The sequence below is a fragment of the Arvicanthis niloticus genome, chromosome 13 (genome assembly GCF_011762505.2).
Source record: "Arvicanthis niloticus isolate mArvNil1 chromosome 13, mArvNil1.pat.X, whole genome shotgun sequence".
NCBI classification, from domain to species: Eukaryota; Metazoa; Chordata; class Mammalia; order Rodentia; family Muridae; genus Arvicanthis; species Arvicanthis niloticus.
This window is the reverse complement of record NC_047670.1, coordinates 45030736-45102824: the sequence shown is the minus strand read 5'-3', so window position 1 is coordinate 45102824 and position 72089 is coordinate 45030736. Positions and strand designations below refer to the sequence as shown.

Sequence of the window (72089 nt, the reverse complement as noted above, 5' to 3'; positions counted from 1 at the left end):
ATTTATTTTGGTGTGTGTGTTTGTGTGTGTGTGTGTGTGTGTGTGTGTGTGTGTGTGTGTGTGTGTAAGAGTGCGGGTCTCCTCAGAGGCCAGAAGTTTCCATGGAACTGGATTTATAGAGGTTCTGAGTCACCAACAAGGGAGATGAGATGTGAACTTGGGTCCCCTTCAAGAGTAGTATGTGTACTTAAGTGCTAAGTCATCTCTCAGCCCCTCTTCTAATTTTATACCAGTCTGAAATAAGAATTGCTGATCCAATCTAGAATTTTAGATGTTTCACTATTTGTTCTAATACTTCTGAATAGTCTGCATTTTCACAACTCATTTAAGAATAACATCTTTGAACAAAATTCCATCTATTTCAGAACTCCATTTCATATAATCCTAATTTATTATAACTTAGTCCTCAGAACAATCTGAATAAGTACTCTCATTCTGATTCTACAGATGGAAAATTTGATTGACTCACGTACCAGGAAGCAACAAAATCATGAGCAATTTACATCCAGAATTCCAATCCACTGTCCAAACTCTGGTGCTCACCTGAAGCTACCATAACATGATTAAAAAAGGGCCTTTGTATGTTGCCCTCCTCAGAAAGTCTGTGGAATGCTTCCTATTGCAGTTTAATATAAGTGCAGAAACATGGAGGTAACTTGTTACATGCCACAGAGCCTCAGAAAGCATCATCGTTTCTTCCATAATAGAACAAGATAGCTTATGTCTGATCCTTAGGGGCCAGAACAACCCATCTGGAAACATGTTGGAAAGCTAAGCTTTTCAGGGATGAAACTCTATAAATTTGAATATTCACAGTCAAATCATTTATAATGCTGCATTAAGACAAGAATTTAAAGTAACATTCTTTAGGCTTTAAGGGCTTTAGCTAAAAAAAAATTTAAAAAAAAAAAAAGAGTGCTCATGTAATTACTGTTCATGTAATGAACACATTTCTGGGATAAATCGCTCACATCGATAACACTAATTACATTTGTTGAGAAACAGCAATGTAGCTCATGGGATTTACATGAAGTACACTATTATATCCTATTTAAAAATAGCAAAGATAGTGATTTCCCTGGAACATAATAGAATCAAGACTCAAATAGCATGGGGAAGTTGGTGTAATGACTAATTTGTTATGCTCATTCAACTGGGACAAGGGATATTTCAGATTGTTGAAGATTTCTTAGTCTACAGAAGAGATGCACATTGTGATGAGTAGATTTGGGAAATATTAACACCCCTAATGCAGATAAAAACACCTGTCAACCCACTAAGTGCCCAAATACAACAAAACTGCTTAAGGGTAGATGTGCTTTCACCTCTTGAGCTGGAACATAAATCTTTCCCATTTCCAGAACTTTGGCCATCCCATGCTCAGCTCTTCAGATTCTTGTTGGTGCTTACATTGTAGACTCTCTATGACTTCAGACCTTTGCATTTAGATTGTAGATATGCAAGATATCATTATGAGCTTCCAACTTTCAAAGAACCAATGGTTGAAATTGCCCTTTATAGACACATGAGTTTCTTCTTCCTTGAAAAAGTCTTGTTATTCTCACATATGACCTGTAGGTCCTGTTATTCTAGAGAATATTAGCTGACACATACGCCCTAGGTCCAGTAGCCTCAGAAATTCATAAAATTCTCAGTTCACATCTAAGAGGGGTCAATACCCTGTGTCTTTGTCTATGCATCTACATAACTGTCTTGGCTCTGGCATCAAAACACTGAAGTCCTAATGCATTTGGTACCTCATGACATGTGATGTTCTTTATTATCCTATTTACTTTACATTGATAATCCATGGGTGTAGCACTGTCTTTGCTGTAGGTCATTTAAGACATTCTAGCCCACGTAGCTACATCTGAGCTTGCTATAAATGCATGTGGTAAATAATTGTTTCCATTATTACTAGTGAATTTTTCTATTAAAGATTGCTCAATTACACAAAAACACCTTTCTGATGAGGACTGATAGCTGCAGAAATATGTGGATAAAAATATACATCTTTAGAGGAAAGTTTGATACTGTACCCATTTAACATAAGCGAATAACTTCGTCTTTGATATCTATGAACTTCCCAACCTTGGGTCCTTGGTCATATTTATAGTACCAGGCAGGTAATTACTTCTGTGAAGGAGACCTTAAATCTAATCAGAAAAGAAGTTGCTTGACCTCATAAAAGTCATGCCACTATTGTCCCCAAGGGACTATAGCTTAAGAAAAAAAAAAAAGAATTGGGGGTGAGATGTTTAGGTGGGGAAGTAACTGGGAGTATATATCACTTGAGGGTCTGAGAATAAGAATAACTGACACTAAAGGTATTTGAAAAAGCCACATGGAAACTTATAACTTCATGGTCTACACATATGTACACACACATGCTCACACAAACACACACACAAACACACACACACACACACATGATAAATTTAAGTTACCATAAACAGGGGACATTATCCCTCCCAGAAATCACGTTACCTATTAAATTTCCAGTGAAGGTGTGAGATACCTCCCACCAAGTTGTTAACTGAGAGTACCCCAGAGATTCCCAAAGCAATATATGTATGCATTTGCTATAGTTCTTGGTTGCTCACTAGAAACTGATGATAAAAAAAATCACTTTGCTTTTCACAGGACATGGAGAAATCAAGCTACTATTGACCAAGAAGTTTCTATCTGACTGGCCAGATGCTACAGTACTGAAAAGGGCTTTGGGGGGAGAAAAGTCATCAATTATTCAGCTGTGAATGCTGTGAGCTAGACTGATGTTTTAAACTTGGTCCTCTTCTACTGTTTTGGCTTTGTCTAGTCTCAAAAGTTTTTACAAGATACAGACTTCCAGACTTTCCTCTATGCCTTACCTACTAGAAGACAAGAGCTAGAGGTAGGCCTGGGTCAGGTACCTCCTCCTCCTCCTTCTTCTTCTTCTTCTTCTTCTTCTTCTTCTTCTTCTTCTTCTTCTTCTTCTTCTTCTTCTTCTTCTTCTTCTTCTTTTTTTTTCTAATTCTAATCCCATTCTCTATTCTTTTTTAACACATAAAAACCATTTTTACTTAAAATATTCTAATGCCTTCTATTTTAGAGTAGAGGCATTTTCTTCACATCCTATAGTTCTGTGCTGTTTTTGATTCTTCAGTCCCAGACACTTTTTTTTTCTCATTCTGTTCAGTTCTAGGGGCTTTCTTCCAGTGCCACAGTATGGAAATTTTCTTCTTTACTGTCTCCTCCATGATTCTTCCTCCTTTTTCTTGCTGGTGTTTACTAAGAGTAAAGAATTGAAGATGGTAAACCTTAATCATGCCCATGCCTCTGGCTAGTTTAATGTTTTACAACATTTTAATATCTGATGATGGACTAATTCAGGTATGTAATTATTTTAATTATTATTCTCATCTTCACAATTAACTATTCATTTCATGAGGGCCTGAACTTTGTCTGCTTGCCATCAGTACCTCAAATGATACCTGGCATGTGTTGAATGATTGTTGAATAACTGAGTGACAAACATGGAGGACAAAACAAAAAATTAAAACACACAGCATATCCTCTCAGATTCCATAGTTTGTACTGATACTGAACCAGTTAAATGAGGCATCAAATTTTAAGTTGTAATCTTGACATATTTGTATACATTGTTCTATAATGACTTTATATAAAAGTCTTCTAACTCACTTTGTTGATCAAAATAAAAGACAGACAATTTCCCCCATGTGTATTGTTTTTCTGATGGTAAGATAACATATCATGTCTAACAGAATAGAGTCCTTGGAATGGCAAGAAAAGTTTGGCATGGCAACAGAAGCAGAAAGCTGACTGTTTACATTTTATTTGCACACAGGAAGGAGAGAACAAGCAGGAAATGGTGCAAGGTTCAACCTCCTAAAGTCTTTGAAAACCCCCTCACACAGTGCCACCAACTGAGGAACAAATATCTAGATAAATATGCCTATGGGGACCATTTCACATTCAAAAAACTGTACCCTGTGTTGAGAAAATGTGCTAGCCTAGGGGAACAGCCCTCCAAAAATCAAGTCTCAGAAATGTGAATTAAGAAGTATGGTAGAGCGAGGAGCTTTGAAATCACAGAGTCAAGATTTCAGATCTTAGCAGCTCTGCCTATTAGTGTGAGTATGAGAAATTTATTCATACTCTTTGATTCTTAACAGTTCCATCAATAAAAATGCTGCAGCAGCAGTTCATGAGGCATCAGTGGAATAACGTGGGTCAATCTAAAGTGTTCACCAATGAACAGGTAGCATCCATCACAGCAATAATGCTAATACAGTCCCAATGCTTCTGGCTTCATATGAGAAACACAAAAGCTTCTGGAAATACTAGTTAATAGGACAATTTAAACTGACCTATACCCCATTAAGCAGCAACACATAATCCCACTTGGCAGGAGGCTCTTTATAATCGTTATTAATCATACTCATAAATATTCATGAGCTTTGTCAAGAGTATCTCTGGGTTTGATGGAGAAGTGCTGTTCCTGGTATCTGGGATACATGGCACAACTGTTTCTAACCATAAAAGAATGGTAAAGCAGAACCAGTGCCAAGGATTTAAGGTAAATTATTTTGAGCCTGTATTTTTATGATCCAGTGCAGTTTTAGTTCTGAATGAAAAAAGCAGATGTGAAGTTAAACTTTGTCATGACTGACATAGTATGCTTTAATGACAAATGCTTCCTCCTTCTAAAATAAGTGGAAGTGGCTGTTGCTCTTCTGGGTCACTAAGTAAGGTGGGTGGCTCCCAGGGACCCAACATAAAAAGTGTCTAAATGTGATCAGATTGAATTGAGGCAAAAGTTCAAGTCCAAGGGATTTTTAACATAAACAGGTTGCCTGGTGAACAAGACACACATTTAGGGGATATACTACCAGACTTATACAACGCAGTCTGCATTTCCTGATGGAAACTAGGGATACTATTGAACGCTTTTTATGTACTCAGTGCATGCAATGTGGCAAACCATTTTGTTCATTAGTGGTCATCCCATGCTTTCCGGGGCAGCACTATATTTGATCTTCAAAAGTCAAAAATTAGGACATTAGAGAGGGAGATGAAAACAGACTAATGTCAAATCTTATCTCTGTCCAACAACTCAAGAGCAGCCAAGTTGTATTATTCAGTAGAGAGTCTGATAATGTAATTAGCAATATAAAAGAAAATGACAGCCAGGTTGGGTCACACTGGGAAGACAGCTAACCAAAACACAATTCTGTGCCTCAGTCAGCTCAGAGAGTCTTTATTTAAATGAATATCATTGAAAGTTACATGACATAGAAATGTTGGTGTACGGTTTGAAAAGGATGATGTGTAATATTCACACAGGTATCAGAGGATCCCAGGATATCCCTTAACCTTAAAACTTAATAGTGTAACCATCCTTTTGCCCATAACTCACAACAATGGAAAAAAAATCAGCCATCTGAGGCAAACATTTTGAAAAATGGGTTTCAAGGAGAATCCTCCATAATATAAATACCAGGGTTGAAGACGATATCACTGCAGAAGTTATAAGGAAGGAACATTGCTATGAACAGTAGTTCAGGTATCAAGGATGGTAGAAAATAAGGCTACAAAAAAGCAAATGAAGGTTTTGTGGGGAGATGGAAGAGATTCTTTAGCAAAAGCAGCTGACCATTAATCTGATCAAAGGTTCCCAATGGAGAAGTTAGAGAGTAAACTGAAGGAGCCTTAAGGGTTAGTGGCCCCATGAGGAGAGCAACAATACCAACCAGCCAGAGCTCCCCAGGGTCTAAACCACCAGCCTAGGAGCACATATGGAGAGACACATGACTCCAGTTGTATATGTAGGGGAGGATAGCCTTGTTGGGCATAGGTGGGTGACGAGGTCATTGGTACCTTGAAGGCTGAGCACTGAGTGGGGGGGGGGGAATCTGAGGGTGGGGAGGGGGGCTGGGGGGTAGGTAGGTAAACACCCTCATAGAAGCAGGAGGAGAGGGGATGGGATAAGGGGTTCCTGGGTGGTGGGGGGAAAGCGGTAAGGGGATAAAATTTGAAATGTAAATATTATATTCAATAAAAGAGGGGAAAAAAAGCAGTTAGAACCAACATCCTTAATAAAATGTCAGCCCTCTTAAAAAAAAAAAACTATCTTGATACTAACATTTGTTTTGAGAATTATATATTGCAGAATGATCAGCCTTGGTGTATCTACCCAACAAGCAAGCTGAGCAGACCTGCTCAAACCTCTGAGGTCCTGGAATTCCATCTGGAAGCAGTGAAGACACAGCATCAGAGGCTTAACAATTTGCTCTTCCCCCCACTCCTCTTCTAATATCTCAACCCCCATAATCAGCTTGAAGAAGCTAATGAAGAGTCAGCGCCCCTATTCCCTGGGCTTGAGGACTAAGGTGGTAAATGTTGGGTTGTCTTTCTAGGGAAAAGTAGTGAATACTATGCAATAAGAATAAAACATTTATTTCCCTGCCGTTGGGATGAAGGTAAGGCAAGAGACACAGCATAACAAGGAGAAATGCTTTGGGTCACTTCTTCTTGGTTTATTTATACTTACAGGAAGTAAGTTCACATCTCTTCCTGCTGAAAATGGACTCATTTTTACATTCTACCACCATCCCCTTTGCTGAAACACTTTGGATTTCTGAGACACACAGTTTCCCTCATTCAATTGGCCCTTATTACATCACAGTATGCTCTCCTGTGATGGAAACTTTTATGCACATGCTCCTAGATTACAGTGTATAGGTTTTTGAGATAAGGACACAAACCATAACATCATAGATCAGTTGACTTTTTACTAGAAAAAGTGGGCTACCCCAAAGCCAGGATTTCCTGAAGAGTATAATTGAGTACATACAGTACATTACAGTAGTTGTTACATATGTAGTTGAATAAGTCTATAAATGATGTTACTTAAGATGTATTTAACTTTCTCAATTTCATCTGCTAACAAATAAATACTTCAACATTAATGCACATGTTTTATTATTGAAATTTTTATGACCTTGTGGCATTCTGCTTATGTGTTCATTGTATAATTGAGATTAAGTTAAGAGTATCAATATAGGTGAATAATTTAATTTAGATGTTTTTTTCTCCATTTTTTTCCCTCAAGAATCTGTTAACATACTGAAAGTTAATTCTGCCTCTAACATTATCCAAGGTATGCGACAGATTTGTTTTGAGGAAATACAGATCACCCTATTCAGCAGTGTTCTGTGTAACCAGGCTGACTGATCAAACATCATGGTATTCAACTGCTATTTTTTAAATGGAATTCTTTTGGGTGCAGACAATCTTTTGTTTCCAAGAAGAAAAAAAAGTTAAATTGCTCAAGTCTATAGCAAACAAGAACTTCTCTGCCTTACAGCAAGTGTTGAAGCAGACTTCTCAGCAGAGCAAGTAGTCTCTGTTATATATGCCAGGTGTGGATGGAGGACTCCATCTACACTAATAAAAGAAAAGCAGGAGGGTGGAGGGAAAACATAGGACAGAGACTAGAGCATATTCTTGTGTCTCCTGTATCTTTTTTAAAGATATTTTTTTTTATTTTAAAATTATATATTATTGAATGTCTATTGCTACATGTATATCAATGCAGGTGCCCATGAAAGTCAGAAAAAAGATGTCAGATCTCATGGAGCTGGAGTTACTGATGGTTATGAACCACCCACCATGGATGGAGGGATAAAAATATGTATCCTCTACAAAAGTACTTGTACCTTCTTTTAACAATTGAGACATCTCTCCAGCCCCATGCCCAGTCTCTTACATTTTATTAAAACTTTCCTAATTCTTACTATATACATCAAGGTTAGACAAAAAAGGCCAAAAAATACCTGAGACATAAACAGGTTTTAATCTTTCCAGTAGACTAGTGAGTATTCCAGCAAATGGTCAAAAGTATATGGTCATGTTAAAGAATAGTTAATGTATTCATGGTTGAATTTAAGCTATGTAAACATGAATCAGTTAAAATGCTGCTTTGGAGCTTAGAGTATTTATAGATCCAATGGGATTCATATTATGTATCCTATAGGTGGTATGAGAAATATCTTAATTAGTGTTTGTAATATACTAAGCATAGAGAACAGCACAAAAGAAGTGTTCAATGTAAGCACGATTTTTCTTTCATGGTATTGAATCTGTTTATGATGTTATTTTTAGGATAGTTGTTCTTATTGCAGCTGGCCAACTTAATCCTTTTAGGACAGAAGCCAGGCATGAACCAAAAATGAATGATGCTCTGACATAAAACCTGGCAGGAGGAAGAATGACTAAGAAATGCTTATGGCACCTGTTCTTGTGGATAGAAGACAGAGCTAAGCAGACTTCTGACAGCAATAAATCACTGCTTAAATGTATCCAACAGGGTGGGAACCATAATTGCTTCCTTTGTTGCTCACAATTATTCATTACAGCTTGGAAAGGCCCCCAGATCATAAGAGGAACATCTGATGTAAAATATTATTAGCTTCGGTTCAGTTTTCCTTTAAGAAAAAGACTATTGGAGGCCTAAGAAGTAACAAATTTCTCTTTCACGTTATTCCCTCTCTGACGTTTAATCATTGTGCAATATTGAGAAAATGCTTGGAAAGAAGGTGACTAGGGTCATAGCAGTTCTTCATGGTACCCTAAACAAGTAACACTACAGCATGAATACAAGACCTCTCTTTTGAGCCTATACAGGGATGAGATATCTATATCATGCTCCATCTTCTAGTTCTGTCTTCATATCCACTACCCTACCAGGAGACATGGTGACTATTTTGTTCATATGCACCTCTCACCAAATACCTCTACATCATCCTATGTTGCTGACTGATAAGTGTGCAGTTATGACATTGCAAACTTGGTAATCCAAACTCCTTCACTATGGGGTAAATGAGGATGTTAAGGTCCTTGCTTATTTTAATCTTTAGACACCTCCAAAAGCCAATTTTAGATTTAAGCTCACCAGCATGGAAGCTCATGGACCTCACCTCCCTACAGCATTGTTTCCACTACATTATAACATGATATAATGTCTGTTCAAATGTTCCAGCAGCAGTAATAGCAAAAATGAGGAAAACAATAAGAATGGTAAACACTACATATGTCCCAGTCTACATAAGTATAACAACAAAATAATACATGCAGAAAAATAACTGAGTTACCTAGAAGTTAGGACACTTTGATTCAGCAATAGCTCCACCCAGTAGGATTACACTCCAATTTGAGTTGGCCATATGCACAGGGGTGTAGACACTTGGTCAAGGACAACATAGCGTAGAGACTGCCTCTCAAAAAACTCCAAACTAACCCTCCTTCAGAAGCCATTCACTGCCTGTATCTCTTCAACTAGGAATGAGGCCTTGTGATCCCTTCTCCCATCTGTCCTGGAATCTTGATTGGTATGATACAGACAGACATAGTTATTGAGAACTCATGGGCAAAGCACCAGCCATGTCCAGAAGACTGTATTTCATTCACCTTACTTCTTTGGATTTAGACCTCTTGACTACTTCTCTTCCTATCTTGTTTGTGTGTTACTGTTACCATTCTCTTCTGTTCTGGCTCTTTTATTCTAGCCCCTTTGCTTTCTGTGCAATGTTCTAATATTACTCTCTAAAGGTTCAATGGAAATTTTCATTACAATTGAAAATTATAATCTCTAAGTGTTCATTTTTATCCTCAATGTTTCTGATTTTTATATTTATCTGGGCTGGATTGTTTGTTTGTTTGTTTGTTTACAAAATTTTCTTAGATTTCTGTTTTTGGTAGCACTATTTTCTAACTTTTAGGCTTCTTTTTCTTGATATCTCTTGTAGTTTTTCTTTTCAGTTAATTTGGAATGTGTTTTATTTGGTACTGACTTTTCTGTCTGATCCTGTGTTTACTCACAGGACAAAATGGATCTATCTAAAGATCATTAGACTACTGAAGTGATGGGGGCTTGTTGGCTCAGAGACTCTCTATAAGGTGAGACAATAGTTATGTTTCCATGGTGTTATTACTCAACAGGCTTTTGTTTTGAAAGTTTATTCACTAGATATTGGAGTTGTTTTGAGAATGTGGTCCTAAAAAGAAAAAAAAATAGATCACTAGGGGTAGACTTTTGAATACTTTGTCCAGCCTGGTCTCTTCCTCATTTTCTGCTTCTTGTTCCATTAATATGTGCAGTGTCCACTCTACATTGCAAATGCCATGAACTGATCAGATCCACCATGACTTCCCCACCAAGATGACTGCAAGTGCTAAAATAAGTCTTTCTGTCTGAACACATCAGATCCCAAAAGTACATTTTGCCATCAACTATCTGGAGAGTAATTCCCAGCTGCCAAAACTTTGAGAACTAAACACTTCATGATTACTCATAGCAACAGAGAGTAAAAATAGTGGTTGTCAGAAGCTAGGGGGGAGAAAGAGAGAAAGAGAGAGAGAGAGAGAGAGAGAGAGAGAGAGAGAGAGAGAGAGTATTTCTGTTCAATGAGCATAAAATTTAAGCTTCCTATAGTGAATATGTGCTATAGGTCATCTAAAGAACACAGTACCTATAAGCAGCAGGAAGGCATTGTAATGTTATATGCTAAAATTATATAAAAAGTACAACTCCTGTTTTAGTGGTTTTTACCATACACACCCACCCACACATATATATGCACATAAAATATACATTATGTACATATAGATATACATATGCATATATGTTAATATATGTACATATAAATCAACCCTGACATACACATTCATATGTTTTTTTATTTTGGTGTTATATATACAGATACACACACACACACACACACACATATATATATATATATATATATATATACATATATATGTATATAGCTATATCATATATAGATATACACATACATACATATGTATATATGTATATATATATCTTTTTTATTTTGATGTAAATATGTTTACATGTGTACAAACTCATCAAAATATACATATATGGAGATTTTGCATGAATTACATCTCAATGAAAATATAAACATATGCTTGCAAATAAAAATGTGATTAGTTATGTACAGGGATTTATAAAGATGTCCTAGAGAAAGGAATACAGGTTGTGTGAAACAACAAATGTTCTTCTGTGGATTTGAAGTATTTTAACTTATTCACACACAAAAAGGTGCCTAACCAGTGAGAAAATAAGACATTTTACACAGCTTGACCTTTATATGAGTCCTGAACATACGGAGCAGGAGCTATCCTAAAAGTTATTGCCTTTACGTGGAACATGTTCTATTACCTGGGCTGCCTGATCTGGCCTCAGTGGGAGAGGAAGCACCTTGCTTTGAAGGGACTTGAAGTGCCAGAGTGGGGGTGGGGAATACCCAGCCCCCCCCCACCAACTCATAGGAGGGGAGGAGGGGTAATAGGGGAAAGATTGTGGGAGGGGGTGACCAGGAGGAGCCAGTGAGTGGGATGTAAAGTGAATAAGTAAATATAAATTAATTAAATTAATAAAAAAGAGTGATTTTACTCAGACCAAAGTCGGTCATTTTATTTCTACTCCAGTGGGCATAAATAAATAGATGCCACCCCAATGTAAGGAACAATACTAGGTCTCTCCAAGACTTTTATCCAGCCAATGATATACTTTGTTTTTTATTATCACTTACTTAATCTAAAAAGCCCATTTCTGCTGTCTTTGAGTTTGTCAAACTGTGATGCAACTAAACTAATACATCTTCTGATCCTTTGAACTGTCTTCCTCCAATGGCCCCACTGATGCTCACTCTCTTTAATTGGAAACCTGAAGACTCATGCTGTACAAATGCTCAAGGACCTTTATTGCAATCCTGGTGCAGTTTTACTTTAGTAGCCGAGAAACCTTGCTTAATTCCTTAGAAAGTAAAATTCACCACATAATACATTTGATTGTCGTTGCTAAGTGTGTGTCAATTAAGGAAAAACTAAGTTATGCTACTTTTGCTTTTTAAGGAAACGCACAGTGTGGTATAAGGCTCTCGTAGAATTCATCCATTCAGAAGCATATACCTAGTTACTATTATTTTCAGGTCTCTGTGGAGACTGAGACTACAAAATGTAAGGGAAGTCAAAGAAATTATGGGTACTTGTCAAAGACAAAGCAATAAAGCATGGCCTTCCAGGGATTATACTGGTGGAAATCCTCTATATAGAGCATGACTAGCTTTTCAGGGTGACATAAATTTAAGGAAGTATGATCTGAGATTGAGTGGTTGTTTAAAATGTAATTGACACCTCACTTTTCTTAGTCAGCCCTTATGTCATCCTGAATATATATATGCAATAGGAGAGGGATAGACCCTCTGATCATTGTCCCAACATCTATGTTAGAAATAATGCAAGAGTTAAAATGCTACTAGCATTGCAATTTAGCCACCACTGGGATCTAAACTTGTCTTTAGTTGATCATCGATACCAGTACTACCTTAAAAAAGTGAAAATATCTCATTATTATAATTATAAAAAAAAACCCTCCTCATTCTCTGACTGACTTGAGACAAGAATGTGTAAGTGATTGCCATAGTGAGGGTTTCTATTGCCATGATATAACACCATAATCAAAAAGCACATTGAGGAGAAAAGGGTTTATTTGACATATACTTCCATATCGCTATTCATTATTGAAGGAAGTCAGGACAGGAACTCAGAGCAGGATCCTGCAGGCAGGAGCTGATGCAGAAGCAATGGAGGAATGCTGCTTATTGGCTTGCTCTGCTTGCTTTATTATAGAGCCCAAAACCAGTGATGGCACCCCCTACCACAGGCTGGGAACACTTCCTGTGATCACTTATTGAAAAAAAAAAAAAAATGCCTTACAGCTGGGTCTCATGGAGTAATTCTTTCAGCTGAGACTCCTTCCTAGCTTATGACTCTAATTTATGTCAAGTTGTCACCCAAAACCAGCCAGTGCAGTGGTATTCTGCAACTTCTCTAAATTTTCCAATAGAATGTAAAGGATCCAGCCCATTGCTTTTAATCATTGAAATGTTAACTTTGTATCCCAAGTCCTAGGTTTAGTGTGTATATGTCATTCCAGACAACTCTAAGCAATAATTTAACCTGTTTAGAATCCAAAGACACTTACTGTGAACTAGTTGGATATTCACTGTCTTCAAATCCAATCAGTGAAAAGAACCAACTTGCTCTTTCACTTGGGGTTCTTTACTGGTAAGTGTAAGAAAGTAATTATTAAGTTAATGATAACTGATTTTAAAACTAACTTAGATAAGTCTTTCTTCACGTTTTCATATCTCTAATGAAATTAGTATACCACAGAGGACTTGGAAACTGACTTAGAGAAACTATCAAGGCTTAGAGAATTTAACAACTCACCATGAAAGATGGATAGCCAGGGGAAAGACCAGAGCTAACCCAAGAGGGATCACCCAGGAAGGGAGTTAGTTCTTCTATAACATCAGCATAATAAAAATAACAAGATAAAAAACCCAAATTAACACAATTGGAAATGAAAAGAGCAGTACTCTATCAGCTACCAATAAAATTCAGGAAAGTATAAGGCTATCACTTCTGTAAATCACAAAACTAGAAAAGAAATGGATGAATTTCCAAATGTTTGTGAGAAACCAATATTGAAAGAAGATGAAATCATTCATTGGAACAGATGTTAAACCACCAAGGAGATTGAAGCAATAATTAAAAATTTTCAAAACTTAAAAACAAATAAATAAAACAAAATAGCTTCACTCTAGAGTTTTATGAGTGCTTCAAAGAAAGATTAACACTGATACAACTCAAATAATTCCATAAAATAGAAGAGGAAGGAAAGCTTCTAACTTAACTTTATTTAGCCTGTATTACCCTGACATCAAAAGCAGATGATGACAACGCATATCATACACACAGACACACAAGCAAAAAAGAATGCAGACTATTCTTCCCAATAAACATAAGGGTAAAACTCAACAAAATACTTGCAAACTGAATTCAATATGATACCAAAAACATCATTCATTATGACCACATTGGTCTATTCCAGAGATGAAGGAATGGATCAATATATGTAAATCTGTAAAAGTAATCCATCATAATGAATTTAAAGACATAAATCATGTAATTATCTCAATAGATGTAGAGAAAGCCTTTGATAAAATTTAACAGCCCTTTATGATTAAGTCAGGGAAGACTAAAGATGGAGGAAGCACATCTCAGTAAATTCTACATGTGATAACCTGTAGCCAAGATCATGCTGAATGGATAGTCTCAAAGCATTGCCACTAATATCAGAACAAGGCAAAGACATCCACACCTTCCAGTCCTATTCAATACAATTCTTGAAGTCTTCCCTAGATAAGACTTCATAGCTTGTCTTAGCTCTGGAAAGCCAAGTTTTAACCATGAAGGAAGTTCAACCACTCCTGTCTCATTACATTTTCATGAACTGTATCAACAGATTTTAAAATTCTATTCCATAACACACATTGTTCTCCTTAGCAAGAAATCACACACACACACACACACACACACACACACACACACACATCAATCATGAGCTTTGTCATCAGATAGCTTTAAGCTTTAAGCTCTAGTCTTAGATAGGACATTCTTTTTCCAACCAACAATGAAACAAATTCTGTGTCTAGTTCAGTGACTCCCGGGTGCAGTTAAACTTTAGAGTTCTGAACTAGAGAGGTTTCTAGAAACCAGATACTCAGATTATGAAGCTATGGCATTTCTGGAGATAAAAAATAGGACATTTTAAAAGATGTCCATTTTCAATATGCAAATAGAAATGAGAGCCTTTGATACACTCTATGAATGGAAGAATTAGGTGTCTTCATCTCCAACTCAAATACCTGCATTCTAGTGCTTCTAATACTTTGAATATCTGAGTGTACGTCATAGCTATAGATCATTTCTTGCTGTATGAAATAGGAACAAGAATATACATTACCTACCTTATCAGACCGTGGTGAAAATCAACCATGCATGATCTTCATAAGAGATGTAATACTGTGTGGAAACAAGACATTATGTAATGCATTCATAATGATATTCCATGGTCATGAGAAGGCACCAGAAGAAAGAAGTTGGGTTGTTTGAAGCACTGTTGCCAGGAATAAACCAATAAATAAGCTAGTCAATCCTCTGATAAACAGATATCCTATCTCATCTGCATCAGACTACAGACAGGTATTGCTTTTAAGAATGAATCTAAGGAGTCAGGCTTAGAAACTTCATAATGCATTAAATGAGACATGGCTTCTGTTTTTCCACCTATAAAGAGACTCATTACCCACAAACCAAAAAGTTTCTATGACCTGAGAAATAATGAGAGCAGAAGAACCCATACCCAAAACAGTCAGGTTCTTCAGCTATGAAAAGCTGCCAGGAAGTGTTCAGTCTCTGAGATCCCTCCTGTTTGCTATTTGATTTCATGAAAGACCTTGATGAATGTATGTTAGTTCCATGAGGGTTTGTGCAGCTTATTTACAGCATACAACAGTGGATATTTGGTCTTCCTGGTTTCTCTTAATTGCTACTGAAGAGATGGCATGTGCCTGCAGAAATATAGGTGGTTGTTCATCAGCTCATGTTCAGGAGAGATGGCTTTTTAATGAAGTTCACAGTTCATGTCAAAGAGGAGAAACCTGTATGCTTTTAATTTATACATACCTTTTAATGTCTTCTAGACACATAATCTACATAATCTATATAATGTACACATAACAGACATCATATATCTGCTAGACATATAATCAGACCACTAAAAAGAGAAACCCACTTCCCCACCCAAATCTCCTTGTCCAGACAGGCAGTTTCCTTCTGTTCCTAGAATCATACTCAAGGTTGTTCTATCTCATCTGCATTGGCATTTGAAAAAGAATTATCTTCTGTTGTGGAAACTGTTCTGAGCATTGTAGGAGTTGTAAAGGTATTTTTGTTCATTTAGCAAAATAACCTTAAGTTTACCCCTTGGAGCTATGAGCTAGCCTACCATGTGTTCTTGACCATATTTACAGCCTCATATATGTATTTTCTCCTGTGATGTAAACCTTAGATTCAATAAGCAAGCAATTGGTTATCCCATACCATTCAGGCCTCTATTGTAATCATGAGCATGTCTTGTCCTGCCAGTTATTATTTTAGTTCACATGATTCCCAGCTGGGTAAGACTGTTGAGGACTAGCGTCTTCCAAAAGTTTAGGTGACACCTTCTGGTACCATGAAGGCTAACAAATAGGGAAAAAGACTCCTGATAAGTACAAATCTGGTTCCATGTTCTATGACCAAAATGTATGATATCTTCAGCAGTAGGGTCTTACCATAAAGTTTTTGTGGGCAACAAATAGCAATGGCAATACTGTGTATTATTTTCGTAGTCTCCAAAATATCTTAAAAACTCAAAGGGAGGCAACCCATACTTGACATTCGGCCCTTTATTTAGCAGTCATTGGCTTCTAGGAAAAACATAATCTCCTATTTAGAATAACTTCAATTGAACTATATGTGACATAGCAATAAATAGATCGATAGATAGATGATTAATGATAGATAGATAGACAGATGATAGATATAGATGAAACATAGATGAGTCTATTCAACCTGTACATATGTGTGTGTCAACATACTATCAAATTATTCTCTAAATTTGTATAACTATACACATACATTAATGTAGCTATCAGATAATATTACAGAATTTTTTATGCTTTGAATAGTGGATAAGGGGTTGGGGATTTAGCTCAGTAGTAGTGCACTTGCCTAGCAAGCTCAAGGCCCTGGGTTCAGTCCTCAGCTCTGAAAAAAGAAAAAGAATAGTGGATAATGTAGAAATTTAGGACAAGTGTAAGTACAGAGAATAAGTGTCTGTCAAATGGTTGGCCAGAAATGGAAAATATGTATCACAGATACACACACACACACACACACACACACACATACACACACACACACACAGCTAAGGTATCATCTTTGAAGCATTGTCAAAAAGATTGTGAGACCCAGAGGTGAGGGAAGAACAGAACTGAGCAATGCAATATCTTCTGCACATGACAAAACCTATGCACTCATGAACTCACAGCAGGTGTGAGGCCACGCTAGTGATCAAGCTGGTTAAAATTCAGAGTGAAGTGAATGGGTAGAGTTTCCGTATTGAATGAGTATGATCAAAATACATGGTATAAATGTATAAAATTCTAAAACGATTAACAAACTTTTCTATTAAACAAATAAAAAGGCATCACTGGCCTTGACCAACTAAATGTCATTGTTAACTACCATCCTCCCTATGAGTTTTAATAACCAAAAGTGACCTCCGACATTTCCGGTGATGCTTGGGAGAAAATGTCCCCCACCCAGTATGAAGCTGAGAATTGCTGGTATTTTGGGGGAGGAGGAAGCATGTGGTTATCTTCCTGACATGGTCACTCACTCTAAAATAAAGTCACCTCTCCCAGAACTTTAGTGCCTGCATCTTGAAACCATGTTAAAGATATTGAAGGTAGCAATTCATTTGTGTGTTTAGTGAATCTCCTCCCCCCCCACACACACACAGTGGGAGGAATAATGCTCATGTTACACAATGATTACTTTAGTGTAGACTATAGTTATTGGAACTGATACCAGTATAGGTCCATCTGCTGGAAAGACACTTTGGTCAGACATATACAAATGCCTCAAATATATTGTGTCAATCAAGTACATGTTTGAATCTCGTCCATCCACAGTCCCAACAATTTCATAGCATTAAAGGGCTTCTTTTTATCTAATCAACCTGCTTGTAGTATTAGTATGGGAGAACAAGTATGCCTCTGTGTGTGTGTGTGTGTGTGTGTGTGTGTGTGTGTGTGTGTGTAATGCGGTTTTGACAGAAATGAGATATGAGGCATGTATCTGTATATTTGTATAACAACTGAAGAAGTGAGCCAGGCTATATGAGGTGTTTGCAACGGAGGTGCAACACAAATGTGCAAGAGCCATGTGGTAGAGAAGGAAGTTTGAGGACCCATCTGTTGTGTCTGTTGTAGCATGTAAATGTTTATGCATTGTGGTTTTGAATGCAAGCAAGGCCTGAGAGTAGATAATATAAGGAGCATAGGCATGTTTCACATATAGAATAAGAGAATGCACTTGCAAGATGTGCTATATAAAGCTCATTGCTATTTTGATTGCGTGTGTTTACACAAAAACCCCATCTTGTGTATGCATTGGGGATGTACACTATAAGCCTGGCAGCCAGGTAAAAATGTATATATAGTGAGAGGCATGTTCCTGGTTGATTGGTTGGTTGGTTTATGCAGATCACATGTGTTCTCCATTGACTGTGTGTAGTTAGGTGTGATCACGCATACGTGTGTAGCATGTATGAATACTTACCAACTCAAATACTTATCAAAATGTTTTATTTTGAACATTTAAAAAAGTACATCTTGGCTTTAACTTTCTTCTGTTGAGTAAAAATTAAATCTTTCTCTGATCCTACTTTATGCCAACTCCCGAATTGTCTTCCAGATCATCTCCAAAGCAATTCTATGTTGGCCTGAAGCCATCATTAGAGTCGTACAGTTCTCTGTGAAAAGCCTCAGCTACTGAACAAACATACTGAGCTACAAGGCTAATGGGAACTTTTCCTTATATTTTTTCTCTGTAAGAACCTTCCAAATGGCCTGGTCAGTTAATAAGAAGAAATAGAAGCAATATGTTTTGGGTTTTTTTTTTGTTTGGTTAGTTAGGTTTTTTTTGGGGGGGGGTGGTTTTAGGGAGGCTTTTTTTTTTTTTGCTTTTGTTTGTTTTTCATTTTTTACATAGAAAACAGTTCTTTGTTGCTACTTTCCTTGTTGTTGATTATATGAACTAAGCCTTTAACAACAAAGCAACTACCAAGATCATCTTGTAGGCAGCAGTAAAGTACAGAATTTACCTCCTAGCTATGTTCTCCACAGTCCTTACTGAAGGGTTTGCTGTACTTAGTGAGCCCAGTGTTGGAGCCATGCTCTGCAATATGCCTTCTTGAACATCACTGGCTGCACAGACTGTTTGCCAAGTGTTCACACTCAGTAAAAACAAAGACATGAGAATAGTTCCACTTAGAAACAAGCTGCCCTCCTAGACTTAGGTCAAAATATGAGTCTGACTACAGGGTGATACAGTCAGATTACTGACCTCTAACTCAAAGGTAAGGTGTTCTTTTGGAAGGAATGGGAAAAAATCTGAAAGGGAACAACAGGAGAGAATATCCTACAATCAACAAACAGATCAGAAAGGCAGTATTGGGATGCTGCAAACCTGAAAGAATACCAGTACAACTCCTTAGAATCCCGAATGCCAACCTAGTGACTATGTAGTAGTTGTTATTTTGTTTTTGTTTTTTGTTTTTCTTCTTATTATTTTTAATGTGCTCTTTGTTGAGTTAGTTGTGTTATTTCAGCACACACATACAATATTCACCTTCCCACCTCAGTAAGAACTAAGCATATTCTCAAGTAAACCATGAAGCAGCTGATATGAAGGGCTGACATGAACAGGCATGTGATCCTGTTTGTTCTTGTTCCTGCTGTGGACTGCCATCTCTGGAAGCATAGGCTGAGCTCCTGTTCAGCAAAAGCAACTCCATGGTATCATCCTGTTGAGTCATAAATCTCAAGGTGAGTTATGTAAACCTCTTGTTGTCACTGTCTGTGTTGATGTTTTTCTGTTTCCATGCATGTGCACATGTGTATCCATGTGAGTTTATGTGTGTACATATGAGCAAGGGTTTATGCATGTGCATGTGTGTATATATGTTTATATTTGTCCATGTATGTGCATTGCATGTATGCATGTATGTGTGGGTATACATAAACCACCTCTAGTCTGTCTCCAAATACCTTATTTAAATTTATGACTTACACATTAACAAATAGTATCTCAAAATACCTGAATCAAAGTCAACTGGGAAATACAGGGGGAAAGTTGTCATTGTTGTTTGAGACTTGAATTTAACATTAACTAACTCCAAATTTCCTGGAAAGGTATATAGGAAATAAACCTTTCTGTGTATGTATTGTTGCTATTGTTGTTGTTGTTGTTTAATCTTTCATACAGTCTAATACATACTTGTCACAGCCATCTGTCCACACTCCCTTAAATTCTCCATGCTGGGAAACTCCTTTGCCACCTTCTTTGACCAAGATCACAACTCACTCTTAAGTCTTTTTGTTTTTCCTTCTGTTTTGCAATCCACTGGTTTAAACACGACATCCTGTGGGACTCTGTATAATGGTCTCCACTGTAGCATGAACTAACCAGTCACTACACTACTAACAATCATGGCTTCTTCCCAACAGGCTTGAACAGCCATTAGCTTCCCTAGATGGGATCTTATGAACCCTATCCCCCATCAGTGACAATGTTACTGGCTCAGTCTTGTTCAGGCCCAAGCTGGCAACCACAGTGACTATGCGTTCATGAGTATCATCATCATGTTGGGCTTCTAAAGCAACTTTATATGACTCCCATCCTCATCTCTGGCCAAATGTTTATAGTCTCTATCTTGTGTTCCCCCTGTTGTGTTTTATTATAATTACATGCTTCTGGTTGAATACAACTATAGTAGTGATTATAACTGCCATAACTTTCATTATGAATATATTTTTGTTTCAAACTTCTTCTCCTCATGTCACTACTGTTGAATATAGAAGAAAACCTATGAGGATAATTCTTCAAATGAGGAATGATGTCATTACAATATGCAAAAAGACCAAAAACTGGCTCTTAAATTAAACTAACATTGACATCCTATATGCTCTGAGTCCTTTAAGAAGCAACGTGGCTGGTGTGAAGGGACCAGTTCTACCCCTGCCCTTTGGACAGATCCTCAGACACTGATTGTTTTGCTTAGTATGGCAGAATCCTCTGCTGTCAAATCACATACCATACAGTCTTCCCTCATGCTATGATTTCTTGTGTCAGGGGCAAAGACAGGACATTCCATCCCTAAAACACCCCAGGCAATGCTGGGGCTGGGGCTGACACATGTGGATAGCTACTACTTTGTAGATTTTTATCTAAGCCCCTGAATATATGAATACCATGTCAAAGCCATAAATAAGCTTTAAAACATCTTACAATATAAGTATAACCCACTGAGGTAACCTGGGATTATACAGCATGAGTTTGAAGAAGCTATAAAATCTCCCTGGTGGCCGGGTGGTGGTGGCAAATACCTTTAATCCAGCACTTGGGAGGCAGAGGCAGGAGGATTTCTGAGTTCGAGGCCAGCCTGGTCTACAGAGTGAGTTCTAGGACAGCCAGGGCTATACAGAGAAACCCTGTCTCTTCATCTCTCACCAGATGAAGGAGACAGGCTATAATATTCCTTAAAATTTGTTTGTCACATTATATTTTGTTCCTCTCCAGCTATACTATATTAATATTACTTTCCAATATAAGTGTAACTGTAGGTTTATGGGATCAATCGAGATGGATATTATAGGTATAGGTATGGAGAAGATACAGTTATAGACATGTACGGGGTTGAGGTGGAGGCAGTTGCATGTGAACATACAGAGGGGACTAGCAGTAAAGCAACTTTGTATCTGGGAGAATATTTAGAGAGGATCATATCTTAAGAGAGAAGAACAACGTCATTAACACATTTTAAAAACTAGTCAAATTATATTTACCTAGGTGGTTATTTCTGTCAAATTTTGCTGCATGTAATTATCACTTCCACTCTTTAGTGTTTGCATTTTTTAAACAGAGTTGTACTTGAGATTAAACTAACTCCATTTTTCAATTATAAAGCTCTAGAATATGATGTAGACTAAGCTAATATATTACAGAACTGAGAATAATAAGGTAATTTTCTTTCTTTTAAACAAAAACAATAATATATGCCTCAGTGGCAATACTGCTCAGATGACTCTTGGTAATTAAGCTTTGACATACTGTAGAAATATGCAAATGAAACTTGTTGCGAAGAAGGCAACCTTTGTTTATTTGCAATAAGTACTGTCAAGTTTCTGGGATAGAATGTTGTGTTTATACTTTAATTTAGGAATTTACCTGGTACTCAGGTCTCCATATTTTGGAAATATCTGTAAAATTTTCCATACTTATAACCTTCAACCCAACAAGTATCCATTATCAAATATGTTGATCAGAGCACATTCTGAACTTGAAAATATAAAAAGTGTCTATAACCTTGTTTGTGAGAATATAAATTAGATCTCAATGAAATGCTTGTCAATAACACATTAAGAGAATTAACTAGAGATATCTGTATAGTGGAACGCATGAAATTTATCCCTATAGAATGCTGTGGAGCCCTGAGATAAACGGAGAGGGCAGACTCTCAGAAAGGAATACAGTGCTCTAACGACTTCTAATAGGAGAAAACACATAACAGTTACCACCTTATCAGGTCTAGATACTGGAACTGAAGACTGGAAAGACTTATTTTGTTCATAGTCTGGAGGGTACACACATCTATCATGATGAGATCTATAATGATGAGATAGACATGGCAGCCAGGAAACTCCATGGCAACAAAAACTTAAAAAGAAGCTTCTTATATTTTAATAAGTCAAGAAACACAGAAGGGTCTGGTAAGAGTTCCAAGTCACCAGCTCAAGGCTTAAGCATAGAGGTCTATGTATTCCACTTACTTCCAGGTTCCCAAAGGTTCTATATCCTCCTCCAAATGACACTAGCAGCTGAGTGCCAAGTGTTCATATACAGAAGCCTGTGGGGAATACTGGAATTCAAAACACAAAGGAAAGGATGCTGAAATACACATATCTATAGTATATCTACTTCTAGACTAGATCTATCCCTTTTTTCTATACCACACCTCCACCTGAACCCACCACTACCCACCTAAACCTTTTTCTTTTTTCTCTCTTTTATTGGATATTTTCTTTATTTACATTCCAAATGTTATCCTTTTTTCCAGGTCTCCCCTCTGGAAACCACCTTCATTCACCCACCAACTCCTGCCTTCCCGTCTTGGCATTTCCCTACACTGGAGCATTGAACCCCAACAGGAACATGGGCCAGTGCTCCCACTGATGTTCAACACGGCCATCCTCGGCCACATATATGGCCAGAGCCATGGGTCCCTCCATGTGTACTCTTTGGTTGGTGGTCCAGTCAGCGGGAGCTCCAGAGGTCTGGCCAGTTGACACTGTTGCTGCCCCCACGAGGCTGCAAACCCCTCATCTCCTTCAGTCCCTTCTCCAACTCCTCCATCGGGGACCCTGCGCTCAGTCCAATGGTTGTCTGCGAGCATCTGCCCTAAACCTTTCTTAAAATCAATACCTACAATTACAAACAATCCTAAACTCACCTCTTTAATTCCACACTATATCTCAACAGCTCCCTCTATATCATCACATGTAACTACATCTACCTCAACACCTGCACATATCTTTCACTAGAATTTACTACACAATATGTGTTCAACTTTTACCCAGGCCTACAAATGTTCTGCTCAATATCTATATCTATATCTATATCTATATATCAATCTGTATTGATCTCCGATATCCCCAGTTATACTTGTATTAGAAAGTGTGTCTACCTGTCCACCTAATTATATATATATATATATGTGTGTGTGTGTGTGTGTGTGTGTGTGTGAGTGTGTGTGTGTGCTTACATCTACACTACAAATCAATGTCTCTTTTTCATCTGCAATTAAACCTTTTTACTTGCCTTCTTCAATGGGCAAGCAATTACTAACCGTTTTGATACAAATAAAACAAGAATGTAGGGGTAACAGAGCATCAAAGTGATGTTATGTTGCTACATTGAAGCATTGGCTGTCTTAATTTTTCACTACCATACATATGCATACACATATTTTCAAATCACTCTCATAAAATCCCATGTAAGATCCAGACTTACTTTAAAATACAATCTTCTCAGACACTTTTCTTTGATTTCTGTATCTGATTTCCAGGTCACATCTGGGGTAATTTTGCTCTCAGCTTTTTTTATATATATATACTTGAATTCCTATACATTTTGCCAGATTATTAGCATCCATTGTCAAGTTTCAGTCTAAGACCTGTTTTACTCATTTTTCTTTGATATTCCATCAGTTCACAAGACCACTAGGGCCAATAGAGTCGACATAGAGACACTGTAACATGGAGTGGTAGAGAATAGTTATTAATAACTTTATAAAGTCATACCACATATTAGAACTCGGGTCAATCTGAGTCCTAAACCTGTGTTATTTTAAATCTGTGTTTGCGACTGCAGTGACTTTAGATATATATTGAAACAGATGTCTCACCAAGATCCTAGAAATTGATGATTAGAGAACCTCAAGAGAAACCTTTAATTTTACTCTGTGTGGTTCTAATAACATGTCGATCCGCAATTCTATTATTTCATAGGCTTTCTATTGGTTCTTCCAGCACACACTTTCCCCACATCCACTCTTTCTTCCTCCTCTCAATTCTGGGAAAGACTATGTGTCTACCTTTGTGTTTTTCATCAGTATGGAGAGATTCTTTAAACCTTGGCATGGTTAAATTACCAGCACAATCTTTATTATGAGTAGTGCCACCCTAGGTATAGTTCTGACCATTGAAAGTCAGTATGTTTATAATTTTTACCAAGATGATTTGGAGTTTTCTCACATGCTTTCCTTTCTTCTTCAATCTCAGAAGTTTCTCATGCATGTGCATCTTTGTCCATCATTTCTAGGCACTCCAGCCGCTCCTTCCAAGCTGCCTCTTCTCAGCTATCTTGTAGTCGGATGCAACTTATCAACTCAGCTCTTTTATTCAAGTAAAAGAGAAAGTAAACAGTGGCCACAAATAGAAACCTATAGAGAACAGGACTCCATAGCTGGAAAATAAGTCACATTTCACTGTCTGTTTATTGTTATGTCCTAAAATTCATGCTCAAATAGTTAGCAACCTTAAAGTTCCAAGGATTAGAGCTTGGAAGATGACTCAGTAAAGTACATAGAGCATCAGCAACAAGATCTGAGTTCAGATCTCTGGTACCCACATAAAAAAGTGGGTGTCACAGACTATGTGTTTAACCCCAGTGCTGGGGAAGCAGAGACAAGAGAGTCGCAGGACATATGTAGTCAAAACAGTGTGATCTAGGTCCAGCAAGAGACAGTGTCTTGAAAATTAAGGTAGAGAGGAACTGAGGAATAAAAATGATATAAGATTCTGGGTTTTACATACATAAGTGCCCACATATATGACACACATGATTAGGTACACACACACAAACACACACACACACACACACACTACTATGTGTCCAGTCATCTACCAATAAAAAGAGTAAGAGTTGTATTGGTGGCTCCCAGTGCACTATACACTGAGCTGTTTCTTTTTTTACTTTCAGTGGTTTTAGACTACTTTATACTTAAGAGTTATTTCATGAAATAATCATATTCCTTATTTCTCTGAGAGAAATCATGGCTCAAATGCTGAATTTGAGTGTCATACAGTATTCAACGATACAGTTGATATTCAAATCCAAATCAGTTTAACGCCATAAATCTGTTTGCTGTGTTTGTCTTATAGTAGCACAGATTGGAAACTGAAGCTCAGTGAAATAAAGGACAATGAATACAGATTTTAACAGGTAGGGGAATGTAATAATAAAACATTCATGTCTACAAGTTTGCCTGTATCTTGACAGGTAATTATTTTCTAAGTTAATATCTTTTCCCTCTTTAGGTTTTCAGAAGAATGTATGAACAGCTCTGGAGAGTCTCTTGGAATTGAATATATTAATATGTTTAATTAGCATTAAGCACCACTGTGTCAGTAGGTAATATATGACACGGGGACATCTCACTATCTGGGCCACCAAAGTCCAGAACCTTCAACAGTTTGGGCCAGGTTGGGCTGTTTGAATATGCAAAAACATTCCATACCAGGTGTTTCTGGATGCCACATTTGACTCCCAGAAAGCTCCTGTCTCATCTAAGCCTGCCTTTCTACATCTGTGAGCCCATTAGTGTGCAAGCTGAACTCAGTCCTGTACAAGATTTTCTTGCCTATTCTTAACAACCTAAAGTTGAGATGCTACTGATTGTCTGAAAAAAAAAAAAAAAAACTTGCTTTATTTTGGTCCTGCCTGTTTCTCCCTCTGTCCTCTTGTTCTTCTGACCAAAGACAGCATGGACCTAATAATTAGGGAATGCACAGCAACTGTTTTCTCTCTCTAATCAGCCCAGGGATCCTTTCCATGACAACCCTCCAGAATGAGACAGGAGCTTTGCTATCGGATAATATCTGGCAAAAAGGACCCACTGTTGTCTAGATCAGAGTTCGGGCTCTGACATCATCTAAATGAGCCAGCATGGATAAAGCTGAGAGATAAGATCCAGTAACACAAGACTGGTAGAAAGCAAAGGCTGAAACAGGGCACTAAAAATTGTCCGAGAATAGGTGAGGCCAAGAGCAATCTCCCACTGACCCAAACAAAAATCTAGCCATTCTCAGTGGTGGTATGGCAAAAACCACGAAGTGCCATAGACATTGAGAAGTAAACAGTCTGTGGATCATCAGAGTAATAATCTACTGGTATAAATGAGAAAACATTTAGAAGTCTAATGAGACTATCAAGCCATTGAGTCATAAGGGCAGTTTATAAGATGCTGGATATCCTTGTGACATCAATTAGGTACTAAAAGCTTCTCCAACAACAACAACAAAAAATAGTAACTGTACAACCATGACCTGTTCCAAGTCCTCTTCATAAAAATGTTCAGGAGATTTCCTAATTCATTCAAATTCCTGAAGAACATGAAATGACATCAAGAAAGCTAGAGAGACCTGATAGTTAGGGAATGAGCAGCTCCCTTCCTCCTGTTCTTTCTCTCTAGTCAGCCCAGGGACTTTTTCCATGACAACCCATACAGAATGAGACAGGAGCTTTGCTATCAGGTTACATCTAACAAAAGGACCCACTGTTATCTAGATCAGAGTCAGGGCCAACATCACAAAATACAGAAACACCAAGGGTAACCTGTGTTAAAGGACAGAGGGGAGACACAGTTGAAATAAGTAAAGAACTGAAGTCACATATCCTTATTTATCAAAATGGATTAATGAGCAATGAATGTACTTTATGCTTCAGTGTCCTGCATTGATGATCCTGTAGAACTCTAATTCTTTCTACAAAATTTCTTTCCTTAGAATAACTCAGGATTAATTTAAAACGTTACTGATAACATCCTGTTTCCTGAAAGTAATTTTCGGGTTGGGTAATGTGTCAATGTCATTATTCTTTCTGTAACCAAATAGTTACCAACAACAGCTTAAAGAAGGCAGGGTTTATGCTGGCTTCCAGTTCAGCAAAACAGTTTATCATCATGGGAAGGATGGTGACTTGAAAAGCTCAGTCTGTGGCAGTGGGACCTGGTAGGACAACTTTCTCAAATCATAGCTGACTAGAAAATAAAATTTGGGATGGAAGTGGAGCTGGTTTATAATCCTTGTCTCAGCAAGCTCAGCTCTATTTCACAAAGATTCTAAAAGTAACCACAAACAGCACCACTGGCTGCACACCAAACATTCAAGCATGTGAGATTGTGCAGAACACTTTCATTCCAAACATAGCAGGAAACAAAATATATTACATTGCATAGCAAATGTATTCATCCCATTATATCCCTTCATCCCAGATATGGTGTTTGTCTAAGAATAATTATTTACAGAGTAGAGAAGTATTCACTTGGCAACTTTTAAATAACAAAAAATTTTAAGTTAAAAACCAACAACTGGAAGATGACCTCCAGCCTGGAGCCACATGGTCCAGGCAGACAGAGCAAGCCCAAAATAAGCCTGAGTCCTGTGCCATAATGTTGAGCCTGCAGAGCAAACCTGAAATGACCCCTACCTAGTACCACATAGCATGGATGTAGCATAGCCCTCCCGAGAGGATCCCAGACACCAGAAGCCCTGGGAACAACTAAGATGAGCAAGAAAGTGGTGGAGAGATAGAAGAGAAAAAGAAGCAGAAGGATGTATAAACTGAAGAGTAGTGGACTGAAGAGTAGTGAAGAGCAACCTGTTGTGAGCAGCCAGCAATGCCACCTAAAGCCATGGCAAGGTTACAGTCCATGCTGCCATGGAGGGCCATGTCTGAATTCATGGCCATGTGGTAGCTGGGGTCTATTACCACCACCAGGCAGATGTCCCCAGTCTAGGCTGCCAACTGGTCCCATGCAGAGCTGGCCCTCCCCTCTCCTGGGCATAATAGGAACCTGCCCCCATGTTCATGAAAGCCAGAAAGCAATACCCAGAAAGCCAGTTGCAATACTCAGAAGAGTGGGCCCTGCTCCTCTCCTGGGCAGCACAATAGAGCTGACCCCTCTTGCATAGGTGAGAGTGAATGGGTCTGTTGGGCATGAACATGGGAGAGCTGATTCTGCCCCTTGCAAGCTATGGCATTGGGCAAGCTAACTGGGGCAATGCTGGAGAGCTTACCATGGCATGGGTAGTGGAGAGCTGGTGATCTAACTAGTTCAGCTACCACCAAGGCCCAGATCTAGGGCTTTGAATTGGCCCACCCCAAGACCTACCCAATCTATGAACTTCAGGAATATATAAAGGGGCTGGTCCTACAGATCTAATTCTTCAGGAGCTCTATGGCACAAGGCAATAACAGGATATCTGAAAGGAGTCCAGGAGAGAATCCAGTACTGATTATATAGAAGAAGCCAAAGCCTTGAATCAGACTAATGACTCAATGTAATGAATATTTGCAAGCAGTGTGAACACAGGAGTATTATGTGTGTGACACATTACAGCTTCTACCGAGTTGTTTTCTTCTTTTGTAGGGGGAGGTTGCAAGGGTGGAGAGTACATACAAAGAAAGAAAGTGGGATACATGATGTGAAATTCACAAAACTGAATATTATTCTTCATTGACTGAATATTTAACAATCTAATTCATGGAATGGTAAAAGTTCATACATTAATTAAAATGTGCATGTCTCATAGACATGTCAATAATTTTTTATAGTTTATTTACTTTTATAGATTGGATTATACTCAAAGACAAATTGATTATGTGTCCTAATATGCAAACCTCAAATCTACAGGGAACCAAAAAGACATGTAGAACATGGAACTTTCAGAAGTCCATTGGGATGGATTGACTAGTGGTCTCATGATCACTGAGAGATAGGATAATGATATTAGCTCAGAAATTTCTTTAAAATTGACTAGTTCGCCGTATTTTCTTTAATTTAATTTGTTAAGTGAAGCCTGTTTCGTGGTTTCAAAACATTCTCACAGAGGATGGGTTTACATAATCTTTGGGTCTCCCATTGCCAACATATCACTTACAATGCTCGCTCTGTTAAGTGCTGTTTGGTTTGTTTACTTCTTAGCTTCTGTTTTACCACCACCAGCAGCCACCACTCCCATAGTCCTGAAGTTTTTGTTTTTTTTTTTTTAATTGAATGGATATTTGTTTGCTTTGAATCCAAGACACTAGATTCAGCACATGGTGGCTCATAAATATTAATAGAAAGGAAGTTGAAGAACGAACTTGAAATGGCATGTGTGCCTGTGCACATGCATGTGCATGTGCGTGTGTATGTGTGTGTGTGTGTGTGTGTGTGTTCTCCATAAACCAAGGATAAAGTTGTCTATAGAAATAACTATAAGAGCAATTGGTAAAGACACATAATCCAGTCACAGGCCTGAGATGTTCCTTTTTCTAAACAGATTGTTATTTAAAATAACTAATGGAATGACAGCCTAGCCCTCCTGAGAAGTGATTCAACAGAGAAGCATCTGTAGCACCTGCTGAGCCCACCTGCTGGGCTACCCATGCACTTCTCAATTATGAGCCACTGAACAATAGAGCAGGGATATTAAAGGAAGGCAGGGTGGGAGGCTGTGATAAGTGATCTAATAAATTCAGGAACACTCTGAGAAGTCCTGCGGTATCAAAAGGTAACATTATTTAAATTAGAATTCCATTTCATCTCTAAGTACACACAGTCTGCAGTGTATAGGAATCTATTACCACCTTCGCTAAATGACTGCATACTTAGAAAAGCGTTGCTTTGGATGCTGGCTATCTGTCATTATGCTTTAGAACTGTTCTATTCTTTCTTCTCTGTGGAAAGCTTTGCTTTTATCTCATCTGTGTGTTCAAAAATTGAAAACTACACCTAAGTCTTGTCTTTCTCTAGAGGCCTGTATTGCTGGCCTTGAAAGACTCTTCACATCTTTCTTAGTCAGAAGTGGGTGTTAATGGTGTCTCTACAAACTATGTGTAGGATCATGTCTACTTGCAAAAGCTGCCACACTTTTCTTCCTTTCTTTCTTTCTTTCTTTCTTTCTTTCTTTCTTTCTTTCTTCCTTCCTTCCTTCCTTCCTTCCTTCCTTCCTTCCTTTCTTTCGTTTTTCCTTCCTTCCTTATTTCTTTTATTTTGTGTAGTACACATTTCAAACACAATTCAAACTAAAAACAGCTACTTTGTTCATAGGGACTATTTGGGAGACAATGACAATTTGGGGCTATAAACACACCATTGTTGCATCCAAACAAAGTTGCATATCCCATTTCCTATGGGATATGGTTGTTAACTGGGATAGGAGTACACAGGATGGGGTGAAGATAACGCTCCACTATTGTTAATATACTTTGTATATAGTCTAAATATTTTTCCTTAAGGCTCAAACTAGAGCTTTGGCCCTTTAAATATAGATCTTTAAATATGACTTCTTCTCTATAAAAACACAGAACAAGATTAAACACACTAAGTTAGTTTATCAAACAGAATTAAATACATCTGGTATTAGCTCTGGACTCTGTCATCTAATATTTATCTCATGCTGGACTCATCTCACCTCTCAAATACAAACTTTGATTAATAAAAGATAGCCTCATGATCTCGTTGAAAAGATATGGTGGTAGTGAGCATGTTCAGTTCCAGGGACTGCATAGATCCCAGCATGTTAGGTCTATTCCCTTTATTCCCTGAACTAATCCCAAAGAAGTACAAGTGGATTGCAAGTAATCTTTGATTGAGATATGAGTAATTATCAACACATATAATAGTCATCCAGGATTATACATGTCCATATGACCAGGCCCACATGAAAGGCACCAATGAAAAAGTAGAAAGACATCTGCTGGAGATACAAAGGCACTGGCATTGGCACCGAGTTATTAGCATGTGGAAATCAACCTCAATTTCAATTAGCTCATACTTAACCCTTTAAAATCCCATAGCCACCTTGATTATTCTCTTCTCATTGATCACCATTACTTTTAACACACACACACACACACACACACACAAACCCCCGTGCGCGCGCACACCCACACACATCATTTCTCATCTGGCTCTTCTAAGTCAAAGTGCATGTCCTTCATTCATAAAGAAAAATATGAGACCCAAACAGGTTGATCAGCTTCCCAATGTCACAGAGAAAACAGGAAAGGGTCTGATTCTGTCTCTGCTCTAAGATCTCCTGTCATCTCATTTACTCAGCGATACATCATTTTCAAATCTGCAAATAACCCTGCCTGTCCTTGAACTCCACTTTAAAAGACAACTTCCCTGAGGAATTCAGAACGAGTGGTTCATTCCTTAACATTGTTTCTAGTTTCCTCTGTGATTTCTGCTTTTATCCTTAAAAGGGCTTCTACAAAGACTCTTCCAATTGCTAAGTAAATTGGCTTCTTAACTTGCTATTAATTACTTGCAAGGACTTGGGCCTATTACAGAGAATCAACACAAGGCGGGGTTTCTGTTAATTTATTTCATTCCTTCATCCTGAATTCCAGCTGATGGGCCCTCTTGGCATTACAAATCCAGAGTAAGTAATTAACAACTACACTTTCAACCCAGTTCTCTTTCTTTTCTTCTTTTCTAACTACTTTCTGCCTTGTTTGATCTGGTTCATTCTCCTAATGAGCTTGTGTGTATGCCAGAGTTGTATCTTTGGGTCTGAGTAGATTTAGAAGGTTTGGACGTGTGGAAGAAGGAAGCAGACAGCATTGTGAATGAACAAAAGGGTCACAACCCCCACCACATAGCAGAACATCAACCAAGGAAAAGCAATGTCCATTACCATGCCAACAACACTGCCTCCCTTTAAAGCAAATCCCAGGCATTAGGAGCACCACAGCCTTTATTCCTACTCCTTGTTACCAACCCACGATAACAGCATCAGTACCACCCTCATTTCTCAGATGGGGCAATGATACTCAGAGAAGAAAAGGGCACTTTTCAAAAATGCTACTGCTATGACTAACCCCCATCTCCTGCTCTAGTAGTTGTATAATTAGAGAAATTCGAAAGTCTTTCTTTCAACACTGACATCAGATGACCTAAAGCTCTGAAGAAGAGTGAAGGAAGGGGGAAAGGATAGAATATCTATGTCATTATGAAATAGGGACACCAGTTTTCCTATAGATCTGGTCTCTAAGTTGGATAGATAAGAGTTTGTAGAGAATCTGGTAAAAAGTAAGGTACTAGGGTTAATACTGTGTGACACTGCTAGCAAGAAGAATGAATCATACTCAGTGGCCAGGAGAGACATTTATAGCTTGATGAAATGCACTTCTCCATCTCCATGAATTAAGATACTCCTATATGTTCCATAGAAGATATCATTTATTAGTATGTATTTCAGGGGCTAGAATGTGAAGACATGATCAAAATGCAATAAGTATACTCTAGGAAACTACCTGACTTAAAACTAACTAGAGTGAAATTATCAGACCCACTAAAAAGCTGGGTAAACTTAAGACCAGCCTCAGCTTGGTTTGGGTTCGGAGAGAAGGGGTATCTGGGAATGGCAAAATCAAAGGATTTCAAGTCAAATCACAGGTCCAAGCTGGCAGCCCGTGTTCTGCTAAGATGGCTTTCATAAAGATGAAAGATCATAAGATCATAGAGATGTGCTCGATCCCTCTATCTTTCTCGCTCCTCCCCTCCCTCCCTCTCTCTCCTCTCTCTCTCTGTCTGCCTCTCTCTTTCTTTCTCCTCCCCTCCCTCTCTCTTCTCTCTCTCCTCTCCCTCACTGTCTGCCTCTCTCTCTCTCTCTCTCTCTCTCTCTCTCTCTCTCTCTCTCTCTCTCTCTGTGTGTGTGTGTGTGTGTGTGTGTGTGTGTGTGTGTGTGTGTTTCTCTCTAGACAGCTTTTTGTTTTGGTATTCTAAAAACTCTCTACTTGAGACAGCTAGGTTTCTGCTTGGGACAGCTTTCTCCGCTAGTAAAAATTCCAAAACCTCTTTGGATAGCTCATGGATTTTCTGACTAAAGTCAGAAAAACTGCTATAAGAAATTCTTGTATCTTCTGACCAAGTCAGAAGTCCTATTAGAAAAATTCTAAAAGAAATTCTTGAGTTTTCCAATCAAAATCAGAAAGATAGGAAAATTTTTAAAGAGTTCTGTTCACTCTTCAGACAACTTTCTCTGGATAGCTACTGGAAAACATTCTGAAAGAGTTGGGTCAGCTTTCTAAATGATTCTTGGGACTTCTCAGTGTCAGAACTCTTGTTATAAAGAATTCTAAAAGAACTATTAAAAAATTCTAAAACAGCTGTGTTTGTTCTTCATAAATTTTGACTAAAATCAAAGATCCTGTTAGAAAAAAATCTTGAAGAGCTGTGTTTGCTCTCCATAGATCTCCAGATAGCTTAGCTCTAGCCAGAGACAAATTCTAAAACAGAACTGCTATCACTTTTTGGTACCTCATCTCATGCAGACCAAAAGCCCAATTTTTAATTTACATATCAATTCAGTTATTTATTCCAGGTTCCCCCTTGGCCATCCCATGAAGCAGTATTACATGACCTTAGCCCCCTGAGTCTTAGAGAAAGTACAGCAAGTACATTTTTTTCCTTTTCTCTTTTTCAATTAATTATTTTATTTGCATCCCAAATGTTGCTCCCTTCATGGTCCTCCCTCGCAGAGTTCTTCCCCATCTCCCTTCCCCTTTACCTCTGAGATCTGCCTGCCTTTATAAATTTAGCTGGGTGGGACCTTGTCCTAAGATTACCATTCCAATCACATGGTCATAAATTAGCTCTGTCCCAGGCTGACCCTAATCTCATGACTCTGACTGCATTTGTAATCATAAAACAACAACAACAACAAAACTCAGCTGAGTGAAATTTTGCCCTGAAATCACAACACCTTAAATGTCTTTATCATCTTGCTTAGTATCTTTCTGACAAGCTGGCTCATAATGTAGCTGCCTCTGATCCTTTAGATCTATGAAGCCCTTTATATAATTCATATTGCATCCTCATATTTTTGCAGAGTTGAAAAATTATATTTTGAGCTCATATTTTTAGGGTTCTTTTCCACAGCCTTAAGGATTGTCCTGAAGGTCCCCAGCATTTACCATTTTGCTGAGACATTAGCCATACCTTCACCTCCCAGAGTCATGAAGTCTCTGATTATCATGAGTCAGTAACAAGGAGGACATTCCTGGAGGAACATGAAAATATGTGCATTAATATACAAACAATCCTTACACCCACAGCACCCATTGATGCCACATGTGGATGCCCTCACCTGATGGCCCTGTCCCAGGGGCAGGAATCATGTTATTCGTACATATGTGTGGGCACAGATATCTGTTATTCTGTCCCTACCATACTTGCCCAAGAATCTAACCAGCTGAGATTAAAAAAAAAAAAAAAAAAAAATACATCCACATTTCCTCAAGGCAAAAACTTTCCAGACCTACAGAAGGGTGGGTGGCCAAATTTCAATGCCATTAGCTGACAGGACAAAATTATAAGACATTGGCCAAGACTCTGACCAGAAATTGATGCATCTAATTCTGACAGTGCTGCTGAATTCCTGCAATTCATCCTTGAGAAATTATCTAATATTCCTGAATCATGGATTTCAGACCTGTAGGCCTAAAGTAACATAGCAAAAGTAATTATGAAAATTGAACTATGACAAAGTTAACATCTTCAGAACATTCTGTATGTTGATTTGTGTGGTCTACATGTGTTTGACAATAAGAAGTTCATTCCTATTTTGGTCAAAATTCATTTAAAGATGAAGGAGCTCTGAACTTGCATGGGACAAATATTTTATTTATTTGTTAATACATCTAGCAATTATATACCAGGTTAAAATAAGACTGGAGGTTAGTAGTATATCTCATTTCTTGTCTACTTCCCTCATTAGCACTATCTGACTCAAGAGTACTTAATATTTTCTTAATATATACTTAATATATGGTGCTACTTGAGTCACTCACTACATTTCTTTTTGGCTCCTTTGAGCTCTTTGTAATATTATTTATGTAATAAAATAGGTTCACTAAAAACTATTTATAGATTCATCTGTCCACATATTGGGTTACTGTGCTCAACAAATTTTATCAGTCTAGACAATTGGTGCCTGACATAATTATTAAGTATGTGAGTAAATTGATGGCCTACCAAGAACAAATTCAAATACATTAGATCACAGAATGGATTTTGCTCAAAGCAAGAAATAGGTTAATGGTGAGTTCATGAACAGATTCATCCATTCAGAAAGAAGAAGCATAATATGCTTTTATGCATACAAATCAGGGTCAAATACAGGAAAGAAGCCATCATTTGTGAGCAAAACTAAATACTCAAATAATTCAATACCAATCCACTTTTTAAAATGGACAAAAATAGCTTTAAAAGTTCTCCAAAGAAGATATACAACTGACTAAAAAGTATATGAAAAAAATGTTTAATATCATTGATCATTAAGAAAACATAAAGTCTGTCTGGTTTAAACTTGTGCATGCTAACACAGTCTTTGAATTCCTATGTGTATCTGCCTTGTTGTGTCTGGAAAACTGTATTTCCTTAGAGTCATTCATCACTTCTGGATCTCTCATTTATCTTCATTATTTTCTGAATAGTACTTTGAGCCCTAGTTTGATAAAGACATTCCATTTAGGGATGAGTGCTCCAAAGTCTGTCACTCTGTACACATTGTACAATTGTGGGTCTCTTTGTTAATTAACATCTACTGCAAGAATCTCTTCCAATGAGGGCTGAGTGATGTACTGACCTGTAGCTATAGCAATCATTTATAAGGAGTCATTTTATGGCTATGTTCCACCATTTGCAGAATAATAGTAGTAGTTTTTTCCCTAGGTCCCATGACCTATCTAGTCTCAAATTCTTGGTTAATTTATCAGTATCAGGTATGAGTTCCATCTCATGGAGTTGGCCCTAAATCCACTTTTTAAAAGTGGTTGGTTACTCCAATAATGTTTGTACCACTAATATACCAGTATATCTTATAGGCTGTTTACTTTTATGGGTCACAGCTTTTGTAGCTGAGTGATTCTGATGATTACTTTTTTCCTCCCACAGTGGTATCATCACCATGACCACCAATTAGCCAGTAAGAAGGATGCTTATATCTGGGAATTGGCTCTAGTTCTCCATTTTTAGTGATATAAATAAGTTATTTCTTTAACAACTGGACCTTATAATCAGATTGTGGAGGGCAACCAATATCTTTGATAATAGACTATGATATTTAAGTAGGGATGGTCTACTGGACCCCTTTGGCTAATGATTCAACAAGATATCACCAATTCCTGAAACTGGAGTTTTTACTTGGTGGCATTACTCCAGAATGGAAAAGGAGAATTGCATACAAATCCCACCTCAAAGCAAAAATGTATTCGCAATTAATTATGACTGGAAAAGGAAAAATCAATTTTATTAATTAGATGTCAATAGGATGTCACTCAGACAACCTCTAGAGCAGATCCCATGCCTAGACAAGGTTGGACAACACAAATTGGAGGGATTACTGTGAGTGAATTCTGTTTTACTTTCTTTTAGTAATTGTTATCTTATTGTTTTTTCCCCCTTTTTCTTTTAACCTTTTTTTGTTTGGTTGATTTATGTATTGTATTTTGGAGAGGGGAGAGAGAGAGAGAGAGAGAGAGAGAGAGAGAGAGAGAGAGAGAGAGAGAATATAAAATTACATGGGTAAAGAGGTAGAGAGAATCTGGGAGAAGTTAAGAGAGGAGAAAATGTAATTAAAATACATTTTAAATTTTAAAAAATTAAACATTAAAAACAAGGAAATCAGCTGCCTCTAGAAATATTACAGGTGTGGCTATTGTGTGACTTTTGCAACCATAGGTGGCAGAGAGGAGAAAGGCAATGTCCATACTTAGTAATGTGATCTATGAACATCTGAATGATTAGTAGCCTAACATTCTCTAAAAAAGTGGCACCAGGCGGCTCAGACCACAAGGACCAGGAGCAAGCTGGAGTCTAGAAGAATATATGCCTGTGACTAAGGACTCTAGTTGGAAGTGAACCTGGGACTGATGATCCTCAGATGAGGCCACTCCAGCAGGCTGAGCATGAAGCAAGCCCCAAATGACCACCAGACCAGTGCCATTAGGCCTGTACAGGGAGCTAGCCTGAGATGACCACCAGTTTGGTACCAAACAGGCCTAGATGTGGGCAGACCATGCATAATGTAACCCCTGCCCTCCCCATGTAACACTTGTCCTCCACAAGTGGGGCACAGCACTCCTGAGACCACTTCTGAGATGATCCTAGACAGAGACCCTGGGTACCACAAAGAGGAACAAGTAAGTAGAAGATGCCCAGGAGAAATGGAAGAAAAAGAGTAACAGAAGGATGTGGGTACAATGAAGAGAGGAAGAACTAGAAACGAGGGTAGTGAGAAACAGCTTGATGTATGTAGCCAGTGATGCCACCTGGGACCATGGTGGGTTCCTGACCTGTGCTGCCACTGGAGGCCACAGTTAGTCTGTGGCCCTGCAGAAGCAGGGTTATGTTACCACCAAAGTCCAGGTGGACATCCATGATATGGGCTGCTGCCTGGGGATATGTTAATGTCTGAGGGCTGTGCAGAGTTGCACCTCCCTTCACCTGGGCATCTTCTGAAAGCTGGTCCTAGGAGAATGAGAGCAGGAGAGCCGACCCAGCCCCTCATCAGCTGCAGTATGTGGAAGCCAGGGCCCTGTATATTGCAGGAGTTGTAAGTGAGCAAGCCCCCGAGGGCACAAGTAAGGAAGACTTGGCCTTACCAGTCTTCTCCTGTGTGATGGCATGGAGGAGGGGAAGATACCCTCCTCCATCCTCCTCCCTTACCACTTGCAACAGGCAGAAGATCTGTCCCTGGGGTTATAAAAGGAGGAGAACTGTCCCTGCCCTTCTCCAACTACAGCACTCAGGAGAGCAGGCCCTGCACTTCGCCTGAATAGGAGGGTAGACCCATAGATAAACTGCTGTAGTACATGAAGGGGCCAGTCCTACAGATGCAAAACTACAGGATCTCCATGACACAGGGCAACAACAGGATACCTGAGGGGAGTCACAGTAAGATTCCTGTATTAATAGAGTAGCAGAAGCCAGAGGCCCTGTACCAAAGCAATGAGTAATTGCAATAAATATTTATAAACAAGGAAATGTGGACAAAAGGATATACTGTAGGATACACTGTGATACAATCTGAGCTTCTACAATGAGAAAACTTTTCTCTGTTGTGGAGAAGGTTGCAAGGATAGAGAGCAGGTACAAGAGGAGGGAAAGATGGGTTGGGTTGAGGTGTGTGATGTGAAATTCACAAAGCACCAATAAAAGGTTTTTAAAATGAAGAAAGCAAAAAGGTAATCATTTGGAAAAAGGAACTACTGAAAAGAAGGAGAGAAAATCATGATGAATAGCATCAAAGTATTATATATATATAATATATATGTATATATTATATATATATACACAGAATGTAATTCATTATTTTGTACATCATACAAATGTTAATATTAAAGTAACTGGATTCTTAGGAAAATATACATTTAAAGCACAATGAGCTATTATCTGATGTCTGTTGGGATAACCATGATCAAAAAGACAAATGGTGAGTATAAGTAAAGATATATTAAAACATATATACTCTGCTGATGAAAATGTAAATCAGTACAGACATCATAGAAAAGCCTTAAAAGTTAAAAGAGAGATATCATATAATCCAGAAAGGTCTGTTTCTAGAGATGCATCTAAAAGAATCAAAATCTTAATCTGCAAAGAGATATCTGAACTTCTATAGTCACTGTGGCATTAATCACAATAATCAAGATAATAAAAATCTAAGTTCCCATCAATGGATGAATGAATGGTTTAAGAAGTTACAATAAATTTCACAAAAACTATAACATTATCCTGGCTTATGAAAAACATGATGTTATTACTAACAATATCATTAATGAATCTGAAAGACATTGCACTAAGTAAAATAAGCCAGATAAGAACTGAAACTTATTTCACTTCTATACAAAAATGACTCAAAATGTGAAAGTTAAATAAATCAAGGCACAGGGTTGAGTAATGACTGGGAAATGGACAAAAATTATGGGAAGAATTTTTTAAATACAAATTTGGATAGGGTAAATGAGTCTAGATAGATAAAGTCCAGCAAGACTACTTTATTAATCATTTATGGTAAACTAAAACTTTACGAGTTTAGAGACTCTTCCCACAAAATATTAAAATAACTATGGAAGATTACGTGTATATTAGTTTGCATCACATAAGTCACCATTTAGTTATGAACATACGTACAGGGAACTGTGCTATTTGTTATTATTTACTTAGTGTTATTCTTACAGCTTTGATCAAGTAGTGACAAGAGCAATACAAGGAAAAGTTCATTTGGACTAGCAATTTAAGGATACAATCACAATCCTCCATACAACAAGATTACAGCAACAGGAAAAGGGAGAGGTCAGTCATATTGTATGAGAGCAAGTGTCATATTAGCCTTTTGTTACATGAATGCCAGTGCTCGTGATTTATTCTGTATAGGACCCCATCCCATAAAGTCATCCTACATCAATAAAGCCTCACAAACTTCCCCATGGATATGTTCCTTAGGTTGAGTCTAAATGCCATCAGGTGGATGAGCCTCATCATCACCGCTACACATGTTAAATATGTTCAATAGATTTTACATGTATGGGACATACATAGCTATCAATGAGGTCACAGCAGTGGTTAATGTTAATGTCAGGCTATAAATATCTCTTCTTTGTCTTTTTCTACAGTCGTATATCTACAGGTGATATGTAAGAAATAATAGTTGGTAGACTATAAAAGTAATAAATTGTCAGAAAAAGATAGGAGAGAGACAGAGAGAGAGAGAGAGAGAGAGAGAGAGAGAGAGAGAGAGGATTAAGAGGAATAGGAGGAGAAAAAAGATGAGGAAGAGGAGAGAAGATGTTCTACATTCTTTATCTCCTGTATGGGGTGTAGCTGGCTTGCCCATGAGTAGTGGAACTGATAGAGCCAGAGCCCTTTGGTATGAGATTTTTTTTTTAACCATATTAGGATTAAATATCTTGGTGCTTCAGAAAGAGCTTTAGAATTTCACCCAGATAAACCTTATGTCTTCCTAAGTCTTCTGATATGTATGTAAATTTGTGATGTTTTTCTCTTGTGTTCAAGCCATTCTCTTACTCCGGATTCATAAAGACAATGATGTGGGCATCAAGTCTTCTGGTTCTGCAGCTTGCTGAGTGCTGCCACTCACGGTGCATGTGGCCAACAGTTTTCTACAGAAGTAGATGAAAACACAGCAGAAATCACACCTGGAGGTCAAAGTCTCAGAACTCATTTGTTGGGTGTCATTTAATATATAGTCAGATCTTAGCTGATCAGAAGGTCTGGACCAGCAAGGATATTGAGCTAGAAGTACTCCATGGAGTGAGTATTGATTATGTCCTTAATGGCACTGCAGAGTATTGACTGAGAATTCAATTAGAAGTAATTATGCCCTTTAAACTAATGTGTCCAATTGAAAATGTTGGAACTTGCAACAAACTCCACAAATTCTTGAGTGATGGAGGAATCCTCATAAACAGAGGGCACGCACCAAACATTTCTTGGAACACAAGTTTTTCAAGACTGCTAGTAGAAGAACCATCAGATCTGATTGCAGATGTGAGAATTCAAATCACCTTGGGATGATAGTGGCTACCCAGGTTCACTAGACAAGTGACAATCATGGAATCACCAATATCTCAATGACAGCTATCGTTTTTTTAATTTTTATTGGATATTATATTTACATTTCAGATTTTATCCCCTTATCCCCATTGCTCCCACCACCCAGGAACCTCCTATCCTATCCCTCTCCTCATATTTCTATGAGGATTGCCCCCACCTATCTCCCAACTCCCACCTCCCCACCCTCGAATTCTCTCCCACTCAGTGTTCAGCCTTCATGGGACCAAGGATCTCCTCTCCCACCTATGCTCAACAAGGCCATCCTCCCCTATATGTACAGATGGAGTCCTGGGCCCCTCCCTATGTGCTCCCAGGCTGGTGGTTTAGACCCTGGGGAGCTCTGGTTGTTTGGTATTGTTGCTCTCCTCATGGGGACACAAACCCTTTCTGATCCTTTAGTCTTCTAACTTCTCCATTGGGAAACACTTGATCAGATCAGTGATTAACTGCGAGCATCTGCCTCTGAATATGTCAGACTCTAGCAGACCTCTAAGGAGACAGCTATATCAAGCTCTTGTCAACATGCACTTCCTGCCATCCACATCAGTGTCTACCTTTGGTGACTGTACATGGGATGGATACCCAGGTGGAATGGTCTCCAGAGGGCCCCTCCTTCAGTTTCTGTCCCACACTTTGTCTCCATATTTGCTCCCTTGAGTATTTTTGTTACTCCTTCTAAGTAAGATCAAGGCATCCACACTAGGTCTTCCTTCTTTCTGAGCTTCATATGGTCTGTGAGTTGAGTCTTCACTATTTCAAGCTTTTGGGCTAATATCGGTGAGTAAATACCATTTGTGTTCTTTTGTGATTGGGTTAACTCACTCAGGATGATATTTTCTAGTTCCATCCATTTACCTAAGAATTTCTCAAATTCATTATTTTTCATAGCTGAGTAGTACTCCATTGTGTAAATGTACCACATTTTTTGTACCCATTCCTCTGTTGAAGGACTATTCTATCCAGTACCTTATGTTTCCAAACTTCACTGGTCCCATGAAAACCTCACTGGTACCTCATCCAAGCAGGAATTTTCAGCATGCTACGGGACAAACACTTTAATAATTATGTTTCTTTTTAACGAGAAAATACTTTGTGCACTTTAAACTATTTCTGGGAAATACTTTCTAAGTATGTCAAATTATGAAATTTAAGCTACACTTTTCATCTAAGACAAAATGAAATTAGCCATTTACACAGGAAAAACAGAATAAAATCAAATGTGTGTTTGATGGAATAATAAACAGCACATAACACCAATAAGATATAATGTTAAATGATTAGGGACAAATAAAAAATTGTGTCTTTGAAATTCAATTCACTTATTAGCAAAGATTCAGTGATGACACATGATGTTCACCTATACAGTGCTTCATGAAGACATTATTCACAATGGGAGCTTGCCATCAGTGGGGAGGAATGAAATGGAACACAACCATCCAAGCAATAAAATATAGTAGGAGCACAGAAGTGGGAAATGGCAGAACATTCTCACAAAGTTTCACTAAAAGTATTTGTACAAGAGGACAAAAGTTTTGTGATGTTCAGATATGTTAGAATTTCTCCAGCACTAAGTCTTCAAGATGAGAAGAAAACAGGGCAGAGACTAGTCACTGGGTAAAAGCCCCACAGATGTTTGAGAGATTAAGTGAATCCAAACGTTGGAATCCAATAGGAAAGGGGGACAATTGCAGGAGACATGCGAGAACAGGCTGATTCAAGCTGGGCTGAATTGGTCATGCTTATGGCCATTTGAGGGTTTAGCCTGACAATTCAGCAGAAGCAGAAAGAATATGGCCAAGTTGACATTTTAAGATGAATTTTCTGACATTTTCTGATTATCTCAAAAGTATAGGTTGTAAGCTGACCAATAACAATATTTAAATAATAAAAAATCACTTTGTCTCATCTTTGTAAAGCCTTTCTCAGAGTTTCAAAAACAATTACACATATTAATGGTTTACTTTTTAAAAATAAGTTTCATTTTTTGAGAATTTTAATACATGATTCCTGCATCTACATCATTCATTGTCCCTATTCCATTTCCAACTCCCCTTCAAATAAGTATCATTTTAATTATTTTAATATCATGTGTATATTTAATCTAAAGTGCTCATATTGGATTAGAGAATCTATGTGGGACGTCATCCCTGCAGAATGAGCCACTGACCACCAGTAGCTCTTCATCTGAGGTTTAGATCGCATGGAATTTCCCAATCCACAGAAGCACGTCAGCTGGCATTGTTGTTATGCTGTTACTCAAGCAAACATGCTCTTGAGAGTCTCTGAGTGAAGCCTTCCTGTTATATGGAGGAAACACTCTACTTTTTAAATCATAGGAATTCAAATTATTGGAGATCAACCAAAAAAGTATGAAGAAAGTTTACAAAACCTTCATCCAAGTTGGGTAGCAAGCATCTCATACAGATTGACCCGACTGCTACCCCTGCACTGACTGTGCTGCCTCAGGCCATGCTCTTCACCCTGGGATTCTTTCTCCTCTACATAGTACCTGGGGAAGGGCTTTTGTCATTGATCAAATGCTGCAGCTTGCCTGCAGCCATTAATCAATTTCACCAGCTGTTTATAGCTTTATTTACTACAAAGGAAGCCAGGTAATCCTTGTAAACTCAATAGATCTAAATTAACTGCATGTTCAGGAGCCAGCTTAGCAAGAATTATTGCTCCTCGACTCAGGGGGACAGAGAAAAAGAATGATCACAGGACCCTGAGACTCAGGGTCTGACTTATTCTTTGGGGTCCAGGATGGCTACACCACGTAGGACACTTGCTCAATGGAGTCTCTATTAAGGAGTCTCTTGACAGAGTTGGCCACTGCTCTTCTGTGCTTAAATTACGCAATGAAGTGCCTGCCTTGTATTCCTTTCTCTCTTTCCACTCTTTGGTCTCACATGGTCTTGCCTTCCATTCCCTTTCCTACTGAAGAACACATCCTTAAAGTGATAAACAATTTTTTCCACAGCATTATTTTTTAAAGTAGTCACAACAATTATAAATGTGTTTATATGTGTTGAATTAAATCATATTCACCCCATTTTTATATTTTATATAATGTAAGACATAAATAGATGAAAGTTAGATACACAGACAGACAGACAGACAGACAGAGCATTTACACACCTGTCACAGAAAAAAAAAAAAAACTTGAAGGAGTTGGTTCTCTTCTTCTACCACATGGGTCCTAGAGATAAAGCTGAGGTTATCAGGCCTGGCAGCAAGTGTCTTTTCCTATAAAACCACCTTGTTGAACCATCCTTCCAAATACTGGGCATCATCTTAAAGCCCGGTGCAGAGACTCACATTGCACGTGCCTGAGATACAACTAGTTTCTTTTCTTTTCTTTCTGTTTTTTTTTTTTTTGTTTGTTTGTTTGTTTGTTTTTTTTGTGTGTTTTTGAGACAGGATTTCTTTGTATAGCCCGGGCAGTCCTAGAACCCACTCTGTAGACCAGGCTGGCCTTGAACTCAGAAATCTGCCTGCCTCTGCCTCCCAAGTGCTGGGATTAAAGGCGTGCACCACCACTGCCTGGCTACAACTAGTTTCTTTCATTCCAACCTTTGTAAAAACTTTAATGTATAAAGAGACAGATTTTCTTAACATTCTATATGTATTTCATTTTGATTGACCTCCTCCCAGTCCACCTCCGCATACACTCCTGTGGCCATATTCCTGCCTACCATCCTAGCTTTTGCCCTTCTACACTCAGTATTTCCCCTTTCACTTTCAGATCACATGTGATGACCTCCAACTCTGCCACCATCCTAGTGCCTTCAGACCCTTTGGGCCCTATTTTAATTTCATGAACTCCACTGACACTCGTTCCCACTTCATCACACATATATGAAAGATAGAAACTGGAACTACTTCACCCATTGTTCTAGCACAGGTAGACCAATTAAATAAGGCAGATACATTAAAAATACATTCGATCATTACAAACTTAAACAAATGTATTCCACTTTCCTAAGATGGAGATCTTTTAAAAATGGGTTCTGATATCAGGAAAAACAGCAATAAGAGGTTTCTGAGTTTAAGTCTCCATGGTTTTCACTTCTTTTGTTTTCTGTATGTACTTTTATTTGCTGGCAACTCAAACATCAGCAGATGGATTACATAGCACCCTCCACATCTTCCACAGTCTGACTCCAGTGCAAACTCCAGTCACACTGTAATTACACACATTTGCTATTTTCATACTGCTCCCACCCAAGCTATAAATGTTTCTTTTCCTATTTCTCCATGGCTCACAACACTTTACCAGCCTCTGAGGCTAAAGATTCCCTCCATTAACAGATGTCATTGAGTTTGGTCATCTGTGCTAACCCATAGGACTTTGCCTGCCAGGGCTCACAGAGAGATTTAACCTTTTCACACAGATGTTAAAAGATGTCTAGAGTCCAAGTATAGGGACTTCCCTGGGTTTCATTCATTTATTCTCTAGATATCTCTTACAAACAATGAACAATAGCTCTGACCATCTGTTGATCCCAGCTTGACAATAGAGAAGAACTAAAAGTTATCCAAAGAAATTATAGTTTTGTTCAGGGTTTCATACTTCCATATTTTGACATGTTTTCTACTCATGTCTTTTGATTCTTCTGCAAATATGAACTTTTTAATAAACACAAAAGGAGCAAATAATGCCTAATGCATACAGATACAATTTAGGGAATATGAAGTCAGTTTGGGGAGACTCCACCAAATATAAGGCTTTCAAATATTCTTCTGTCTTGTGCATGGTATGTTGTCTAGCCCTTTTGTACCTAAGAATTCCTGGTCTGTAAAAGCATCTTCTTTGTTGAGTTAGATAAGCCATGATGCTCTTGAATATAGAAGCTCCAAGTGTCTAGCATGCAGTAAGTGATCAGTAACACCAAGTCTCACTGATACCCTGATCTGCGGAGACAAATAATGAATGAGACTTTTGCAGCAAAGCACATGTTCTTGCTAGATCATTTATTTACTTATTTACTCATCTATCTATCTATCTATCTATCTATCTATCTATCTATCTATCTATTATCTACCTGACATGAGCTAAACATATCTGAGCAGTACTAAAACTGAGGAAATATCCCTATGAAACTGGCCTGTGTGTATGTCTGTGACATATTTTCTTGAATAATGATTGATGTGAGAATACCAAGCCTATCACAGTTAGTGCTACCCTTGGGCAGGTAGTTCTGGAAAATATAAGCAAAGAAACCTAGCAAAGCAGAGAGAGAAAACCATTGATCAGGGTTTTCTATTCCTTCTGCTTTGGTTTTTGCCTTTAGATTTGTGATTTGAGTCCCTGCCTTGAATTCCATTGATGATGGACTGAAGGTGTAAGAGAAATAAATTCTTTCCTCTCAAAGTTGTTTTTGGTCATGGTATTTTATCACAACACTAAAATCACTAAGTCAATGCAGCCACAGGCTTTAGGAATAAAAAGATAAGAAAATAATTTAAAATTCTAATCTTCAGCCCAGAAATAAAATATAAAACATGACCCTAAGGAAAAAGTCCAATAAAATAGTAAATGGTTTGTACTGTAAGTGTTACATACAAGAGCAGATATTCTGAGACAGAAGAATAAGTGGCAAGATGTGTATACTCACTTAAACTTTTGAGCATTAACTAGGATTACATTTTATGTGTATTAGCTATGTGTCCCTAAGACAGAAACCATAGGGAAAATAAGATTTATTTGGGCAAAAAAGTACAAAGATTTCATCCCATGATTTCTTGCCCTCATTGCTTCTGGACCATGATGATGCCAAGATCATGCCAAAGATCTAAGCAGCTGACTTCTTGGTGAGCACGAATCAGAGTATAGAATTTAGGAAAAGCAAAGACAAGATATGTTCTTCAAAGTCATACTCTAGACTACTTCCTCCAGCCAAACCCGGCTCCATTTGTGCTCTGGTGATGCCAGCAGGTTATAAGAGAGTAACACTTGATGCGGTGACAGCCCTGGTGCTATAATCATTACTAAAACAATATATAAGAAATGGATTTTACTAATTTTCTTGGCAGTTTTCAATCCAATAAGTGTGAAAATTGTGCTAGGTCATCAAAACTTCCATACACTATGACTGCACAATTTAGAGTAGGGCCATGAAGGGCATCCTGGTTTCTGGTCAAGTACTGGCTGGAAATTGCAGGAGACCCTGCAAGGGACTATAGGCATTTTGCCATGCTCTCAGACTCCAGGCTCCTGACACAAGGCAGGACCTCCATAGAGTGGGGCCCTTCAGTCATGTAGGACAATGCCCACTAGCCCCTCCACAGGTAGAGGACATGACTATAGGCCATGGAGCTTTAATACAGATATCCATATTAATGAGGTACCTAAAGGCCAGAGTGACATAGCCAATTAAACATTCCTTCCCACAAAGGGTATTTAACCTCAGACCCGCCCTGAGAAATGAAGCAGGCCTTCGTCTATAGAGCCGCCTTCTAATCTCCCACAGAAGAACTTTCTGTGTTCCCAGCCACCTAAGCCAAGTGATCAGTGACCAAGACAAGAACTTTCATCCCCATAGGGACACAGTCAACTTCCCACACCTCTGACCCTCTGAGCAGCAGCCCTAGCTTTTTTTTGGGGGGGGGGTGGAGGGGCGCATCGACCCTCACACACTACAACCCAACAATTTAGGCATTTGGATAAGACAAAACTTGGGTTGGCAAGATGGCTTAGCTGGTAAAGGTGCTGGCCACCAAGACTGAGGACTTGAATTTAATCCTGAAGATTTCCAGAATAGAAGAAAATAGCCTATTCTCAAAAGGCATTCTTCCACCGCCAGGTATGAACTGTGGCATATGTTCACATACACATATACACAAAAATATATAAAATGACTGAATATGTAAAATATGAGCATTCATAAATTCTGAAGTAATGATATAGAGGAAGATTTTAGGTTGTTTTACCCTTTCTCTCTCTTTTTAGTTTTAATTTTATTTTTTATTTGCTGTATATCCCAATAACAACTCCCTCACTTCTCTCTTCTCAGTCCCAATTTACAAATCCCTCCCCCACTGCCCTCTCCCCTTCTCCTCAGAAAAGGGGAGCCACCCTTGGGCATCTAATGGCAACAAGACTAGGCACATCCTCTCCCACTGAGGCCCAACCAGGCAGTCCAAGTAGAGGGGAGGGGATTCAATGACAACCAACAGAGACTCAGACAGCCCCAGCTCTACTTCTTAGGGGACCCTAATGAAGATCAAGCTGCCACTCTTTCCATTTTGCTGCCCAGTTCTCTTTACCATGGAGTAAAGAACCCAGATTTGACATGTGCTTCCATTGAGACAACCCTATGTCTCCTGATTAAGAAGATAGGACTGATCATGGAGCACATGGAGCACAGAAGCAGTCCAGACCTTCCAAATGTATTAGCATCATCCAGAAGCAAACCCTCCCTTTCACAGGATCAGCTGAAGACACTGTCTGTACGTACTGTATTCTTTATTTCAGTTCACCTGTGTGACCAGAATCACCCCAGATCACACACTAACTGATGAGCCCTAAGCCACAACCACCTGACAGGACCCGAAACTTACTCTGGAGGACAGCGCCCTGTGCTCTTCACATTGTCTTGGTGCTCCCCTACTCTCTAGCTCCCTCCAGGATTAGTCCATGCTTTACAGTGATCTCTGAGCCTGACCTCTGCAGTCCTTTGCCCTCAGCTCCTATTCCTCAGTTCCATTTGGCTTTATGTCTCAAAAGTTAGGTCTCAGAGCTGAGTACATTGCTGAATGGTAAAAATGTTTGCCTACTTTATGTAAGATCTGGGCTTCAACACCAAAAAGGAAAACAAACAAACAAACAAACAAACAAACCAATGAGCCTTATAAGGAAATTCTGCTGAAGAACTTTCTAAAATTTCAATATGCCTTCACATATCCCAACACACACGCACACGCACACACACTGTCCTTTTCAAGTATTTCTGTTTCTACTATTTTTTTGTTTCAAATAACATATGAGTGGTAATTATTTGAGTAGTAGAATAATATTTTCTAAAATAAGAATTGTGTCTTTTGACTTTAGTGTTTTCCTAAACTTTCTTCTTGTCTAGTGATCCAGAAGCTTTTAAATCTTTGTACAATTTTAGCATCATTTGCATAACCATGAGAAAACATGGTTTTAAAATCCCATGGTTGGCATGTCTCTGAAAAAGGCCACATATGACCAAGTATAATATAGCAGAGCCCCACCAATCAATCAAACTGTGAAGTACTAGTGTTCTACCCCTGCCATAAAAATTACCAGAAAGTAAGTACCACAAATTATATAATTTCATGTTCTGTTACTTTTTAAGTTTGAACAAAGTGTTGGGCAGCTAAGTATTCTCCTTAGGATAAAGTATAAAGGGCCAAATGATAAAACCCAATCAACAAGTATCATGTATTGAACAGTTTTCATAAGAAAACTACAAATATACAATAAATACAGGAGAAATAATATTCAGTATCCACACCCTTTCTGGCAATGCTGAAGTAAAAATCAAAACTACATTGAGAATTCATTTCACTCCAATCAGAATGGTTATCACAAGAAGAAGAGGGGGATGTGAAGGAGAAGAAGAAGGAGAAGAAATAATAAATGGCAAGCCCTGGCAAATTCAAGCTAGGAATATAAACTAGGCCAGCCATTATGGCAATCAGGATGGAGATTTCTCAAAAATTAAATTAAAACCTTACCATATAATTCAGTGACACAACTTTTAGAAATATACCAGAAGGTATTAAAATCAATATAAGAAAGAGATACCATCAAAGCCATGTTTATTGCAGCACTATTCATGTTATGCATGTTACAAAATTAACATAGGTATGTACTATCACACACACACACAAACACACACACGACTCAAATTACTCAACGTTTGAAATCAGAGATTTTGTTTTCCAAAAACAAGTACAGAGATAGCATTTTCCCATGTCTACAACTGTCTCAGAGTTCCAGGAATAATAGTTCTCATTCTGTTCAATTTGATCCTTTTTGCTAACGTGACAACTTACAAGGGGCTAGGAAGTGTAACCAGGAACTAAAAATCACCTTTTGTGATTTCACATATGTACACCCAACTCCTATAGGTCTCAGGCAGTAGACAAGAAAGATCAATTTTCAGAACAGGAGGCTGAAGCTCCTGAGATGAGGAAGGTAGACGACAACCTGGCATGCAGGACTCTGAAACAATGGCTTCCTTCATGTCCTATCCATATGCCTCTAAAGTCTGAACTAATGCTTCTCTTTTTATCTTGTTTCTGATTTTAATCCATTGGTGTTCATATATAGTTTCATTTCTGAAACTCCTTAAGCCTTTCATAGAAAAATGTAGCCTAATAAATAAACATAGTTAATGGAAGCTATTTTCCCTATTAAAAAGAGAAGACTACTTTCAAGGCTATATCATTCAGAATATTTCATTCCATCCTAAGTAATCTGTAAGTGTGGATAAAGGCATTTTTGAAGAGAGTAAAACAATGTAATCTTTGCAAATTCAGCACAAAAGAGAGAAGGGGGAGAAAAAGAGACAGAGACAGAGAGAAGAAGGAGGAGGAGGAGGAGAAAGAGGAGGAGAAAGAGAAGGAACAGGAGGAGGAGAAAGAGGAGGATGAAGAGAAAGAGGAGGAGGAGAAAGAGGAGGAAGAGAAAGAGGAGGAAGAGAAGGAGGAGGAGAAAGAGGAGGAAGGGGAGAAAGAGGAGGAAGAGAAGGAGAAAGAGGAGGAGGAAAAGGAGAAAGAGAAGGAGGAGAAGGAAGAGGAGAAAGAGGAGGAGGAGGAGTAAGAGGAAAAGAAGAAGAAGAAGAAGAAGAAGAAGAAGAAGAAGAAGAAGAAGAAGAAGAAGAAGAAGAAGAAGAAGAAGAAGAAGAAGAAGAAGAAGAAGAAGAAGAAGAAGAAGAGCAGCAGCAGCTGCTTGGAGGTAAGTGAGGCCAAGTATTTAGAGGCTCAGCAAGCAGATTGAGGTCATAGCTGCAGTGTAAAGAAATTCTCAATGCAACAGCACCTGCCCAGAGGTAGAGAGATGGCTCAGTCAGGAAAGAGCTTACTGCTCAAGTATGAAAACAAGAGTTCAGTTCCCCACAACACACCTAAAAAAAAAGCCACACATGGAAGAGGATTTCATTAGGGAGGCAGAGTCAAGGGCATTCCTATAGCTCACTACCTAGTAAGTTTAGAAGAATTAATGACTTCCAGGTTCAGTTAAGTACCTTGTCTCAAAAATTAAGGTGGAGAATTACTAAAGAAGCTACTCATTGTTACACTCCCACATGCTCAACCATAAACACACACATACACACACACAAACACAGAGACAAAGAGAGGGAAATAGAGAGACAAAGATAGAGACAGAGACAGAGAGACCAAGAGACAGAGAGACCAATAGAGACAAACAGACAGAGACAGAGAGGCAGAGAGAGGCAAAGACAGAGAGAAAATATGTCACATGCTAGATAGGTCATCATAGATAGATAGATAGATAGATAGATAGATAGATACATAGATACATAGATACATAGATACATAGATACATAGATAGATACATAGATACATAGATACATAGATACATAGATACATAGATAGATACATAGATAGATATATAGATAGATACATAGATAGATATATAGATAGATACATAGATAGATACATAGATAGACAGAAAGACAAACAGAATGATAGTTTGTATATTCTCAGCCTAGAGAGTGGCACTATTAGAAGGTGTGGCCCTGTGGGAATAAGCATGACATTGTTGGAGTAGGTATATCTCTGTGGGTGTTGGCCTTATGACCTTCATCCAAGCTGCCTGGAAGCCAGTATCTGCTAGCAGCCATCAGATGAAGATGTAGAAATCTCCAGCCCCTCCTGCACTATACCTACCTGGATGCTGCCATGCTCTTATCATGATGATAATGGACAGAACTTCTGAACCTGTAAGCCAGCACCAAATAAATGTTGTCCTTGTAAGAGTTGCCTTGGTCATGGTGTCTGTTCACAACAGTAAAACCCTAACTAGGATAGAAAGACAGAAAGACAAAAAGACACATAAATAGATGAATCTATGTGTCTAGCACTTTCTTAAAGATATGTGTATCTTGGCTGCAGAATTTTGCCAGATGGATCTGGAAACATTCCTGGTTACCTCAGAGGCTAGAATAGTAAATGGTTTGCTGTCATGAGACCAATGAATAAATGAGAGTAATCACTCTTAGTCATGTCAGAATGTCACCAAATGTTGGAGAAAGTCCTGATTTTCCTCCTAAACTCCAAAATTTAAGGTCTTGTATGAGGCTTAAGAGAAATAAAAAACAATATTCACACTTTGGTGTTTAAGGTATTCAGTTTAGAAAGTCAATGCAAATAGAAATGCTGTGAAGACCTAGAGAGCAGTCACACACATGACAGTTGTGTCCACTCTAGGCTTTTATACTTTATAACAGCTTTAAATGTTTTCAAAAGTGTTAATCTAAATAAAATTATGATATTATAAAAGTCTAACAGAAAATGCTAGCACCCCATGAGTATGTTCTCAAACTCTACATCTCCACAGAACACTATGTGTGCTGCATGAGACTAGTCTAGATCGCAGAGCCTCAAAAAAGCCCTGTTTTAAATGTTAGGATCTATATTAATTTACTTTTGTTTTGAGAGAAAACCTTAGATTATCTTGACAACATGATTAATTATGCAAGGTCACTCAGGTTTTGAATGGGTTATAAACTTCTGGAACATATGTTTTAAGATATCTAGTATGGGCAGGACAGTGGTGGTACATGCCTTTAATCCCAGCACTTGGGAGGTGGATTTCTGTGTTCGAGGCCAGCCAAGTCTACAGAGTGGGTTCCAGGACAGCCAAGGCTATACAGAGAAACCCTGTCTCAGAAAAACAAAAACAAAAATAAGATACCTAGTATGGAAGATGGGTGGTGATGGTGTGTGCTTTTAATTATTGAACAAGGGAGGAAGAGGGAGATGGATCTCTTGAGTTCAAACCAACCTGGTCAACAGAGTTCCAAGACAGCCAGGGCTCTGTTACACACAGAAACTCTGTCTTGAAAAACAAAACAAAACAAAACAAAAAATTCGTAGTAGGGTTCTCTTTTCCACCAAACTGCATGACTAGCAATCTGTCCCACAGTTGTTGACAGTGAATAGTATAATTGGAGAGTAGACCAAGAAACATACTTCACTGTGACTGGCTCCTGATCTCTGTCACTGACCTTGTCTCTTATATATCCCATACTGGCAACAGCGACCCAGTATTCTTCATATCCAGGCAGTGTAGAATTATTGGCTCCCGCTCATTATATGTTTCAAGTGCAGAGAACTGCAGAATTTCACTTCCCCTAGGCGCTGTGGTTTTCCTCTGTTTGCAAGGAGGAAAAATGAAGAGTAAGCAAAATTAAAATATTTATTTTATATCAAATACATTTAGAATCATTATGTTGATCAATGAGGGCTGAAATGCACTTCAGACTCCACACTTATTGCATTTTCGGGATTTGAATGATGCATAATGACATGGATTTAGACTAAGAAAAACAGAATTCAGGGCAGAGATTACTTGGGCAAACATTGTTTGATAGAAAAGGCAGATAATTTGGTTCCCATGTTTCACTAAGAGTAAAGCACAATGATGGAAACTCCCAGCATGAGGCTTCTCCTCTTATTTTTATGAAATAGCTTTCTACAGAAAGGAGGTCCATTATCAAAGTCAGCATATATTTTTGCATTATATACAAGAACAGAAAGTTGTACAGGGACAAAAAAATATTAAGCAGAATGAGAAAAGTCCCAGAATGTTCATCTCTTCCTTTGGACACGTGCAGTAGTCAGGTATTCTTTTAATTAAAATTCTTGCATTGCTTTTCTTTATGAATGGACACTTGCTTCACTGGAGCATCAGATATTCAGGACTCAAAGCTCAGATATGTTTTCTCAGACAAGTTCCTCGAAGGTAAGTCATTTTGGACATCACACAATGATCTGCACATCCAGTTCCAATGATCCAACTTTCCATTCACCCCTTCCCTTGTAAAGTTGTATTACCTTTCCATCCTTTCTCTGACAGGCACCATGTTCAAACTGGAGAAACAGATTAAAACATCCACATGACTCCTCATATACAACAGTTGTTCTCGATCTTCCTAATGCTACAACCCTTTAATTCAGTATGTTGTCATGACTCATGAGCCATAAAATTATTTTGTTGCTTCTTCATAACTGTAATTTTACTAATGTTGGGAATTGTAATTAAATATCAGATACTAATATGTGAATACCAAAGAGGGCACATACCACAGATTGAGAACCACTATTCTAGAATAATACCAATTAACTGATATGGCCATAAGCATTAGGAGATTGAGGTCCACAGGATCCTTTCAATGGAGAAGGTAGATATAAAGTGAGCAATCACAAGAACTTGCTAGCACCATCAAACAAGCTGGTGGTTTCTCTGGAGGAATAGTGAATACTTTTTTTTTTAAAGGAACTAGAACATATCTAGCACAAAGATCAGAGAAACTGAGAAAAAGATGCAGTAGCTGGGATACTTACAGTCCTCTACCACTACTATATACCATAAGGGCAAGTACATCAGCAATAAACTGAGCCATGGCCTCATGTACATCCTCCAAATGGAGTATGAGCAGTCCCTGGTTTCCCAGGATTCCTGACTTTAATAGTGCAAGTCATATCTTCGTAGGTCCTGGGAAAAATGAGATGCATGATTATGGTCTCATCTAATCTCCAAGCATGTCCCTCATGTTCCTTACTGTAATCACATAAAAACCAGATTCTGGACAATGTAGCTCACTTAAGCTCATCTGATTAAGATCAGATGACACATTGAGCATACATCATGAAAAATCATGTTTGTGATTTTGTGTGGGGAGCTACAGAAGGCAGCTATCACCATCACAGCCATCTTGAGCCATATACCTTGAGAAGAGACTTGATTACAATAGCCTACAACAGCTGAGCACACTCTGATAACATCTTGTTTTAGATACCCAGGATTTTCCCTTGGGTATGTGAGACTTAAAGGTGTGTGACTTAAAGGTGATCAGATTTAGAGACAAGGCCTAAGGGCATGACTTAAAGGTGTGACTTAGAGGCGTGGGTTAGAAGTGAGACATATAAAAGGCGAGAGGCAGACAGAAGAGTTCAGTACAACTTGGAGTTAGTTATTAGGCACCAGACACTTGGAAAAGTAACTTGGAACTTGGAAGCACTAGCGACTAGGAACAAGGGACTAGGAACACAAGACTTGTGACTTGGACTAGGAAGAAAGACTGAAGAATAAACAAGATTGAATCGCACTCTGTCTGGTCTCTATTCTTCGAGTCTGTCTTCACTCTCTCTCTTGCTGAACCCTGACCGGCAGACTGGAGCAGCTTGGGGCAGTGCAGGCTCCAACAATTCAGCCCACAAGGCTTTTGGCAGTGCGGGTTCCATATTGACAGAGCGGTCCACGACATTTTGGCCCCCAAACGTGGGGCAGCTCGGGCCGCAACAATTTTGCACATTAGATACTATATAAATATATGGATAAAGTAAGGTTAATATGGAAGAAAATATGAATTCTAACCCTTACTGTGTTTAATGATCACTACTTAAGCAAATCTTTGTCTGCCTTCCTATTTTCAATGACCAATTTATAACTTTATATAACTTTTCTTTGTTCTTGATTGAAGAGGTCCAGATCCCCAGAATCATCAATAGTCTCTGATGGATTATGGGCAGCATATGCTCCAAAGTCCTTATGAGCATTCTTCATGCTGTCTTTTGACGGGGTATGTTGATGTACATTTTGCTTCATGTGGATACTTCAGTCCATCACTGCTGCCTTCAAAGGTATGGCATCAGCTCTACTATCTGACATGGGTTTTTAATTCCTACTATCTTCATTAATGATGGAGAAGGGATTGTGGGAAAAATATAATTGAGATAAAGCAAAGTAGTCTCATCCACCCTCACAACTTAGTCCCAGCAGAGAGTAATTTCCCAACAGGAAAAATATCAAGGAGTATTTAACACCAAACCTGTGACCTTATGGAGTCTTAGTGAAGGAAACCTAGGAAAGAGGGGTGAAGCTCCCTGGGATAACAATAACAAAAATGGTGTAGTTGCCACCTGACCACTAAAGAATGATGAAATGGAGTGGTGATAGTTACTAGATGTGTAACCATGCCATCACCATAGTAAAGACACTAAACAGGAGCTGTAGGCTTATACAGAAATGTTCTGCTACCAGCTGCAGCCCTAGTCTCTCCATCCCTTCCTGATTTCCAGGTTTTGCTGTTGTTCCCTACTGGCTAAATACAATCTACAACAAAACAGAAAAAGAGGAGGTTGAAGTGGTGTTTGGGTGTCCGTTTCCTAGGACAGAAAGTAAGACTATGGAAAGGAGGAGATTAAGAACCACATACAGAATTTGCTTCTTATAGTATACTTAAAGCAACTTTTCCTAAATTCTGTAAGAACTGTCTGAGCATGAAAGTGACTAACTGCATTGATTAGGTTCTCCAGATCTTTCAGCTCCGTTTAGCATGTTTATCTTTGCACAGCCTTGTATTTTCATGATGCCCTCAGATCAACAGCTCCTTAAAGGTCTCATAACTTTATATCTTGCAAAAATATTCTCTACGAATAAAAAGACACCATCACTCCTCAACTCCCCATTCAGAATCTATGCTTTGAAACAATATAGCAATGAAATCATGTAAATACACATTACTAATAATTGTTCTAATTAAGCTTCTTGAGCCTGAGAGAGGCTGATAGGGCAGTGTGATGATGGTGGTAGCCTTGTGTACACTGCTGAAAATATCTGGCTAAATTTCACCTCTCCTTTAACAATACAGGACCTTGCTAAAGTTGTTATGACTCTCCATATGTTGATTTCCTTGTCCACACATATGGGAAAATCATAGTAACTTTTTGGCATTGCTATGAATTACAAACAAAAATGCATACTAAGTACCCTTGGGAAGCTGCATGGACTATATAAGGATTTATTGATTGTTGAAATAAATTAATTTATTGTAACTACATAGTAGACACTGGGAAGTCTCAAATATGTATCTATGACATGTTTCTTTTTAAGTTACAATACTTACCTGCAAATAATTCTTTAAAAATCATGAAGTATATACATCATTATCTCCATTTTATAACAGGACTTTAACATGTGTTCATTTAATTTAAAATAAATACTTTATCATTTTGTTTGTTTCTCTAATAGTTATTTTAAAAAGTATGCAGAGATTTTTAAAGTCTTAGAAATTGATGGTTGATAAAAATCTGAATGTAGGTTGTTAATTGGAGGAGTCAATATGGGATGAAGATAGCTAAAGTCTTGGATAAATCTATGATATCACATTTACACTGGGAGACTGACACAAAAACTGATCTATTTAGAAGTCAATCCTACCTTGAATCCTCAAGGCTAAAGACTTATTTCAATCTTAGTGTCCTGTATCAGATACCTATATCTGATCATATCCATACCTCCATGATTGAGGTATGATTTTTTATGTAATTATATAGATGAGAACATATGTTATACAATCCTGGAATATACAAACAATGCTCCATAAATACTAAATATATCTAAACCCCTGATAACAATAGAAAGGTTTCAAGAAGCTTTGTCAAATCTCTAAGACATGGGTGTTTTTCTATGATCTATATTTTATTGATATTTCCAAACGTCTTCATAGACTTAGCACCCCATATATATTCTTCCACTTGCACAGGTGTTCTTTATTTATTTATATTTGTATTGCGTGTATCCTATAAACACAGTGCTATGTGTTAGTAATTATTACATAACTTAACTAAAAATAGTGGTGTATCATTATTCCCATTTTTTTAATGGTAGAAATTGAAGTTACAAGGCATGAGCTGAATTCTCATGTACCAATCATTTGAATGCCTGTGCCGTGTTCAGCATGTTGTTCAAGGCAGTAGAGATAAATTCCTGGAAATCACTTTGGTTTTGATTCTTGTCTCACACTCACATAGCTATTAATTTGTAGGACTTATCTACCATTTTAATTTAATTGTCTATAATTCCAAGCCTTGTGTTTCTCATGCCTATACTATATTCCAAACATGAATATTATTTACTTTTATTTACTTTTATACCCTTTGTCAGTTTGATGCTCAAGGAGGAACATTCTTGCTTTACACTTCTAAATGTTTTGTTTTGGAACGTAAATTATATTTTAATAGCCATCAGGGTGGCGGTGGAGGGGGTAGAAATAGCAGTGTTTTGCTATAACAGTGGTAATTTGAACTTCAAAATCCTCTGTCCAATACTAACTATGATGAGAAAGTGATGATGGTAATAATGGTGGTGGTGGTAGTGGTGGTGATGGTGATGATGATTATGATGATGATGATAATGATGATAATGCTATTGGTGACAATGATGATGGTGGTGATGGTGGTAATGATGGAGATGAGACTGCTGACAGTGATGCTAATGGTGCCAATGATAATATGCTTCGTTGTGGTAATAACAATGACTATGGTAATTATGATGGCAGTAACACTGATAGTGGTGATAATATGTTAATGGTGATGGTGATAATGATAACAATGATGATAGTGATGTTTCTGATGTATTAATAATAAGTATTGGGATAATGTTGTTTCCCATTCATATCTGTGGTCAGACTGACCTTGACACATTGATAGTTTTCAAACAAGCTTGTTTACATACCATACCTATCATTCAATTTAAACTCTTTAGTTTTTATTGCAGTCCAGCTATTTTTGCTATCTGACAGTATATCACATATATGTATGCCTTTAAATTAGATGACCTGTCACCTATTAAAATATAACCCACATAGAGACAAGGATTTTGTCTGCTTTGCTCTTGTATAGACTACCAGAATGTCAGGCACTGTGTTATCACCATACAATGCAAGGTTGTTGTTGTTGTTGTTGTTGTTGTTGTTGCTATTGAGGTAACCATGACAAAAACAATTAATTTTATACTTTAAAAGTTGAGTAATTGTAGCATGGGAACTGTGGGGAAAGTATTAAATAGATCTATTGATGGGCCATAGACAGGATTTAATCCCAAACCCTCAACCACTCCAATGTACTGCTATGAACATTTCACAAGGAGCATTACTCAAGTTTGTGTTTTATAAAATAAAATAATGTCTTTGTCATGTTTGATTACTGTGAAGAGACACTATGACAAAAGTAACTCTTAAAAAAAGATGTATTTAACCAGGGTCTGGCTTATACTTCAGAGGTTAGTAAGTTATTATCATGGTAGGATGCATGACAACACACATGCAGATAGCTGAGACTTCTACATCCTATTCTGCAGGCAGCAGAGAGAAAAGAGAAAGACTGTGCCTGGCATGGGTTTTTGAAACGTAAAGCCCACCCCTAATGACTCACTTCCTCCCATAAGGCCAGACCTACTCCAATAAGTTCATACCAGTATTAACCTATGGAAGCCATTATTAGTCAAGTATTTCACTCTCTGGCCCCATGGGCAGGGCCATATCATAAGGCAAAAACGCACTTAGTCCAACTTCTAAAGTTCCCAGAGTCTATCATGATCTCCACCTGTTTAAAAGTTCTATTTTTATTGTATATCTGAAAAAGAGCAATTACTAACAGCTACATGACATAGTCAATATTGGGCTATCCTGAAATATCCCTGGCTTATGCCATTAATACAAAACTCTTAAATTTAGCATCAGGCAGATTTCCAGGACAAAGGCAAAAAGCACCCACATTTTTTCCAATGTCCCAAGGCCTTCCATATTTTCCTAACAAACAGCATGGTTAGGTCTGTGACAGATCCTTGGCACCAACTTCTTTCTTAGTCACTGTTCTGTTGCTGTGAAGAGACACTATGTTCTGATCATGACAATTCTTATAAAAGGAAGCATTTATCTGTCGTTTGCTTACAGCTTCAGAAGTTAGTGCATTATCATCAAGGTTGTGAACATGACAATATGCAAGCAGACATGGTGCAAGAGAAGTAGCTGAGAGTTCTACATCCTGATCTGCAATCAGGAGAAAGATGAAGAGAAATAACCTGGTACAAGTTTTGAAAACCTCATAGTTGATATCCAGTGACACACTGCCTCCAGCAAGACCATATCTACTCCAACAAAGCCATACCTATATGAACCTTTTTTAGGCCTTTTTTATTCAAGCCACCACAAGGAGGTTGTCTGGTTACTTCAAAGTCCTCAACTACAATATCTCAAATAAGTGCCAATGTCCTCCCCCAAATCTATGATGTTATTAGAATATCATTAAGCTATATTTCCAAATGAAGTCTTCAGAGCTATTGTGAAATAAGAACAGATTTTAGAAGGAGACACAGAAAACATATAACATGAGGGGAAAACTAATTTTCATTAGGGGAATATCAATTAATCATGACACAATGCAGTGGCCAAGGTTGCAGAATTGAAGTATTCAAGGTTAGTAGAGAAATGAAATATAAATAACTCAATGTTTTTGACCAACCATTATATTGAAACAGTCCATATACCTATTTTTAAGTGTTCAATAGAGACAAACATTGAAGCCCATTACCCTTCTCCATGAATACTGGTAGTCGTGGTAACTTTTCTATAGTTAATGCTATTTCCTTGGAAACTTCTAGGAGTTTTCTTTTTCTCTTACAAGAAGGGTAACCACCACTGCTGTAATCACCAAGAAATCTATTGTTACTTGCAAAGCTCATACAAAATCACGTGGCTTTCTCATTATGGAGTGCTACCATGTTGCTTTGCATTTCCTTTACCTTCTTTCTGTTGCTTAAACACTCTAAGGTTTCTTTGTGAGTTTAAAATGGCTGCCTCCAAATCATGAGCTTCTTGAGATCTCATCTAACAACTGATTGCTTCTTACACTCTGATATTTCCAGATTGTTCCTAGTCTTGGTTGAGGATCCACCCCTGGGGTTAAAATGTACTCTCAACCAAAGTGGGACCAAAAAAAAAAAAAAATACAACTTTCTGGGAGTTGGGTATCTCTAAGAAAGTATCACAAATTGTTTCTCTTAAAACATCAGAAACACACCAGATCACATTTCTTCATGCTAGAATTCCACTATAGGTTGGTGTTCTTTCTAAAATATACATGGAGAAATCATCCCTAGTCTCTTCTACCTCCTAGTTTAATGGCAATCTTTGGGGCTGTCAATTGTTTTACATCTGGTTTAGTTTTTCTTCTAGATATATTGCTTCAGTTTCTAACTTCAAATGTCATTCTTCTCATTTTGTCTTATTCTCCTGTTCTTTATTTCATGTCTGTGAGTATGTACTGTATATGCACCTGTGTCTGGGGGGTTGCATGCACCCATGTGTATGTGTGGAGGCCAGGGAGACCATTGCATGTCCTTCTATATCACTCTCCATTTTATGGACAGGCATCTTACTGATCCTGGAGCTACTAAGCCTCAGAAACTCTCTAGTCTCATATCCTCAAGCACTAGGGTCCCATGTGTGGCTATATCAAGCTTTATATGCAGGTGGTATAGATTCAAATTCATGCCCTTTTTTGTGCATCAATGTTCTTACCCATTGATCTATCTCTTAGCCCTTTTGTCCTCCCTCTTCTTACAACTATGAAGAACACTAGATAGAATCCTTACCTTATGATTTCATCTTAATTGGTTATGTTTGCAGTAAGCCCATTCTCAAATAGGGTTTGCCTTCTAAGATGACTACACTCGAATATATTCTTAGCAAACACTATTCAACCCACAACAGTGGGATGCTATAAGCATATAGAAACCTGTCTACAATGCCCCCAGGTTAACATACAGATAAATGAAGGACACATAGGGTAAAGCATCAACAGCTATAAGATTTTACCTGGAAGAGTAAATTTCAGAATAATCTTCCGAAAAATTGTCTGAAGGATAAGAAAAATAAGCAAGGCCAATTTCAGAAGACTATGAGCCACTGTCAAGTCAAAAGAGGAAAAAAAGAGCACATTTAGACTGAAAACCCAATTGTTTGGGGATTTTCTGTCACATAGAGGGTCACAGCAATAAATTTAAAGCTAGGGACCTATCATGTCTAAGAAGCTTAGTCATCTCAATGAACAGCTCTGTCAGAGTAAGGGCTAGCCATGTTTTAATTTGCATATCACTTGGGAGAGTATTCAACTCTGGGGAAAGCTTCAGCATATGAACATGGTAGATCAAAAGGCAACATTTAAGCACCACCCTAATTAATCACTTTGGCTGGATAGCCAGCGACCCAAATGCTAGGGCCTCTATCATATCTCCCATGCGTGGTATCTACAAGCAGAAGAACTTTCAACCCACAGAAATTGTCTTCCCAAGAGGAGCCTGTTTCAGAGCAGATGTTTGCAAATCATGTAGCCTGTGGGTGATGAATTAGCTTTTAATGGCATTCCCGTGTACTTGTTATAAATCATTAAGCAACCAACAGACTGTCTCCTCTCTTCACAGACCTAGTTGGCTGGGGTTCCTAAGTAGGAAAAAATCAGTCGTGGGGCAAGGTTGCTGCAATAAGTTGAAAGAGCCAATTCTTCGTTCTCCCTATTTGTCCTTGAGCCCTGTCCATCACAGCAGTGATCACCCCTTTCTCCTATCCTGGGCTCTTCTTTCCCCTTCTGCATTCTCCTCTCTCCCGCCCCAAATACATCTGGCCCCTTCTGAACTTCCCACTCCTCACTTTGTTCTTTCTTATCCTGTCCCACAACTTTCCATTACCCTTATCTTTTCTTCTCTCTTCACACTCTTCCATACTCCTTTTATTTTTCTTCCCAATATCTTCACTTGGTACTAAAAATAAAAGCTGTTTGCTCTTGATAAGCTGAGAAGGAAAGGGAGATTCACATGCTGACACAATGTGATTCTTAACAGGAAATAATAATTCATGGCCAATTCTTACTGGGAGAGGAGGAAATTAGAGAGTTGGTGTTGAAGGAAGAAAGAGAAATGAAACACATGATACAAGAGAAAAAATACTCCAAGTTCACTGAAGCATTTAGTGAGTATTGAGTCTGTAAGGGACACTCATCATAAAAATTAGAGGGGCTTCACCTTGAAGAGAATGTACATGGGTTTGTATATACGTCAGTGTTTGAATTGTAGATGTTTCTCTTGCAAATGGGGACCCAGAAAACCTCTTATTTCAACTTCAGAGCCCTGGAGATGAAACACAAGGACACAGAATAACTTTTTCAGAAAGTTTCCTCTTTCATTTCAGCATCCATTTGGTAATTAGTAAAGGGAAGAAAAAAGCAAGTGAGACAAAATCAAATAGTGTTCAAAACAAGCATGTATTACCTACGCAGCTCATGACTGCTGCTATATACCAGGCGTGCTCAAGATACTGAGCTCCAACTGATTCTGGGCATTCAAATCTATTCAATGTTCATAATCCCTCTAATTTGAAATCACTGAAAATAAACATAAAGTAATGAACATTTTACTTTAATATTCCCAAGTTAACTCAGTTATAATCCAAGGCAGTTACTCTCTGAAAAAAAATTCTAAAGAAGACGTTTCAAACTCTCCTTGCTTATTCTCTCTCTCTCTCTCTCTCTCTCTCTCTCTCTCTCTCTCTCTCTCTCTCTCTCTCTCTCTCTCTCTCTCTCTCCCAAACTTTCCTATATAACTCCAACTTTACACTTTCCATGTCAGTCTTTATGTTCTCTCATGTCACCTCTGATATCACTTTCAATCATCATGAGTTTACCACATCTCTCCAGGGTTAAGAATATTCTAATGGGAGTTGGGAAATGCTTAGTCTTTTGTTGTAAAAGAAACAAGTCTCAATCAAGCTCTGTAACCCACATACTGAGTGAATCATCCTCTGCCCAGATCAGCTCTTCCTTGGCTCTGTACCACCTATGATAGATCACACATTCATTCTGTGTCACTGTTTGTCCTTTGGCTCCCATGGCAATCTCTGACTCAGAGACCTTCTGTGCCTCATCAGAGCCTGATGAGGTGAGTCCTGATTACACAGTCTGGCACCTACAGTCCTGCCAACTCTCAGACTATGCCCCTCTCCTTTCTGCTACTTCTAGGCCCCTCTTTCTAATTTTATTTTTGTCTGAAAATCTACACTCATATCTTCTTTCTTCTGTGTCTGTGCAGCAACACGCCTCCAGAAACATCCTCACTCTTCTGCTGTAACTTCCCACCATCTGCCATTTATAAACAAATATCCAAGTCCAGCCAATTCTCTCCCCTGAGTTCCAGATTCTGGAATACCCAACATCTGCTGGGTTGCTCTGTTAGATTGCTTCTCTCAATTTCTAAAGCAATATACTAAAAATAAATTATTTACATCTCTTCCCAAACCAGCTCATTCTTTGGGGCTCCCAGTTGTTATAGCTGGCATCATTATCCAGGCAACCTGACTCTACAGATAGTAGAGTTTGGATAATTCAGTCTTCTTCAGTCCTCCCACTGGTACATGACTTATTTCCTTCAACTTTAGCTTTGTAGCAAGTTGAAGAAAGCTTCAACTACACCTCTTTAGCCCTTCTGCTTATTACTAGCAACTTCAATTGTCCTAACAAATCTTTTAGTAATCTTCCTATATTTATTGTTTTCTCCTTATTGCTAATTCCACTTTCAGATGCCAAGTTTACTCTAGATGTCCCACCATCATGAAAATGTCTATGTATAAGCTCCAGTTCTTCAAATTCTTGCTAAATACATGCTGTTCCTTCACAACCCATCTCTTCTCATTTGGAAAAACTCTAATGTGCCAAAAAATTGTGTGTGTGTGTGTGTGTGTGTATGTGTGTGTAAAATTGTAATAAGCATTTAACATATAAATATATAAATATAAAGAATGTTTCTAAATACACATTCTTAAATATATACATACAACCCAATTATATACATTTATATTATATATAAATAAATATATTTATTTTATATAAAATAAATATATATAGTTGGGTTGTATGTATATATTTAAGAATATATCTATGTGTATATATGTGTGTATATATATGTGTGTGTATATATATATAAATATTTATATATATATATATGTCTTATTTTAAACAGAGGATAAATTTGAAAGAGACCAAAATGGAGTATATTGAAGGAGTTGTATAAAGAAAAAGAAAGTGGGATATAATTATAATATAATCTCAATTTTTTAATATTTAATAAAATATTAATGGCAGTATCATCAGACCTGATCTCAAGTAATATTCTAGAGCAATATTAATTAAAACAGTGTGACATGAGAACAACATAAGACATATATCAGTAGAGAACCTAGATATAAACTTATACAACCACACACACTTGATTCTTTTACAAATAAACCTTCAATTCCAAGTTACAGTTCCTCATTGTAAGCAAGTCAAGGGGACAAGAAGTTGAGGCAATTAGTCACATCTACATTCTAGAGCTCATAGAGATTTAATTAGCATGCCTGCTAATCAGCTCACCTTCTCTAGTCATATACAGGACCCCAAAATGCTGCTACCCACTTCAATTAATAAAAATCAAGATAGTACTCCATAGACATGCCCACAGGACAACCTGGTATAAACAATCCTTTGCAGAGATTTCTTCCCAGGTAATTATAAATTTTGTCAAGTTGACAATTAAAATTAAACATCACAAAAGGGAATCCAAAAATGAGAGCATAAGCAAGCTATAATTTTAAAATCTTATTAATTTATAATCTAAGAAAATTTTGAATGGACGAACCCTCCATGCATAGATGTTTCCCCCAGAAACTATGCGTTATTTAAAATACAATCTGAATGTTCGGTATAGGGTATCTACTACAAGTTTTTGATTAGGAAGGCCTCTGAGGCCTCCAGAATAAAACAAACTCTTGTAGTTGTTTTTAACTATCCTTAAGAATTAGATATTAAAACCTTATTAAAATGGCACCATATACTTGAGACATAGGGCATACAGAAATCATGCCGAAAGCTTCCTCCATAGGGGTTATATTTTACAGTACCAAAATATACTGTGCATGATTCTGGAGAGGGAAAATTCATCAACAGCATTACCCAGCTGTGTATTGTCTATAAATAATGACCTACCGGGCAAGATGTGTTCTCTAGTTCAATAGTGGCATGACTGTTATTGTGGAAACATCTGCTTTCTGATTTTGAGTCCTACACCACCAAACAGAACTCATGCCTGCTCTATCAACCTTGTCAAAAGCTATAGCTGGGTAGCTCAATAGGCCCTAGAGGGAACCTACCTCTGTGGCTTTCCTAAGTGATCATATTGTCAAATTTTCCTCTATATCTTCATGTCTATATAATTAGTATTATTCCCAGCCTTTATCATAGAAATGTCCAGATAGAAGATATACAGAACAAAAGATATCTTCTGAAGATGATATAGTCAATGCACTCATAAACTCATTGCATGTGACATGCACCATTTGGGCCTCTGAATATTCATTATTGATTATGGAAGGGTTCCATGCATTCTCACACTTCCCTGAGTAATTAATAACTGGTAATGTTTAGTAAGAAATAAGTTATCTCTTTCTTCAGTAACCAATTTGCTGATAGCTGTTCTTTCTCCAGTAAATAACTTCCCACTCAAAGTTGGATGAGCAACTACATTTGAGCTGACTAATATACAATCATGCTTAAAAGAAAAGAAAGTAGGAGGGGCTCATTGGGAGGAAAGGTACCAGGAGATGGAGATGCCTGAAAAGACAAAAGGACTGTGAAAAAGATTCAAATTCATAAATAAACTATGAACATGTCAAGTAATTTTAAAGTAACTGTTTCTGAATTACATTGGTAAAATGAGTTTCAATTTCCACTCCATGGCAACAGCAGATACATATAATTCATTGAACTATTATAATAGTTAAAAGAGACCCTAAATATTTAAACTTCTTAGCACAACATTTACTAAACACGTGTTAGGGACTCTGATGGTGTTAGCTACTTTTCTATCATGATGACCCTAGGCTTGGGTGAAAATTGTGTACAACTTAAGGACTGTGTTGAAAACCTGTGCTTTGATTTAAACACTTACTAGGCTATTACAATATTAAATATTTCACTGTTAAAACCATAAGGTATGGATCAGAGCATAAATGCTACATGGTTGCAGAGAAAAACCAATTTCAAGGACAGAGAATTAAGCAGGTCGGAAGAGAGATAGACAGACTTGGAGAACAGATAATACATATTCTCCGTCAGCATTCACAGGGTAACTGTTTAGGCCAGAGTCTGGCACACAGCAACTGCACATTAAAATGTTCTAAATTTTTGGCATGTAAATGCAAGAAATAATGCTCTTACATTTCAAGTTGAGAGAGATGGTAGCAAAGTCTTTGTTCAGTCAAGTATGAACTAAGATGATGTCCTAATTTGTGATGGAGATTCTCATAACTAGCTGCTGCTCCTTTCTCTCTCTCTCTCTCTCTCTCTCTATATATATATATATATATATATATATATATATATATATATTCCTTTCTTACATCCTTTTTTCCTCCTCTTCCTTCCCCTTCCTACCCCTACTTCTCCTCTTCCTTCTCCTCCTTCTTCTCTTCCTCTTTCTTCTCCTTCTCCTTTTCCTTCTCCTTCTCTTTCTCCTTCTTCTTCTTTATCTTCTTCTTGCATTTCTTATACCACTGTCACCAAAAGTATCTCTGAGAGTATTTATTCTATCTAGTAGAAAAGAAGTGAGCCTATGGATAGAATCTCCAGAAAACCCTATAAAGACAAGTAGGGATGAGAAATACATATTTTTTGTTTCAACACTAAACTTCTAAAGTTGTTTATTATAGCACTAAAACCCTTAATTGCCCAAACAATATTCCATTTGTAATTGTTGTTATGGTAGTGGCTGTGATTGCTGCTGCTTCTTCTTCCTGCTATTGTAAAATTGTCCCATCCCCACTAGCAGTTGTCACGAGGAAGCCGAAATATCTGCTTATAGATCCCAAAAGGCATCCTGTATCAGCAGTTCATTATCAATACCACAAGGTGAGACTAAAATTGACTTTACCATATTAAAATAAGTTACACATCCCCTCATGATTTCAAGTCAATCCCCAAAGGAGAAAGGAGAAGACATAGAGGCAAAGCCAAGCCAATTTAATTATATGGATTAATTTCAAAGTTAAAATTTGGTTTATGACATTGTAAATGAAGAAGACTCCCTTGCCTGACTCCTTAGGAGACAGGCCTGAATGTCATTTTTGGTTTATTTCTTTGGGGAATTAACTGCTTGGATTCCTTCAAAGTTTAATTAAATTGTCACATAACACATAAAATAACAAATAAAACAGGCTTTCCCTGTGTCCTGTTGTTAATTTTATGTCATCAAAATTGTCTAGCTTGTTAGCTGCCTAACTCTGTCTGCCCCAGTTACCAATTAAGAGTTCTAAGTGAGTGCCTCTACCCACTTAAATGCTGGCTTTGACTGAACTCCTGTTAAACTTTTCATTTCCTTGGGGTTGTAACTGCTAATTTTTAATGGAGTCTTGACCATTTAAGTTTTATGGTTTACAATTTTGATAGGAAACAAAAATGCAGAAAGTTTGGTTTGTGTTTGTGTGTGTGTGTGTGTGTGTGTGTGTGTGTGTTGTGGAGTCCATACTCGTGACAATAATTAAAGACAAATAAGTTACTAATTTGAGTGGGAGGTGTGGATGGCAGGGGGTAGAGAGAGCACACAGGAGGGGCTGCAGTGAAGAAAGGGAAGGGAAAATGAAATCCTTACCTTTTAATTTAAAATGTAAAATAATTAGCAAAAAAAGGCACAGGAAACATGTTGATGACCAGGAGTTTCTGGTAAAAGACATTTTATATATTATCAAAATGTTAGGTAATAAAGAACCTGGAGCTTGGAGATAAAGTACATGATAGATAGGTGACAGATGATAGATAGATAGATAGATAGATAGATAGATAGATAGATAGATAGTACATACATACATATATACATACATATGTATATAGAAGATAGATAGATAGATAGATAGATAGACAGACAGACAGACAGACACAAATGAGATGCTTTGCCCACAGGTATCTATAGCTCTTTGGTTTTTTTTCCCCTAATCCTCTTTCATCTGGGGATATGTTCTAACTGACCCAAGGACACTGTGTTTGTTATCCTGCTGATGGTATATTTTTTCTTATATAGCCACATACTTTTCTACTCTCTTCCCAACAGTTCTACTGCTACAATAATGAGACCTTCATTTTACCCGCTAAATACAGCAAAGTCAGCATAGTCTCTGTGGTGGTTGGAATAGATTTGGCCCCCATAAATTCATGTGTTTGAGTGCTTGGACAAATTACATGGCACTAGTAGAAAGTGTGGCCCTATTGGAAAAATTGTTTCACTGTGTAATCAGTATTTGAGGGCTCCTATGCTCATGCTCTGTTGAGGACCACACCGCCCATCATTTGGGGGCCACTATGTTGCTGATTGCTCTGCCCCATGCTTTGGGGCTAAGTGCTCTGGTCCAAGAGGATCAGACAACAGGGTCTAGAAAGAGAGAGAGAGAGAGAGAGAGAGAGAGAGAGAGAGAGAGAGGAGATGGAGGGGCAAGAGATGCAAAGAATGGAGACAGACAGGGTGTGTGGTCAAGTCTCTAGTCTCCTTTATTGAAAGGAAGTCCTGGGTATTTATAGCACAAGCAGGGGAACACAGCTAAAGACTCTACCACGTGTGCCTTGCAGCTGGGGGCACTAAACAACAAATCAAGATATGTGGGAAAAACAAGATGTTTATCAGAGTGTGCTCAGCTGTTGTAGGCGGTTGAAAACAAGTCTCTTGTCAGGGTATATGGCCTGAGATGGCAACAAAGATAATAGCGCTTTCTGCTAGAAGTCGGCTCCCAACAATGCTCTGCCCAGTATAGAATCAGAGACTACTCCTAGCTGCCTTCAGATCAAAATGCACCAATTCTGCCTGATCATGATGATAATAGTCTGAACCTCTGAAACGGTAAGCTAGCCCCATTTAATTGTCTGCCTTCATAAAGGTTGTCTTGCTCATGGTGTCCCTTCACAGCAAATAAAACTGTAAGACAGTCTCTTTGTATCACCTAATTCCAGCTTCTCTCTGCTCCTCTCCATGTAGTAGATGGCCATCTACTAATTATCTTTTGGAAGCCTACCTCATACTGGACCACACAAGCATAAAGTGGAGCCATTGCCTTGACATCTCAGTCTTTTAGTTGCACCAGACACTGGGAGGAAAAGATCATAACTTAAACTCAAATATGTACTTGGTAGATTATGCTTTTACCATATGTTCTGTGTGCTTCTAAGTAAGAAGAAAGCTGAGAAGTTTCAGCTTACCTGTTTTCAAGTTGCTTCTACAAGTTTATCTGTGAAGAATCCCTGAAGATTTGTGTATAATGAGAACTAATATAGCCCAATCATAAGCAATGTTGTACTTTGAACTTTAAGCCCATTTCCTAAGTGGTTGAAGTCCAGTGGGAAAGAGGCATAAGGGATGAGGATCCACAGATTTGCAATTTAAATCCTCTCAATATCATCCTCAATACTCAAACCCAACATATTGATGGAAGGCTTAAATTCTTCAATATATTCCCAAGGCTTAACTTTTGATGAAGTAAAAACCAATTCCTAGTAGTGGAAAAGAAAATTGTGAGTTTGGCTTTTTTCATGATCCTACCAACCTACATCATTGTGTTTCTTCCCCTGTGTCTTTTAGCCAAAGAGTGTCAGCTGATGTTGCCTCTGAAATATTGAGGCTCTGCATATTTAGCTCAGAAACAACTCTTTGTATAGCTACTATGTCTATACCTGTTTCTCTCATAATACAATTCACTACTTAGAAAATCTTTACACCCCTTAGAAAATCTTTACATCCAGAATATGATAAGATGTCAGAATGTCAATTAGAAAGCCAAATTCAAGGAAATAGGTTGTCAATAATTTCATCTAAGTTCAGTGAAATAAAGAGCACATTTAAACAACTTCATATTTTTTCAAACTAACACTATTTGAATGTGTTGTTTGTTTGAGTGATATTATTTTGGAAACAACATGCCATCCTCTCTATTTCTACTTTTGTATTTGGGTCACATTATACCAGGACCTGAATGAGAAGGGTTTTTATTTTAATTCAGTCAGTATTTTATGGAAATAGAGTGGGAGTGCATAGCATAGAATGTGTTGTGATTTTTGCTTTCTTAACAAAAATAAATATTTTTATTGCCATAAGCCAATGCAATTTACCACAATTTCTGGTGTTCTTTTTATTTACATGTTCAGTAACCACTTACCTTATGTTAAATCTTCCTAGATCTTGAGGGTCTGATTATAGTTAAGATACAACTCTACTCTCACAGAGTCTGTAAGTTAGAAGAGATGGAAGCCAGATAAGCATGATGCAATGGGACAGGTTGGCAAGGATTTGTCAAGGTAGAGATTAAAGAGAATTCATCTCATCTCACTGTAGGTGAGATGGTAGGTGGGAAATTTTACAATAGGTCTTGAAAGGACGTTGACTCCAAATGATCAGGAGACAAGATAATGAATGCAGACAGATGCCGGATGGAAGACAGCTTGGAAAGTGTGTCCAGAGAGCAATCTAAATCCAGAAGACTAAGTAAATATTTTTTAAAAATCCAGTTGTGCACAAATCAAGTTAAAGTATTATTAAATATGCTAAATCTCTAGTAAGACAAAAGAACTGACCTTTTCAACAATTGTATTTAGTAACAGCAGTAACTCCTATAATGATGGTGATATTAATTAATATCGGAGATGGAGTTATTGCTATGCATTAAGTATTCAGCCAAGAATTTCCCATGTATTATCTAATCTGTTATTCACAACATACCTACAGGGTAAATATTCTTAGTCAAATATCATAAGAAGTGATATATTCACATCTTATGATATTTGAATATCAAAGTCAGCAGGTAATAGAAGTGTTGCTAATTACTGGAACATATAGTAGTCATTTGAGAACCAGGAGCAGAAGCAGAGGTTATGTGACTGACAGAACAGGTGGGGCTGATTCAGAAGACACTGTTGCTAGGCAGTATACATGACTGCTCACCTGCACAGGAGTGGCCATGAGAGTTATCTGCCAGGGTGGAATGGCAGCAGGGGTTTTGACATAGGA

At 37.9% G+C, this 72089-nt stretch overlaps 1 non-coding gene across 1 annotated transcript; it reads left to right on the top strand.

The window, feature by feature from the left end:
- The first annotated feature begins 37009 nt into the window (after positions 1-37009).
- Positions 37010-37141, top strand: LOC117719434 (small nucleolar RNA SNORA17). The gene has a single exon (XR_004608166.1). It is a non-coding gene; the product is annotated as a small nucleolar RNA SNORA17 (small nucleolar RNA).
- The last annotated feature ends 34948 nt before the right edge of the window (positions 37142-72089 follow it).